The 68,295-nt window shown below is 47.3% G+C and overlaps 1 protein-coding gene across 4 annotated transcripts; it reads left to right on the top strand.

Moving 5' to 3' along the window:
- The first annotated feature begins 13,916 nt into the window (after positions 1–13,916).
- Positions 13,917–57,918, top strand: ST6GAL1 (ST6 beta-galactoside alpha-2,6-sialyltransferase 1). 4 transcript variants are annotated; one of them, XM_068201330.1, is made up of 8 exons: positions 13,917–14,036; positions 28,207–28,373; positions 42,743–42,868; positions 43,999–44,662; positions 48,194–48,291; positions 53,191–53,292; positions 54,469–54,643; positions 56,463–57,918. In XM_068201330.1, exons 4-8 carry the CDS (start codon positions 44,038–44,040, stop codon positions 56,702–56,704), a joined length of 1,242 nt encoding a protein of 413 aa, XP_068057431.1. In that variant the 5' UTR covers positions 13,917–14,036; positions 28,207–28,373; positions 42,743–42,868; positions 43,999–44,037; the 3' UTR covers positions 56,705–57,918. The 4 variants fall into 4 exon arrangements, with proteins under 4 accessions (XP_068057431.1, XP_068057434.1, XP_068057432.1 ...); XM_068201333.1 differs by lacking the exon at positions 28,207–28,373 and having other exon boundaries at positions 14,012–14,036; XM_068201331.1 differs by lacking the exons at positions 13,917–14,036; positions 28,207–28,373 and adding an exon at positions 28,925–29,058.
- Positions 57,919–68,295: the final 10,377 nt, after the last annotated feature.

Genomic DNA, 68,295 nt, shown 5'->3' with positions numbered 1-68,295 from the left:
ATGTGGAAAGGTTATGTGGCATGGAGACAGGGTCAAGTCACAAGAGTTCAGAATCTAATGGGAGCAAAAGAGCCCAAGTGTTGGAGATATGAGAAAGGCACCTTGCAAGACAGTGTGGGCATGGGGGCTGAAGTGTTTCTCATTAGAAGTGGGAAATATGGGAAAAGAAAGAGGAGAAGACTGCTGTAATACCTATAGGAACAAGGTGTTAAATGCATGAAAGATGAAATTGTTGTGGCATTAAAAATAAAATATATCAGGAAAGCATGGGCCAAGCAGGCAGCACTTAAAACTTGTGAAAGAAAATAGTAATAACAACTGTGAAAAAATATGATCCTACACACCCAAATGATGGTAGAGGAGTAGGGTTATTGTTGGCAATATAAAAACTCAAAGTAACTGGGGTCAGTCTTGCAGAAAGCAGTGGGTGAGACAGAGACTGTTTTAAGAACAGGCTGAAGTTCCTCTGATACACCATTTGTGCTTCAGCGACTGGAAAAGGAAGCAGGGTAGGAAGTGAGCAGGGAATGGAAAATGTTTGCCATTTTCCTCAACTTTAGAAAGTTCCCTCAGCTTTGCAAGGAGGGAAAGCAGTGAATTTACAGTGAAAGCAGCAGCAGTCGCCCAGACATGTGCAGGGTGGGAGATTTCTGTATTCCTCATCAGGCTGGGAAGGAGGTGGTAGTTTTAAGTCAGTGCCAAGAGGAGACAGTGTGGGGTTTTTCTGATTTTCCACGCTGGATTTAAAGCTCCTGCATCAGGCCATCCCTGCTCTGTCTGAAGAGGCGCATCCATTCTGTGTGACAGCTGCTGAGGGGCACACCGGGCACATCCTCACCCTGCCATGGGTCTGGCAGAGCTGAGCTGGCAGAGTGAGGGGACAGGAGCAGAGGGTGGTGCTTCCAAGCCAGGTGTGTTTGCAGGCAGGCCAGCTGCAGGCAGGTAGCTGTGCTGTGCAGAGGGCAGCTGGGGGCACCCAGGCTGTGCTCTGAGCACAACCCTCCGTGCCTAGGGACAGTCAGGGCTGGGGGCTGGAAACCTCTTTGTGTCAGGCACTTTGAACAGGGACCCACTAAAGCAGGAAGGTTGTACCTGAGTTCCTTGAGTATTCTGAGAGGTGCTAAGGTGGTTCTGTGTGGATGCTTGGGAGGCACCCCCACATCCTCACTTAAACACTTCTAAAGCAAACCAGAGCAAATGGCACTGCCTCCCAAATGCTTTGCTTGTGACTGTTGTCTTGCAGTTAAATATACCAGTCAGTGTAAATCACTGTCTGAAATTCCCATACATGCCTTATCAACCGGTGACATCTTTATTTGCCGTCACTCCTTATTTATCTGGAATCGCAAGGTCAGAGAAAAATCCTGCACGTGTTTTCCTTCAGCAGTATAAACATCACTTCTCTCCTGCCTCAGCTGCATGTTTCCCAGTGGGCTGCATGTCCCCAGGGTAATTTGGTGCTTTCTGGGGTGCTGTGCTGTACCGTAAGTGCTCTGGTGCTAGTGGGCATCCTGCAGGGCAGGGTTTGCCAGCAGCAGCGCTCCACGGCAGCCCCCTGCAGCCAGCTCTCCTCTGACCCTTGAACCCTGTACCAGCACGGGGAGCAGTCCCTCCTGCTGCCCAGAAGCACAAAGGGTGTGGCAGCACCAGGGCGCAGGTAGCCTGGCCAGCAGAGCCTGCACTTTGCAGGACAGTGGGAAGAGGGAAGGGGTTTTTTTTGATCCTGGCTCACAGGTGTAACCAGTATAACCTAGAGTTCAAATATTTTATTTCAGTTACTTTGATGCCTAGAGAGGCTGCCTGGAACAGAGGCTAGAGAGTGTTAAAGGAATAAAGGAGGGATTTATGAAAAGGCCTTCAAAGGATTCACCTTGGGTAGTGCAAGAGCCCGGCCAGGGCTCCACCCAAGAGGGACCCAGGGTCAGGAGTTTTCACACTTTTATAAGTTTTGGTCCATTTCCATATTGGCGTTAATTGTCCAATTACAGCTCCAGGTTATGCAGTCCCATCCTCCCAGATTGCTCTCCTCAATTTGCTGCTGTTGTTTCTTTTGGGGCCTGAAGCTGTAATGCTGTCCTTGGTTTTCAGGCTGGAAAAGGATTGTTCTGTGTGACTGAACTGAGAGGAGAACTGCTAAAACTTCATATGAAGTTCAGAGTTACATACTAATGCAGTACAGAATCTGGAAAATATGAAAGCTAAAACTTAAGGCATCAACTTTGACAAGTTACATGCTGAAGTTTCACAAGTTACATGGCTCTGTCCTGAACCATGTGCACGGCATGAGTGGAGCCACACTTCTTACAGCAGGGCTAAAAATCTAGATGTGCTGTTTTTTACTTTGTTTTTGCACTTTGTAAAAAACAGAGTTCACTTCCTAGAATTTTTAAAAGTTTAATAATAGGATAAAAAAGGGACAATATTTCCAGTGCTGGGGTACTTTTGACGAAAGGGCCAAAGAGCACAGCAAAAAACTTAAAATCGTGTTCTCTATATACAGTTACATTGCTGGGGTTATATGCATATTCATTAGCTTATACATTATTCAAACATTCCTGAGAGCTTTTGATGTTGCAGGGGCTCTTCGTGTTTAGGTTTCCCATCCTGACTCATCCTGAGATCAAGTCAATACATTTTATTCCTTCCCATAGTTTCATCCACATTGTTTCACACTTTTCTGAGGAGTTAATGAGCTCTTCCCAGTCTCCTGGTGCTCAGTCTTGTGTCACTGTTATCACTTGGACAGGTCAGTCCATGGATGGCTTTACACTGCTCTCTTAGTTACACAAAAACCTTTTCACACTTTATGTTTTGCTAAGGTCTATAGCACAATATGTTCATCACAGCAGTATTTTTATAAGTGATACATAGATATCATATTCATTACACTATTATTTCTATGAGATATACAGTGCATACTTAAGATAATGGATTATATTAACAAGCAGCTAAAAAAAGTTATCATTTGTACCATATCTAAATACTTGTGATCATTAGCAACAGGCAGAAGCTAATACATAAATGCAAAAGCCAATATTATCTGGTCATTTTTAACAACCTTCTCTTTCCTGTTTTTTTTATGAGAAACCAGAGGTCACCTATACTAGTGCTGCTGGGTGAGTCCACCAGAAGCATGGTGAAGGACAGCAATTTCTCTAAAACAAGCATGCATGCTGTGAATTTTAAAGACAGAAAACTTTAATTATCCTTGTCATACGAGCAACAGTGGCCATGGAGTGGTCTGACACACAGCAGTCATGTGGTGGCCAGGCACTGGAGCAGTGACAGACTTTCCCCCTGAGAGTATTTTGGAAATCATCCCCCCAAAAAAGTGCATCTTGATGTTAAATTATGGTAACGGACTGACAAGCTTTCCTGACTACCAACCTCCATGGTATGCTTCTGTAAAAGAAATTCTAGATATTTTATTACATCATGAAGCTGTGGGGCTCAGGCTGAGCATGGTCCCAGCCCCCAGTTTGTCACATCAGGGCTCATATGGAGTAAATTTTGCTGTGATGCTACCAATGCAACCAAGCTTCACAAGCATTGTCATTCCTGGAAAGTGCTTTTTCAGGCACTGCTGAAGTAGGTGCTGTGTGAGCGCTTTTTAGGCCTATTTTGGACATAGTTTAAAAAGTCAGCACACCAGATAGCTGCATCCTGTTGGATACCTTGCCTCCCCTATTGTCTTTTCTCAAACAAGGCTTCAAAGCATGGGCACAGGACATGCTGTAATCAGCATTTACGGCACCCTTACAATAACTTCCTCCTGCACTTCTTGAGGAAACCAACAAGACTGAACATGAAATAATTTTATTTGTTGATCTTAAAATTCCCTGAATAGCAGGTTCCAGAACTTGGAGGAAGTACACTTGAATTTCCAATGAACTGTCACAAAATGAGAAACCAAATACTGCTCACTACCTCAGACAATTCTCTGAAAATCTTAAAAGTGCAGAATCTGCACATTGTTTTGTTAAGCAACATCTTGCTGGGACTATGGGGTGGAGCTTCTTGCCCACAGAAGTGTGGATCAACAGGGTAAGGGCTTTAAAATCTGTCCCTGAACCCACATTTGTGACTTGAAAGTGCAGTTTTTTTGTTTTTTTTTTTTGCATACCTCAGGATGATGAATTCAGTACCTGAAGGTGTAGAGCATATTAAGGATGCAGGTACACATATGATAATAAAACTGTACCAGAAGAACCAAGGAGAAATTGCAAACTTTTAATGTGAGTGACACGTGGCAAAAATATCCTGCTGCCTTCCTGCTAGGGATGGTGGGAAGCCTTACCCTTTCCAGCACAGGGTTGCTCAACATCAGGTAGCTGATTATTGCAGGAGGAAATGTTACACTTCCATCCGTTCAAAGCACAGTCCTGATGTACAGGGAAGAAGGGGTAATGCAGTGTTTGTAGACGCAGGCAGGAAAGGGGTATGTTTGGACATGAGCTGGCTTATCATGACTTCACTAAAAGGGAAGGTAAGCAGAGATTTCTCAAATTTTGCCAAACACATGCTTTAATTCCAGCCCTGCTGTAGTGAGTCAGAGAGCTCCGCCAGCCAGATGAGAACACCCTGCAGAAGTGTGCACGAAGCCTGTGCAAGGCCCCCATCGCTGTCTCTCTTTGCCAGGGCCAGGCAGGAACTGTGAGAAGTGACAGCCTCTGGTGAGCACAGCCCAAAATCTCTGGCCCAACCCAAAGCACTCCCTGCTCACGCTGGGATCACAGGGTGAGTACAAAAACACTCCATGGCCCAGAGGACACTGAAAATGGGGGTTTCTGCTGAGGCCACCTTTCTCTGTTCAGTGTGTGCTGAGTTTTGATGCGTCTTTCAAGGTTTCTTAGACTTACTGGGCTGGGTTCAGCTCAGATAAGCTCCTAATTCTGCAGCTCCACACAAAGATACAACAAATAAGGTATTAAATAGGGAGTATGGATAAGCAGTTTCTTAATTCTGGCCTGGGCTGGAACATCTCTGTAGGACAGGTTGCATCTGTCCAGGATTCTGAGGAGTTGGATGTCCTGATGGGAACTGCTTTAAGATGTTTTCTAGAATTTATTTTTCCAATTAACTAACCTTTTGCTGGTTGTTTTGGGTGGAGGTTTTTTCCCTAACAAATGTAAGAAAAATATTTTTATTAAACTCCATCAATAAAAGCACTTTGAATTGAGTGGTTTTCATTTGGAGTTTTTGTTTTTCATTAAAATGTTCTGTTACCACTAATGTCAGGTGCTAACCAGAGTGGCTGCATTTTTTTTTCAGGGTCTGACTCTGGACGGCCTTGTAATGAAATGTTTTTTTGTGCACAGTCTAATTACTATAGACTGACAATCAAACAGGATGACTCTGTCAGCCCCAGACCAAGCTCATTGGATTTTTGAGCCATGTGGATTGTTTGTATTTCACAGGGGACAAAATTATAATACTCCTGTAAAAACAACTTCTGGCTCAGAATATTGCTCTGGACAACAAAAGAAAGACCCTGCAGGTCTTTTTGAAGACAACTCCAGGGCACTGTGACCCGGGATAGTTTACAGTAGAGAGAGGAGAGGGGAGGAGAGGAGAGGGGGTTGGTGTGTTACTGTTTCAGGACTGAGCAGTTCACATTCATGGGGAAAGAGTTGCCTCCCCAGTCACTCCTTTCCCCACCCCTACCCATCCCCCCCCCAAAAAAAAAAATTAAAATAAAAGTGCCAAAACACAAACCCAAACACTTCAGAGACCCAGAAAGTGAGAGACCAGAGCCTGTGGAAGCTCTTCACTCAGTTGCAAAGTCAGGAAGATTTGGGCTGACTTTGCAGAGAAGCAAACTGCCACTCTCAGAGCTGGGCAAGGGGCATAATCCAGTGCTATCTAAAATCTGGATTACCATGAAATAAGCAACATTTTGGGACTGTCTTCAACCAAAGTCTGACTGGGGACTGCTGATAGCTGTGTCTTGGCTGTGACAGCTGCACTCTGCATCTGCAGAGGGAAGGACAGCTCTTCTGCAGGCAGGAAATCTTCCAAGGATGGGCACTGGCCTCTGCTAACCCCCAGGAATGAACCCTGACCATGGACTGGCTGCAGTCAACTGCACTCTTCCTGCCAGCCCAAAAAAACAAACATCCAGGAGAAAGAAACAAGACTCTGCACAAGGGCTCCTCTTGCCCAAGAGCCTGGGGAACTCTGCTCTTGTGCAAGGAAATTTCTCTTGCTCATCTCTTGACCTCCCAGACTGTTGGCTGTGCTCCAGGGAAGACATCCTCCTACTCTTCCAGAGCACTCATGGGGCTGCAGCAGTCTTACTTCCAGGAAATGAGCAAGTGAAAAATTCCCAGTACTCCCCATCCCCTTCTGCCTGTAACAGCTTCACCTGGGAAATCCCAGCTGCCTCCTGCTGCTGCCTCAGTAGGTTATGGCTCGCAGGGTAGGTGACGCTGGACTTTCTTCCAGAATTAGGACATTGCCTTAGATGTTCAGGCAGGAATTTAAAGATGTTTCAGTTACATTCTGAACTTAACCAGTCTACAGAGTGGTCTTTGGAGGACAGCAGGTTCTGTGGCAATATGTGGTGGGTTTAGTGCTGGCTAATCACCGGTGCACTCACTAGCATGTACTCACCCATTGCTTGCTGTGAGGTAGGACCAGGAGAATGGCAAAGCAGGCTCAAAACTTTAAAAGGGTATAAAGAAAAATTTATTAACAGTAATTAAAAGAAAGAGTAATAAGAATCAGAACAAAACCTTCAAGATATTTCTCCTCCCCATACAACCTTTTGTTTTCCAATGACAATGTAAAGAAACAAAACCTAAAATTTCAGTCAGTTTACCACCTCCAGAATAGTCTTTCTTCAGTTCACTTAGGGAGAGACGCCCCTCTCGTAAATGTTATGGAGACTTCTCCACAAGAAAACAGTTCTCTCGTGGCTCTCTTTGCAAATAGCAGCCGCCTGGGGAAATCTGCAATTGTGAAATCCCTCCCATTTTCCACAAGCTCTTCCCACAGCTGTGTTTATGGGCCATGCCAACTTATGAGATGTTTTTAAATGAACTGTTCAAAGGCAAAGGTTCTCATTATCTATCTCTAAAATAATCTTCATCTCTGGGAACTTCTTCTCTCTCCCTGGGGACACAGGGTCTTCATCATTCTTCTCTCCCTCTGCTCAAACTTCCCCTGGATCACAACTACTTCATCACCTGCTTACTTTGGCATGGAGGCATATTTGCTCGGTATCAGTTTGAACCCTTCATCTCTCCATGCTATCCCGTGTTCCAGGGAAACAGAATCTGATGTATCAATTACATCTTTCTCCATAGATTTACAAGACGATTTCAGCCCCAAGATCAAGGCATCTCCTCCTCCCTCCCATCTGGGACTTGACTTCTCTTCCACTGAGCTCAGCATCTTCATGTCGCTCCTGTACACTGTTTGCATTCTCGTTCCTGCTCTCACCCGAGGGCGGGCGGGAGCCCTGAAGAAGGAGCTCCCTTGTCCCCGGGGCCTGCAGATGGTCACCCGTCGCTGCCCGGGCTCGGCGCTCGCAGCCGGAGCTGCGGCCGGGCCCGGTGGCGTCTCCTCTCCCCTGCCCGGTGCCTGCGGGCGAGCCCCAGCGGCGCTGGAAGCTCGGCCGAGCCGGCCCGGCCTGGGGCCGCTCCTGGGCCCAGCGGCCCCGGGCTGGCGGCAGGGCAGGGCTGAGTGCCAACGGGACGCCGGGGAGCGCGGCCACGGCGCGGCCCCGCGGCGCTGCCCTCTCCCCGCCCGGCAGCGCTGAGGGGCACGGCCCCGGCCCGGCCCGGCCCCGCGGCGCTGCCCTCTCCCCGCCCGGCAGCGCTGAGGGGCACGGCCCCGGCCCGGCCCGGCCCCGCGGCAGCGGCAGCTCGGCCCGGCCCGGCCGGGGCTGGGGCCGCGCCAGCGGCGTTACCGGGCTGCCGGCCAGAAGGGAAAGAGGAAGTTCCCGGGTTTCTTATGCCTTTAACGTGTGTTTTTCACAGAGGTGTGTTCAGCTTTCCAGTGGATGGAAGCTTTGCATCACTTCTGTAAATGATTCCCCAAGCAAAACCACCACACAATAGCCAGAGCCTCAAGTTCACCCGGTGATGTTGTGTAACCTCCATGATCTGAAGAAAAGGATTTCCTTATTTTCTCTGTAGGAAGGCTAACATGCTGCCCCCCTTTTTTTCTAACTGTGATCAAGATAATGTGCAGGGGTGAGGGGAAAAATGCCACTCGTAATCTGATTCTGCTAAGCTTATATGAGTTCCTTTCTTGCCTAAGTAACTCTCGGTGCCATTTTCTTCCCCACTTCGTAGCCTCAAAGAGCTGAAGACATCAGCGATGTACATAATCATGGATGTTGGTTGCAGGAATCATTCTAGGTCTTCATTGTTGAGACCTTAATATTCTCTACTGTGTGAAGAAAATAAAGAAAATTCTACCTCCAGTTTATTTTTAGCTTGGCTGGAACATAGCAGCAAAGGGAGCGGTGTGATTTTTCTCATTGGCTTGTTGCAGTGCATCGTGATCTGGCTTCAGAGGAACTTCCTCCAGTGCCAGCATGGGAGGAGGTGGGAGGTGAGTGGGGCTGGGTTACCTGGGTCTGTGCACTTGCTGTTCTGCCCCACTGCTGTAAAATAATAATCGCAGCCCTGGGAGGTTAGAAAACAGCATACATGGGGTTGTGCTGTGCCCAGAGCACAGCGTGGGGCCTCTGACGCAGAGGAGCAATGTGGTCAGTCCCCATGACCAAAAACCACATCTGAGAAAGCCCCAGGTGCCGTGACCTGCCACATTGGGTTTCACTCATTCTGCAAAGATTCCAACACCCTGCCAGGCCCTGGATTGTGCAAAGAATCCAGCCCCCTGCCAGGGCCTGGTGAATGCAGTGCCTGGGCAGAGCAAAGGGTTTATTTTTTATTTTTAATTTATATTTGATTTATATTTTATTTTATTTATATAAACACAAAAGTGCTGTGTTTAATGTGTGCTGTGTACTTACCCTCACACCCTTCCCCCCTGCCCTGACCCTGCTGTTGTGCACAGAGGCAAACCTGGGCTGTGCTGAGCACAAGGGCATCCCTGGTGAGCCACATCCCAGCTCGGGGCCCCCCTCTCTCTCCTCTGACAGATGAAGGGATGATGAGCTGCTGTACCATCCAAAACTCTCTGCTTGTGCTGGTAAAATTGGAGAAGAAACCGTGCCCCACAGGCTGCTGGGATTTGTGGTGGCCCATTCATTTGCAGGCAGGATCCTAGCTCAGAGTGAGATACTGCTTTCTTCCATGGGAGGCAATTCAGTGACACAGAATTTTCCAGGCAAAAAGATGGGATCTGCCTGTTTTAGCTTGGGCTGTGTGTAGACTTGCATCTGTAACATCTGCAATTGAGATCTGAGACAATTGAATCTGCCTAATTGTTGCTGTGTGTATATGCTGCATGTGTGCCAGCCTGGATTTATACATCCTCCCTTCTCCTTGCTCCTGCTGCCTGGGGTGTGCTGTTTCTGCCACAGTTAAATGTGTCATATTTTTATTGAATAGCAACGTCCCAACTGAAGAGATAAATACAACATAGGCATAATGAATCATGGACTTGCTCAGCCCCAGGAGGCTGGAGCAGGCCAAGGGATGAAACACCATGGTCTAACTCTTGTTTTCTTCACTTTTGCCAGCGAAGTGCACCCACAGGAATTCAGAAAACAATACTCATCCTGCCTGCGCAAGAATCCAAGGATCCTAAACGGGCCAGGAGGAAAAGCATGTGCTGGGGACAAGAGGGTCAAGTGGCATAGTTCTCTCTGCTCAACATCCCTCTCTGAGGAGGGGTCTGGCTGCTGCTGCTGCCTGGGGAGCCTGGCCGGGGGCTGGAGGGCACTGATCTTACCAAAAAATCCGTGGTCAGGCTGAACATGAGCCTCTAATGACACTCCCACTATGAGAAGAATAAATGAAATGAAGAATACAAACAGAAGTGCACTTGTGCACACAGTGCAAGCCTTTCCCTCTGCTCAGGGCAGGGCAGGCTTCAGGACAGATGTCAAAAGATAAAGCCTGACTGGGGAAGGACCAGAGATGGGCAGCAAGGAAGAGTGGAGGACTTGGCAACATGACCTGTGAGAGCAGGAGGAATGAAGTGGCATTGGTTAACCCAGAGGAAGGAGGTCTGGGGAGACGAGTTAAGCCTTTAAGTGTATAAGACTGTTAGGTTGCACGTGGCTATCCAGTGACAAAAGACTACCACAGAGTAAGGCAGTAAATTGGTCTCCCGCTGGGGATAGGGGAAAATTACAATAATATTTTTGAAAAGACATTGAGATAAACTTTCCAATTGCAGGATAAATAAGGACTGGAAAAGATACCAGTTGGCATATCTCCACCAACAGATGTTTTTAAGACCAGGTTAGACAAACCTCTGTCAAGAATGCAGGTTTTGGCAGCAAGGAAGGACAATGTGCAGTGTTAAGATAAATTTCAGTATTTTTTTGTTAGCTGATTTCACTGTGCAGAAGCCAGAAGCTTCTGGAGAAAATTTCTGCCATTGCACAGGGTGAAGGTATTTGTGCACATCCCGAACATGGTGGGACTTCCTGCAACTGCTCTGCCCAGCATGTGTGGTTTCCCTGCAGTTCAAGGACAGGCAGATCAGGCAATCGGGGAGGTGGCAACTTTTTATCATAAAGCTATTAGAGCTTTAAGCAAAGAGCTAAGAAATTGAAGATGCAGCAAAATATTTTTTAATGTAAAAGCCACTCAAACTCACCTTTACAGGCCTCTCAGTAAAGGAAGGAGTCTTTGAGGAAGATTCCATTTAAAAGCCCCATAAAAGCGTTTTCTATTGTTCTCAACCTTCTAATATTAGCAGGCCCAGAGCATAAATATTAATCACTTCATTGAGCAGCAGAGTGCTGCTCTGTGATGTTTCTAGCACTGCACAGGTAAGTGTGCCCCTTCCCCACTGATTCAGTCATGACTGGAAGTCACACACATATAGCCCAGAAAATCAGTAGTGCTGGGACACAGCAGCCGCAGCTGCCAGTGCTGGGGGTGGTACAGGAGTCCCTGACCTGGCCTGGGATGTGGCTGGGACAGGACAAGAGCATGCTTGGACAAGAGCCACCTTTATATGCTGTTCTTCTTCTGACTCTGCCCGTCTCTTTAGAGTGACAAATCAAGAGGGGTGACTGACTCGCAGCACTTTCCCCTGAACTGCTCATTCTGCAGCATAGGAAAAAATGACTTGGACGAAGATGCTGATGCCAGCTTTGTTCTCCAGAAAGAAGCTCTGCTGGAAGGTAGGAGTCATAAGCCTGAAAAAGCCAGCACAGCTCACTCAGCACAGCCCTCTGGAATTTGGATGCTCTCCCTCACTCCCCCTGTGGTCTCCTGTTGCTGCTTGCCTGGGGGCATGGCAAGGTGAGTGGGTGAGGTTCACTCCCCAGAGGCTCCTGGGCTCCAGCACATTGCTTTTGGTTACCTGCAGATTTTGTAAGAGTTTCCAAGGTAGGGGAAGGGTTTTCTCCACCATGGGTGGTCCCTGTTCAGGTACCTGTTGCAGTTCAGTGGGTGCCCTGCAGCTGGGCCCCACAGATAGGAATGTCCGAATGACCCTTAACCTTAGCTAGACCCCATTGGCTGAGTGCCAGATAGCTCCAGCCCCCCTAGACCCAGACCTAGATAAAAAACCTTCCCGCCATTGTTCGGTCTCTTTTCCTGCATACCACCAGAGAATAAACACCTGGAAAACGAGCCTCTCTCTCCTGGTTTCTGTGGCACTGCTCCTCTGAAGTCCCCAAGGCTGAGCTAGCAGAACAGTTTGGGGGGGGGCTGAAAGAGGGCTCTGCCGCAGGTACCCTCATGGTTTGAAACGTTATTACAGAAAGAAGGGAGGGATGAGCAGTTTGTGTGTGTGTGTGTGTGTGTGTGTGTGTGTGTGTGTTGGGGAAGTGTTACAGTGGTTTGGGGATTTCTGTACTATCTAGGCAGGTGAAATTGTTAAATTATGCTTCTTCCTGCAAGCAGCACAGCACAAGGGGAATTTGAGATGGAGTCAGGGAGCAGCGAGAAGGGGACTTCTGCGAGAGGGGAGTGGGTAGAGGAAAGAGGCAGAAGGCAAGCCCTGTGTGTTCCTGACCTGAAGCCCTGATGGGAAGGGCAGGGGGCTTTTGTGCAGCTCCTTGCACTGACAGCAGGTACCTACCTCCACACCCTCTAAGTACAAAAGAACTGAGAAGATGCTGAGTGAAGGATCTCAGCTCAGGCAAAGACCTCTCTGAGCAAACATCCACATAAACATACCCCAATTAGTGGTAAGTGTGGGCTGGCCAGCTGCCCATCTCACTTATGTCCCTACTCAAGAGAGCCACAGGAACTCATCTGCCTTTGGGTTCAGCTCATATGTAAGGCTTAACTAGCTTTTAAAGGCCAGGAAATGCCCTAAACCACTTTGGCTGTCCAGGAAAGTGTCTGCCTGCTGTGAACCCCCAGCCTCAGTGCTCATGCTCCAAAAGCAGCACTCTCAGCCAAGGGTTCTGAAGGACACAGGATGTGTAAACCCACTCAAGACCCGAGTCCTGCACCTTGTCCAGGCAAGCAGGCTCTGCCTCCCCGATTCTCCCAGGCAGTGCATCAAACTGCTTGCTGGGAACATCCCATCCAGCCCCTCTGCAGCCACAGAGAGGCACCAGGAGACTTGAAAGCCACAATTCTCCCCTGTCAGCTCTCCCTCCAGCGCCTGGCTCAGACTGGTACCAGCTGAAATGGGAGTACCTGGGGAGTGCATGGGGTTGCAATGTGAACCTGAATGCTGTGACAGCTCTGGGGGCTATTTATTTTCTGAGGGCTTATTTTGTGATACTTTATGTATCCTCGCAGGTGTTTCATGTTCTCTGATGTTGGAAAGGCCTTGTGAAGACCTTGCTCCATCCATTCGGATCCATTGTGCGAGGGAATATCATCTGCAGCCAAGGTGGGAGTAATGCACAGTGAGATGCTGATTTTGGACACGGGCTTGTATGATATAACCCCACACCAGATGCTGACTCCTTTCAAGTATGAACCCCAGAAACAGTTTGCTTGCTCTTTCCAGTTAGCATTGGAAGCACAGCAGCCAGGATAGGCACAGTGGTACCGTGTCCTGCAGCCCCAATGGGGACTGGCGCTGATTTAAGCAGGGCATTTGTTGTGGCTTGCATGGCTCAGAGTTTGAGCTTTTATGATCACAATAATCAGGTTGCCTTGCCTGGACCCTGATTAGTACATAGTTTGGGAAAACGTATCGCACGCACTGATCCCTGCTCGTGCTTTGGTTTGATAGAGAAGAGGCCAAAAGTAGTTTAAGGCTGTAGCCAGCTGCAGGCACAGTAGCCATGTGCCCCATTTGCCCCGCTGTGGGCATCCCCGGCGGTGCGGGGGGTGCCCCGAAGGAGCCATGGCCCCGCGGGCTCTCCCGGGCACCACTGAAATAGGTGCTGGGGGAAGCTGCCTGCGGCTCGCTAATGAACTATTGATGTATCTGCAGTGCATATTCGAAACGAGCCCATAGTGACGGAGTTAGATGGCAGCTCTGCCCGTGTCCGTAACGGGGCACGATCGGTTTTTGTGCCTTTCCACACAGAGCTCCCCGAGGCAGGCGGGCAGGGCCGGCGCTGGGGCTCCCACCGAGGGTGCTGCAGGGTGTGCGGCACTTTGTCCCGGCCGCGTGCGGCACCGAGCCGGCCCCCTCGGCTGGGGCTGGGGCTGCGCTCCGCAGCCCGCTGCCACTCGCCGCTCCCCGGGCCGAGGGAGCGCCCGGGCTGTGCTCGGGGGCTGTCGCTCCCGGGCAGCAGCCGCTCCCCCTCCCCGCAGCTGTGCCGTGAGGGGCGGAGGATGAGGAGGGCGACGAGGATGCCCCGTGCCCGCCGAGCAGCCGGGCTGGCGGCGGCGCCTCCCCCGCGCTGCGGCCCCCGCCTCCCCCCGCCTCAGCGCCTTAAATGCCTCGGCCGCGGCAGCAACAAAGGCGGGCGGCGGCTGTGAGTGAGGGGCCGGCCGAGGGTCGGCGAGGCGGGGCCGGCGGTGAGTGCCTGAGGGTCGGTGGTGAGTGAGGGCTGAGGGGCAGCGGGGCCGGGCTGGCCGTGAGCGACTGAGGGGCAGCGGGCCGGGCTAGCGGTGAAGGAGCCACGAGGGTCGGCGGTGGGCGAGAGCTGAGGCGCCGCGGGGGTCGCAGGTGCGGCGGGAGGACGGGGAGGGCCGCGCCCCGCCCGGCCCGGTCCCGCCCGGCCCGGTCCCGCCCGGCCCGGTCCCGCCGCCCTCGGGGGTCTCGGCTCTGGCGTGAGGCGGCCCCCGGGTGTGAGTGGGCTCCGGTGGGCAGCGTGGGGCGGACGAGCGCCAGCTCCGCTGCGGCGTAACTTTTGTTAATTCTTATTGTTTATGTGTATAACCCCATCAGTATAAACTTCTAAGAGCGGCAGATGTGTATGGCGGCGGCTGCCTGTCGCCCCTGCTCCTACTGCTCTCCCCGCTCGCCGGGGCTCTGGCAGCACAGAAGTCCCCGGTGGCTGCGGAGCCCGCCCGGTGGCGGCACTGGGGAGCGAGGATGGGCGGGAGATGAGGCAGACCCCGGCCCCTGCCTGCCTCCGGTTTGTGCTCACCCTTGCCTGAATTTGACAGATCTCTGCTGGCCTGGGTCAGCCCGCAGGGACCCGCCAGTTGTAGCAAGGGATTTAATCTGTGAGTAATTTTAGAAGTAGCCGCATTCGTCTCTACTAGCGCACAGCAGGTCAGGCTGCAGAGAGAATAAATAATGTGTAGTGTGTTTTTTGTGCTGCCGTGTCAGTCTTTCAGGCAAGTCTCTGTTCCTGCATTTATGAGCCCCTGGTGAATCAGGGCAGTGGATGGGGACCAGGGGCTGAAGGAGTGGGAACTGCTGCTGCTTTATGCTGTTTCCATATCTGCTTACTGCAACTGGATCTTATCACTGACAGTGTCAAAACAGAAATATCTGCAAGGGGAAAGGTGCCGTGGCAGAGCAGCTGGATGTAGCAGGCGATTTTCTTGGCTGTGAGGAAGTGAGAAACCAGAGCTGCCTATTAATGTGTGAGGAATGAATCTAACTCTCTGTCTGTGACTCCTCCTTTAGTGGCATACTCACACGACTGCACTTGCCTAAAGATTGGTAGCTAACCTGGAATACTTTTTCTGAGCTGGGATAATTTGAAATAGATGAGAGTGCTGTGATACAAGGCTGCATCATCCTCCTGCTCTCAGAGGGGAGTCAGTGGAAGGAGACCCCAGCAGAATGGGGTAAGTGTACATAAGGTGTGTTACTGGCGGGGAAAGGGACAACTTTCTGTCCTCAGCTTTTGCTGCAAAAACTGAGTACCTTGGTAGTGCATCTTGGAAAGTCCTCCTCACCTCCTGACGTCCAGGACAAAATACAAATACTCATCCCACATGTTTCATCACTGTCCTGGGTCACTGTGACAGGGAAGGTTTAGGTGGAGCTCCAAATGCCTGAGGAGCTCATATAGATATGAGTGATGCTAAATCTTCCCCAGGGGGAAGAATATTAGTAGGAAAAATCTTCCCCAAAAGGCCCCTGGGACAGAGGCCAAGAGTATCTAATGAGGCAGACTTTTCCTGTTAGCTGCAGTTCTTGTGAGAGGGTGAGGGCCTGGGGGTTGGAGTGAGCCCATGTGGGGATCTCAGAGGGCAGGCATCCCATCCCCAGGTCTGCTCTGCTCTGGGCACCTGATCACCTCACCTGGGCATAAACCACTGCTCTGCAGGTGATGCAGCTGCTGAGTCGAGACAATTCATCTATTTTCTTCTGGTTCAGCAAATAAATTGGTTTGGTGATGGTGATGCAGGGATGAGCAGTTCTGTAGTGCCAAAGTGTGTGCCCTGTCAGTGTTGGGGACAGGACAGCTGTGCAAGGCTGCAGCTTGGCTCCAGAGAAATCTATCCACTGCTTTTCTTCTTTCATTTAATGGTTGCGTTCCTTAGGTAAGCTAAATACAGTGGAAGGAGCTGTGTTTTGTGGGTGTAGTGGGAACATTGTGGGGTCCTCTGCCAAACTGTGTGCCTCTGGCAAAAGTGGTACATGGCCTGAAAATGGAGATGCTCACATTAGTGGGCTGCCACATTATCATTGGAACTGCAGTGCTCAGCTGAGCGTGTATGTGTCTCCTGCTGGCAGCAAATGTGAGGTTAGGTTTCAGAAAAGAGGAATATCTGATCATATCTACTTAGTTCCTGGACACAAAATTATTTGTTGATGTGGCTTTGAGCAGGCTGCCCACTCTGGTGGCTGCTGTTTGTGTGCTCTGTAACTTGGTTAAACCCAAAGAGTGGAAATGCAGGTGTATCATTGTTCATGGAGACCTAGTTTTCTAGGGACAAAATAGGTGAGTACTTAAACCTTGTTTTGCAGTGACTGCTGGCAGAGTCATCTCCTGCAGGAGCTGGGAATGCATGAGAGGATGCATGAGAGGAATTAGAGGTGCCAGTATGAGGTGGGCAGGGGTGGTCTAACAAAGGGCAGAGCAGATGCAGCCAGTAAACGTTCTGTATCTTAACTGACCTTGAGACAGTGCTGTGAGAGGAGCTGATCGCTGTGCATGCAGAGGTTTATGTCCCTGTGGCTCTGTCAGAGGACAGGGGGGTGCTGAAGGGAGCTCTGCAGCGAGGGCTGTGTCCCCAACACTCACAGAGGCACCTCAACCACAGCACAGTCTCAGCCAGCTCCTGTCCTGCCCTGGGGGAGCCAGCCAGGGATGGTAATGGGCCAGGTTGTGCTGCCCTTTGCTCTCAGGCTGACTGATATGGAGGATATCATTGAACTCAAGTGCTTTGGCTGCCAGGGCTTCTCCTCACACCCTTACCCTGTTGCATTGGCAGTTTTACCCTGTTGCATTGGCACCCTTACCCTGTTGCATTGGCAGTTTTCGGAAGGGCAGAAGTGCTGCTGCAGTGGTGATTCTCAGCCTGTTCCACAGGAGAGGTTCAGTGGTGTGCACAGCCAAGGGTGAGAGTGTTGTTTTCCTGTGCTCTACTCAACATTCGTAAAGATCACTGTAATAGGTCTGACAGAATTGTTTTCATGATCTTTTTCAAAGTATCCAGTCCTTTTCTGTAGCCCTCAGATTTTGGAAGAGGGAAGTAAATCACAATTCTGCACAGGATTAGCAATCGGAGAGCATTATGAATCAATCTGATACTTTGTCTTAGTCACAGCCCTTCTTAGAACGCTGACCTACATATTACAGCTTTCACTGTAACTGCTTCCCCAAGGACAGGCTTTGCTTCCCAGTGTAAGGTGGCCCAGTGGCTGGACATGTTTGTGTTTGAAGAACGTTCCTGGTGGCTTCAGATGTGCTGGAAGTCTGTGCTGCTTGACTGGGAACTTGTCAGTGAAGTGTGAAATACAAGTGGTTCCTTTGAATGTTCTTTTAATTATAATTGTGCTGATAAAAAAGTAGAAGATGAAATGAGATGTTTTCTGTATAAAGTGCTCTTAGATGTTGAGCCAGCAGGGATCATTGTTATCAGATCCTCTAATCACTTGTGTGATTAAAAACCTTGGAAAAACTTACATGTTTGAGCCACTTGCTTGTAAGTAAAAATGAAGGTTTATTACCTTTCTGAATGTGTGCTGTAGCTCAGCCTTTGGTGAGCTGTGAACCCAAAGCTTTCATAAAATCCCTCCCTGTGGGTCACTGATGGCACTGAATATGAATGCACATCTGCTGCTTCCACTTGCAGATGAGTTTTCCTGCTAATTCCCAGAGCGCCGAGGTGAACGATGATGAAAAGGAGAGTCCAGAACCGTGTCTGCAAAGCAGTGACTTGGCTGATTTAAGGCAGCACTTAAGCCCATTTCTACCTGTCATTATGATTCCAGCTCTGTAGGATAGTCTTTGGTTTGAAGGATGCTGGGAAGCAATGAGAAATGCATGTACCGGTGTGTGTGTGCTTCCCAGCATGTACCAGTAGCGTGGGCCATGGTGAAGCCCTTCTGGGTGGAGTGTGTGTGTACAGCAGCATGTTCACATGCAGATCTTGAGTATGGAGAGTAATTTGGTTCTGTGGGTGTCCAGGAGCTCTTCTGTGGAACCAGAACAGAGGAGTTCTGCCCCGTAGTTTTTTGTCTCAGCAGGTTCCAAGTGGTGCCTTTGCCAAGCTGGGGTTTGCTGGTCCCTCTGCAGCATTTGGAAGGTGGTGCATTTGCTTGGGATGCATGGCTTGGGGTGTCTCTGAAATTAAGAGCTCTGCCACCAAGTCATCCGGTGGTCTTCAGGGTGTGCTTGTGGTGTGTGGCTCACAAGTTCCCACAACCTCCACTCTCAAACAGAGGTTGGTGTGGAAAGCTGCAGCACAGCATCTTGCAGTTTCTTTTTCTATAAATAGCTAAAATTACAAGGTCTGTTTGTGAGATTGGAAACATTGCACGTAATACCTCACCTTCTAACAGTATGCTGAAGTTCAGGGAGGCCTCTGCTTTTCTACCTTGACTCCTGTGCCTGGGAATGGTCTGTCTGTACAGAAGGGAGCTCTGTGCCAGACTGTGCTAACGTTTCTCTGCGCTCCTGATGTGCGTTAGCTCTGGGAACTGGCAGCTACTGAAAATGAGCTGAGCAAAGCTGCTCCTGGTACCTCAGTGCTGCTGAGGCAGTGGAGAGCCGAGTGCCCCGAGCACAGGATGACAGTCAGTCTGGCTGGCTGTACATGCCACACTGTGCCTGGGACTCCTGGGGCTGGTGGAAACTGGAAACAAGCTAATGCTCCCTTCTTTAATATTGCATCCGCTCTGCTTACAGTGGCTTCAGCAGTTTGGATTTTCAGCTGTAAAATTTTGCAGAAAAATAAGAGTTGTTGACAGCAGTAATTAATTTTTTATTATCCATTGCAGCTTGCCCTTTGTGTCTTTGTGGTACAGTGCTTGCTGGTTAGGAGATCAGAGGGGTTCCAATCAGCCTGTGTTCACTGGATTTTCTGCAAGTACCCTGTGTGTGCCAGCAGAGTCCCAAATGTGTGGGGAGAGTGTGGTGACCCTCACTGGGATGGAATGACAACAGAAAATGCCATGGCAGTTGTGCAGCAATGACAGCTTTCTAAAATGGATCTCCTGGGGACTAAAAGACATCTGTGGTCCTGGTTTTCCCCCGGTAATCTCAAGGACCTGCTTCTACCTTGAAATAACATTCAATGTATAACATCAGAGTAATGACGTTTTTGTTCTAAATTTGTTTGTAAGGCAGAATCTTTAGGAAAGGCTGCAAGGAGAGCTCTGTTGCCTGAGCTGCTCTCTTCTGAAGGCACAGAGCATCCCAGAAGCAATTAGTTTATATCTTAAAATAATAAGTTAATAAAAAACTTCTCAGGGAAGATGTCTTCTTGCTGTGAGCTGCATTACCTTGCAAGACTGAAAATTTGCATGTGATCCACTGTTAACTAAGTTGGGTTAAAGTTTATTTATTTGGTTGGTTTTTGTTTTTATCTCCTTCCCTCACAGTTTAGTTCTTCCTAAATTCAAGATTTCACTTTGGTCCATGGATGGATTATCACTGTGTTAATTCTTGGCTATCCCTGTGACCTGACTGTGTTCCTGCCATTCTTTGTGCTTGCAAGGGGTCTTAAAGAAGTAAAAAATTTAGATGTACAGGATTGTAATTGTTGGGATAAAATGTCCCTGTTGGTCTCATGAGACCTCACTTGGAGGGCTGCACCCACCTGTTCTGGGGTCCCCAGCACAGGAAGGACATTGGCCTCTTGGAGCAAGTCTAGAAGAGGCCACCAGGATTATTAGAGGGGTGGAGCACCTCTCGTGTGAGGAAAGGCTGAGAGAATTGGGATTGCTGAGCCTGGAGGAGAGAAGGGATCAGGGTGGCCTCACTTCCAGTGCCTGAAGGGAGCCTGCAGGACAGGTGGAGAGGGACTTCTTACAAGAGCCTGGAGGGACAGGACAAGGAGAAATGGCTTCAAACTGGCAGAGAGTAAGTTTAGATTAGGTATTAGGAAAAATTCTTCCCTGTGAGGGTGGTGAGGGCCTGGCACAGGTTGCCCATGGAAGCTGTGGATGCCCCATCCCTGGAAGTGTCCCAGGCCAGGCTGAACAGGGCTTGGAGCAGCCTGGGACAGTGCAAGGTGTCCCTGCCCGTGGCAGGGGTTGGAACAAGATGATCTTTAAGGTCTCTTCCAACCCAAAACCTTCTGTGATGATTCTATGATACTTTATATTTTTTGGGGTTTTATATATATTTATATTTGTCCTTCTCCAGCAGACCTTCAGTATAAATAATTGTCAGGGAGTTGGGCACTTTTTAAGTGAGGTCCATTAGCAGAAATGCAGCAAAGATGGAAAAGTTGTGTTCTGGCTCCTCTGGGCTGGTATTTCACAGGCAGTTCTGATGAATACTTTATATATTTTATGAGAGTCTGGAAGGTGCTGGATGGGTTTTGCTCTCATCCGGATGATGGTGTCTGTGAATATGAAGCTCATTTCTTATTAACAGCCGTTCTTGCAATCTTGAAATCAGTTTTTCACAAATGCTTATGTCCATGAGTGTTGCTTTCTTGGGAAGATCATCAGAGTGACTGGTTAACAAATTCCAGAGCTTGATAATGTTTATTTTGTGAAGTCTGTAGGTGCCTAGGGAGCTGCCTTGCACCTTTCTGAACAGAACGCATTGTGGAGGGAAACCTCCTCCCCAGGAAGGGATGTGTTATGACTTACTTCCAACTAATGCTTCAGGGGCAGGTTTCAGTTGGATGGGGGGTATTCCCAAAGGCAAAAATGGAATTGGTAGAAATAGGTGTTGCTTGTGCCTGTGACATGAAAGGGTATTTTTAGAGACAGGGGAGTCCCCAGTCAGACAGGAAGGAAGAGCAATGGCTGGAATGCCTTGTGTGATGGGTCAGCCAGACTTTCTGCTAATGGGACAAAGTGAGGGATCACTGGCATTTTTAGGCTCTTCAACTTTAATGTAATGCTTGTTTAAAGAACAGCTGTCTTGAATCCTGTGGTCTGAGCAGCTACCTGAGGATTGAGTAGTATGAAAAGGTGATGGAGCCTTGGAGCTGGGCAGTGGCTCCATGTGCTGTGTGCAGGGACCACTGCCAGGCTGCTTTACCAGAGGGGTCTGAGCAGAGCACAAAGGTGGGGGAACCGTGTGGATGCCATGTAACTTTCTGTAGATTTCTCTGCTGATTTTCAGAGCAGTTGTTACTTGTATCTTCTGGTTCATTTCTTTATAACATAGTGTGGGTGAGGAGCGGCAATTATTTTAGGTTCTGTGGATGTGGCTTAGCAATTTCAAATGTGGTTAGAAGTGCTTTTTTAAAAATTGAGGTGAACTCCTTAAAGTCTGCACCTGAGGTAACAGTCAAATTAATTTTCAAGTGTGATATAGCTCCCCTCTCAGTTTTGGAAACTTCTTACCACTTTGTAAATCACTTTGCAAAAGACACGTCTCTTTCAGATGAACTACACGTTCCAAGGTTAAGAAGCTTACCTAATTATTAGGGGAGTGCAGTTGGGTAACTATTTATTTATTAGATATTCATGGATGAATTGTTTAATTAGACAGATAACCATATGCTTGCAATCTAAGGAGAAAAATTCAGAGAAGTTAATTAAGGAATGGTTAGAGAATTTGATGTCAGAAATGGTGCTAAGTTTCAGCCTGGACCCTCTCAATTAAAATTAGTTTAGTTCATGCTGGAAGTGAATGGAAATGAAGGAAATTCAAGCTTACCATGGCTACAGATGTGGGAGTGTACCAAGGTCAGTAATGCATATTAACTCATAGTTTTAAAATTAATTTCTGGCACTAATTAGGCTTGATTTTCCCCCTCTGTCTTCACGCTGACAACACTCCGGAAGCCTCTCTTACTTGAGGTATTGCAGAAATACCTTCCCCCCGCCTCTGGCTGTTCCTTTGCGACCTCTGAGCTGAGATTTGACGCTGGGTGAGGACAGCACTTGGAACCCTGCAGGTGATGTTGCAGATGCTTAATTGTGCACCTAAACATTGTCTTGCTGCTGCCAGAGCTTCACATCCGTGAGGTGTTCTCAGGCGTGAAGGTCGTGTCCTGCCACACGTGGGGTGTGACCCAAGGACAGAAACCCTCTGCCTCAGTGGGGTGTCTGCCTCCGAGGCTGCGGGGCAGGAAGGGGACGGCTCTGTTCCCGCTGTGTGTACCAGCCGCTTGTCCTGGCTCAGCCGAGCCTCAGACCGCCGTGTGCCAGAGCCCGTCTCGCACCTCGGCCGGGAGCTGATCCGGGGCACAGCTCATAGAACCAGTTGCTGCTGTCAGAACATCTCTGGTCTTCCTTCCCACATTCTACGCACGTGGATTTCCCCTGGTTGCTGTGACTCCCTAATCTGGAGGAAAACAAACATGGGGTGTGGTTAAACGCTAAGCAGGGCTCCCAGTAAGTGGGGGAGCAGCTGTGTGTTGCCAGCCCCCCACATTCTCCTAGGTGCTTCTGCTGTTCTTGGCCAGCTGGTGCTGGAGACTGCAGAGTGGTGGTGATGATTTTTGGAGAGTGTGGACCCCCATGGCTGCCCTAAGCCCACCTACCAGGGTTTCAGTAACCACAGGCTGTGTTTGTGGCTTGCTTTTTCCAGCACTGGCTGTTTTTCTGAAGTGGAGAATTTGGGCTATGTGAGAAGGTGATCATATCCTGCTTCCCCTCCTCTAGATTGCCCCACTGGAGTTTTAATGCTGTGTCTTACAGTCCTGAAGTTGTTTTGGAGCATTTCCTTTGGCCAAATTCCTGGTTAGCCATATGCTCCTAGAAACCTTCTCATCCTTCTGGTAATGCTCCTTGTAGCCCCCTTCAGCTCCTGCCAGATTGCTAAGCAGCCATCTCTTAGACAGCTTTCAGTCTCTCTGGTCGTTGAGCATCTTTTAGCCCTCCCACATCCTTGGCTTTCTTTATCTTGGGTTTCATGAAAACAAACTCTTGGGAAAAAAATCCCAAACTAAAACCAAAAATACCACAGTGAAAACCCCTACCCACTCTCCAAATGTCCAAATACTTTCTGCCTCTTTTCTCTGTAGTTGTGTGTATTATTTTTCACAAAACTGAATTTAGCTGTTGGTGTTACCAGTAGTTCTAATGAATTTTTTTTATAGCCAGTTACCAGGAGACTATTAGCTGTGTGTCTGTGTCAAAAAGTAGGTGTAATGGTTCAGAGCAGATGAGCTGCAAAAACTACCCCCTTAAAAAAGGCCTGTGGAGAAGCTAAGTTGGTGTTGCTCACTGGAGGAAGATTCTTTGTCTCTAGTTTGGGGAGGAGGCTCAAGGAAATTCAGTTCATCTTGAGCAAGATGCGTTTGAAATGAAAATATTGGTCTTTACAGTACCTGGGGAAGGCAGTGAGAAAGTTGGCAGGTGTGGGAAAAGGATCCTGCTGGAGCATTGCTGGGACGAGGCTGTGGCTGGGTGAGAGGTTGGATCAGCCATTAACTTGCACAGGTCATCATTCTCCATGGCCATGGCATAGCTCCTGCTTGGGCTGTGGGGCTTGGCAGTGTCCCTGTTGCTGCATCTTATCCTGGAGACATGCGGGAGACCAAGTCCTGCTTCAGCTTGCCTTGCAACAGGTAAGCTTCTCTGTTCCTGCAGCAGGTCCAGCAGCAGGGGATTTCCTCTCTAGGGAATCCCATTAATGTCCTGGCAATTGTGTCTGTGTTTACCCAGGCCCGTGGCCAGCCTAGCAATCAGTAACTGGATTTTCAATTCCTACCCTTGTTCTGGGTAGCAGAGGTTGAGGCCTGGCAGCAGTGATCACATCCATCTCAGATCCCTGACTAAGGCACTGCTTGAGTGCCTTTGCTGCTCTCTGTGTTCTTGGTTCCCAAGCCTCTCTTCTGCAGAAGGGATGGTTTTGGGTTTCTTGCTCTTCTGTGGTGCTGCTGAAGTTTCTGTATTTGCACAGAGCCAATTCCTCTGAGATGATGATCATTCTTCTGTTGAAGCACAAGCTGCCAACTTAGAGAATTGATTGCCAGTGATCTGCAGTAGCCCTTGACTTGTCCTAGAATTTGCTTTAATAAAAGGGAATAGATCTTTAATGAAAGTGGAAGTACTTCTGCATTTCTCTGAAAATACAGAGAGGGTTGCAAAGCCAGACTCTCAGAAGGCAGGACAGCTTTAACATTATACAACCCAAATCTGACCTCTTTGCACTGCAGGTTCTGATTGTGTGGTTCCACAGTTGCTGCTTGGCTTGATGCTGCCTTGCTCATTGTGCATAATTGATCTGTATTTGTAGTTGTTAGGTGGGGTTTTCATTTTCCTTTTTGCAGCTCTGAGGTTGTGCTTTACTTGTGTGCTTAAGCCCTGCCCCAAGAACAGAAACACAAGTTGTCCAATAGGCTCCTCCGTGGTGCTGCTCATAAATGTCTGAGCAGCTGCAGTTCATGGTGTGTTTGTGGGAAGGCAGCTCTGTAAATGGGGAGCTGAGGCGTGCACAGGGTAGTCAGCCAGATCTGGGTGCTCTTCGGGGAAGCTGCCAGGAATTCTCTCCTCTTAATTTCTGATGTCCATGAAGTGCAGTTCTGTGGCTGAGAGCTCAGCCCATGTGCAGACTTGATCTGTCTGTCCTTCTGCAAGGGTCTGGCAATAAAGGATGTGAGAAGTTTATTTTAAGGTTTGTTTGATTTCATAGCAGCTGTAAAAAAAACAAGGCAGGAATCACTTTTTTGTCAACTTTGGTTTGCCTCTCATGAGACTGTCTGGCTTTTGTACCTTATTTACTACACCTTAAAGAAAATCTGCTGTGAAAAGCCCCACCCAGGTAGAACGTTTTTTCAGTACTGTCATCTAGAGAGTGCTTCTGCTGTGTGAAAGGAGTATGCTGTGACAAAATGAGGGGCAGGATTAGGTCTTTTTCGTGTGTTTTATGGAGAGGGGAGAGGGCTGGGCTGTCCACCACACCGTCTCATCCTGCTTGAATCATCACCAGGTAGTGCTAATGAAACATTGTCCTCCCTTTGGAGCCTTGGTGGGGAGACTAGGCTGTGCAGACAGGATTTGTTGGCTGGTTGACACCAGTGACCAGGGCAACCATGGGCTCTGCCAGTGGCCCAAGAGCAGGTATTTATTTGCTCCAGTCAGTGCTTTTCTTCAGGCTTGTTCCTAGCCTGCCTTCCAGTCCTTGCCTTAGTGGTCTTCATGGACCGGTCCTGGTCTGAAGCTCTTCAGCATCCCATTCCACTTCTGGTCTGTGATGATGTCTGGGTTTCACATCCTGCTCCCCTGTGTCTGGTAGACCTGCTCCATTCTGGCTTCTTTGTTCCTCACATCTTCTCATCTGGCTGATGTGACCAGAGAGTACTGCTCTCCCTGCCAGTGGTGGCACTGTTCGTGTCCCTGCTCCCCAGCCAGTGTCTCTGCCCTCCCAGCCATGCTGGCCCCCAGCTGAGCCTCTGTGCTATCGGGCTTGGGGGCATTCCTGGCTGGTGCTCTGCTCTGCAGAGGCTTTAATGATTTTCCATTTAATTGTGATTAACCTGATAGGCAGGGCTTTGCTTATTGCAGTCAGGAAGAGTGGTGGTGGCAACATTTCTAACTTTGGGGTGAATCAGCATTAACAATTAAGCAGTAAACAAATACCATTTCTTTTACAAGGCTACAGACAGCAGGATGTTTTCCTCTGCCAAAGCATCCATCAGGCTATTGGTTAAGCTGTAGCTGGTAAGGTGGGAAGGAGAAATAATTCCTCACTCCTAGAAAAAAGATAAGTCCTAAGTCTCTGTTGACTGCCAGTGGGAGGGATGCAGAATGACAGAGGAGGCTGTTGCCTCCTCCTCCTGGTCCCACAGTCTGGTGATTACTGGCTGTTAGTGCACAGACCTGTCACATTGGAGCCTGGCTGTTACCAGAGTGCATTAAATCCCTTCAGGCAGACTAACTCTGGGCTGGTATTTAATTTACAGCACTCTCCAGGATCTTTCCCGATAGATCCTCTGTCTTAGGAGGGAAGAAGAATTAATGATAAATTAATGAAGACTTTTACATTGTTCTGAATTTGGGGGTAATTTTAGGTTCCTACTTAACCTTGTCATCTTTCAAGCTTTTGCCTCTTTTAGTAATTACCTGCTTGTATTCCTGATGGTTAAACTTGCCATGTAGAAATGCTGTGTTGATGAATTCCTCAAATTCTGGTTTGACCAGAAGGCAAGGAGGCCTGATCACTCTTGTGCTCATGGCTTTCAGAACTAGTGCTGAGAATTCAAGCTCTGCCAAGGGGCACTGCCCACCCTGCAGCTGGTGGCTCTCAGCACCCAGCGTAGGCTCTGTGCACATCTGGGAGGTGCTGGGCTCTCAGAGGTGCTCCTGAGCAGGCTCTCTTGCTGTCCTGCTTTGCTCAGGGGTGCATGTCCCCTTGATCCTTTTGTCTCCCAGAGATGCTGGTGAATATTTTTGAGCATTTTGCCCTGTTAGCAGGAAGGAGTGGGTGGATGGCTGGGAAGCTCCCTTGGCCCCAGCCTGGCTGCTGTTCTTCCTCTTACAGCTCTGTGGCTGCCCAGGCTCTGCCACAGCAGAAGTTGTATTGCCTCTGGTGGCATCTCTGGGCTCACTTTCCAGTCATATAAAGGCAGGCTTCAGCAGGGAGCAGGTAGCCAGGGGTGGATTGTTGCATGTTTTTAAAACTGCTGCCCTGAAGAACTGCTGCCTAGCTGGACAACCACTGTGCTGGCCTTGTTCAATTGGCTGTGCTTCTCTCCATCCCTTTTACCTCCCGTTTGCATCATTTTTCTCACTTAAATGCACCCTTTCTGCAAGCCACAAAGGCTAGTGTGAACACACCCTGCAGCAAGGGGATCCTGCTGAGCTTGCAGGCAGGGGACTTCCTAGCCTAGCATGTGAAAGTGCTGGGGCTCTGGCTCACCATTACTCATCCAGCCTTACAGCTGTCCTGGGGGTCTGCCTGTGCAAATTTCCTCACTTGCTGTGATGGCTGACCCCTTGTTCAGTGAAGTGCTTCTCAAAGATGCAGCTATGCTGAGCTACTGCTGTAGGCTGGCAGACACCAAGAATGTTGTTTTTCAGTCTAGCAGGTAGCTGTTTCTGGTTTTTCCCTTTTGACCTAACCCTCAAGTATCATTCTAGCTTCACTCTCTCACCTGGCAGGAAACTTCACCAGCCTACCCTGGTGGGACCTCAGTGCTTGAGGTAGGGCATTGTATGCCAATGTCTCTTTGCATGGGCAGCACCCCTCTTTATAATCTATTCCTCCTTTCTTGCTTTTTACCTCTCTTTTTCCCCATCTTCCTCCTTTTCTTCATCACACAAAATGTGTAAAGCCTAAGCTTACCTTTTTCCCACTGGTTTGCTTCCCCTGCTGTGGTACGCTGCTGTGGGTTAGGGTCCCTTGGATGGTTCCAGCTGGCAGTAATTTGGGATATGGACATATTGGGACCTCTTACTAAGCTGTGAGTGCTTGGGGTCCCTACTGAGAGCAGAAGTCTGAGCTGCTGGACTCAAGGTGGAGCATATGCCAGGCCATGCACATACACTGGAAACCTGCCCAGGGCAGGATAATTATGGGAGGCAGTGTTTCCTCAAGTGGACCTTGTGCTCTTGCTTGCTAAACAGTCTTGTGATTAATATCTTATTTAAGAGGATTTTATGACATGTGCTGTGGTTACACAGAGTTTCTTTCAGAAATAGGGGAGAGGTTAGGAATATAAACTCTGTAAAGGCTCTTTTGTGTTTCCAGCAAGGGTCACCAGGTAATTGCAGTGCATCACTGCTCTGTGTCAGAGTAGGCAGTAGGTTTTGCTATGGATGGTTCAATGGGAGACGGATCCTTGAAGGGCTTTGCACATGTTTTTGTACAGGCTGCATTCTTAAGATATCCTTAGGGACCTGTAGCCCCATCACTAAGGGTGAGTTCTTCTGCCCTGATGTCAGCATTACCAGCTCACCCTGGCTCCTGGCATTAGACTCTGGTGAGTTCTGTAGCCAGCAGGTGTTCACCAGAAGATTTTGCCTTCGAGGCTCTGTGTGGTGTTTTACTCAAGTAATGTTTCTAGCTGTCAGCAGCTTGATTGTTGGCCTTATCCAGGACACACACTATGGACACAGCACTATCTGCATGCTCTGAGTGTTTCCGTGCCACTGCTGATTTGCTGGGTGGTCTTGGCTGGTGGCTGTAGTCTCCTGTCCAATGGTTTCTGACCAGTCTGATGTGGCTGTTTAACATCTTTGCCCTAATTTCTTTCCTAGGCTAGAGAACTCAATTAAAAGGGACATGGGAGCATGAAGAATTGCATGGAGAGAACAGATGTGCTGCCCGTGGTGGTATCTCCTACAGCTCTTACCTGGCAATCTGCTGCTGCCTGGAAGGGATTGACAAGAACCTCTGTGGACAGCAAAGGAACCTGGAGATGAAGGTGATGAAAATGGCTCTTAATCCTTTTTTCCCCTGCCCCCTTTATCACTTCAATATCTGCAGCAAGAGCAGGGCTGCTGTCAGCATGACAAGGCCACATACATTGAGGCATGGCTGTTTGCACTGGGGCTATCTTGTGTTACATGCAAAGCTGGAAGGATAGTAAAGAAAACAGGCAGGGTTCCCTGATACTCCCTTAGCAACTATCCTATATTTCTCTTTTAAAGCAAAATAATACATTTATTCTGCTTCTTGTGGGAGCCCTTGTAGAAGCTGTCATGTATTGGCTGTGCACCAGAGATAAGAGTCTGATATCCAGTGTATATTCTGACTTGCATAAAATGAATGAGATGCGTACTGGGGCTCATTTTGGTAAAGCTTTCCCTAGAAACTCTTTGGGGACATTGCCTTTGGCTCTAGGCTAGAGTAATTAGCTGCCTACTTACATAGCTGACCTCTGCTGATCATGCCTGAAATGCTGCTGTTGGGGGTGCTGCTGCTTTTCCTATCACACTTCCCTGCTGGCCCCTTATCACAGCACTGCAGTCCTTAGGCTGTTGCCCTTGAGGATGACAAGCATCATGTGAGCCATTGCAGTGACTGGTGCTGATGCTGGGACCTCCCTTTTTCTCTCGTGCATGGAAAAGCTAACTTGCTAGGAAACACTTCTGGAAGCAACTGCAAATGTAAGTATTGGGTTTATGGGTCTTTTAATGCGTAGAGAAGGTTTGGGAGGACCTCACTGTATAACTGCTTCTCTAAATATTTAACTTGCTGGCATCAAGAGTGCCAGCTGTTGCTCCTTACTTCCTCTTCTGCTGGAAACATGCTAATGTTCTCTTCTCCACTTAAAACCTGATCTTCAATATGGAAAATGCACCACCCTTTCTTACTTTCTGGCTGAGCAACACTTCTCTCTCCCAGTGTTGTGTTACCTTTAGCATTGCAAATTGTAACACTTGGGCAAGGGTAGTGGAGACCCAGCAGCCTGCTTGCCTAGGGCCTGATGGACTTCTAATCCCAAAGAGGGCAGAGAGCAGCCAAAATCTGCTCAGAGGTCAAGACAGAGCGTATGGAGCCTGGGGAGCATTAGCAGGAGTGGGAATGCTCTGCTGGATGTAGGTGAGTAGAGAAGAAAAAGCATAGCCTTTGCCTTGGGTATCTCTGGCAGCTGCACTTTTCGTGGGGAAAGAAGAAAACTAAGCAGGAGACAGCTTGATTTCTGGTTAGGTGGGATTTGAGTGGAGAATAAAGGATTAAAGAAGCAGGTCTGCAAATCCTCTGCTGCAAAACTTCTTATTTAGGTTGTTGTACAGACACAAAGATTTTTTCGGTTCTGTTTTTCTTCTTGTTCCTCTGTGGAAGTCTGCTTGCTGGACAAAGACGTGACTTGGGATGTGATGGCAGGTGAGCTGCTGAGGTGGCTGGATCTCATGTGGACATGGGAGCAGTCCTCTCGGAGGCTGTGGCAGCACAGGGCGCATCTACATGCATGTGCAAGGCACAGATAGGCAGCAGGACTGGGACTGCTGGCCTTGATTAGGTGCCTGCCTTTGGGACAGCTGAAACCCAAGGACAAGCTGACCTTTCAAACTCACATACATGTTTTGTGTGGAGATATTCCTTCTCTTAATGAGCATTGGTAGCACTGAAGTGTCACCTTCTGCTTGTGCCAGAACAAAATCTTGAGCCCCTTTTGAAATTCTCAGAAGTCTTCCTTGTCAAACCCAGCCCACTGTTACTAAGTCTGATTTCAGACTAGGGAGGTCTGGTTAGGCCTGGCTTGCAAGATAGCAAGGCTGCTGGAGGAGGTTGGATAGTTGAAAACCAGCAAAGTGATATATTTGGTCTGTAACATCTGTATCTGTGTCCAGCCTCTTCTCAGCAGTTACATTGTTTTATATGTTAATATCTGAAGTGGAAAAGGGACTTTCCTTTGAAATAGGGAAGTAAAACCAAAAATAGGCACACACCCTCCTTCCATGCTGCGCCTGTGTGGGAGCCTCTGACCCCTCGTGCTTTAGAAAGGGGCAGAGCCTGCCTGTTGCAGCAGAGGGTTTGTTGTGTGTTAGGCACGGACAGGCAGAGGAGAGGATAGGGATGTGCTTTGGTGTGTTCTGTCCAGGTTTAGGAGTGGTTTTCCAAGGCGAGTGGACACCATCAACAAAGTCTTCGACCATGTACTGAAATGTTTCAGGATATCCCTTCAGGATAATGGGATGATGCACATGGAATGGTATTGTGTAAGATTAACAGCACAGTTAATTCTACTTGTGCTGAAGTGCAGTGTGAAGTGCAGCTTGTCTTGGCTGCAGTTTCATGTGTGCTTTGGAGGAGTCCCACCAGTGCTGTCAGTTTTGGGCAGCTGTGTCAGGAGCTGGGTGTTGGTGTATGGGGCTCTGTGACCTCTTTCCACACTGCTGCCTACTCTGTTGCTGTGTACTCATGGCTTGTCCACTCTCTGAGGTCTGTGCTGTGGCAGGTGACACTCATCTCACACACTGCTTTGCACTTGAACTATTTTGTGGGACTTGTGCACAAGCTCCAAAATGCCTGGGTGAGCAGGCAAAAGCCCAGAACAGACGCTGCATGCAGTGGATCTGGGAGAGGTGGGGGGGGAAGCTGACCAAAACTGAAGATAAGGGAAGGACTTCCAAGAAGAAAAGTTAGTGGAGGGTGGAAGGAGAGCTGGTGGTAGGATCTCACCAAGGCAGGAAGGCAGCTTCTGGCTGCACTGTGGGGAAAGGCCACAAAAATTAGGGCATCCCCTTTGTGCTGTGTGGATGCTGGAAGGGATGTGAGGGGCCTTAGGGGAAGATTTCCAAGGAGGAAGAGGAGAGTCCTGGAGATGCAGACAGTAGGAAAGCACCCAGTTTCTCGTGGGTAGCACCTCCAGCGTTCCTCCCCTGCTCCACGCAGCGCTGTGCGTCGCTGGACTCTGAACGCAGCCCTTCACGAACCACCGTGCTTGGCGATGGGCGCTCAGCACCAGCGTCGCTGCTCGGCGGGGCCGGGGCAGAGCGCGGAGCCCGGGGCCGCTGCTCGGCGGGGCCGGGGCAGGGGCTTTGATCTGCCCTGGCAGCAGCAGCGCCGTGGCCACGTCCAAGGCTCTGGGGGAGCCGGCACCTCCAGACGAGTGTGTGGGGAATTTCTGCTTTGCCCCCCTACTCTCACGCAAATGATTTTTCACCTCTTTGGGCCATAATCTGCCGCGATCTCTGAAAGAGCTCTGATGTTCAGTCAGCTTTTAAAGACCTCCCAAAAACGGCATGGGAGGTTTGCTGCAAGTCTGTGTGTTCTTCCTGTTTGAGATGCCTCCAGATATCTCCAGAAATCTTCCCCTGTTTGAGATGCCTCCAGATAATGCTGTACAGAGATCCAGACAAGATAAAGAACCTATGAACTAGAGCTGGCTTACAATTTTTTGCCTTGTACTTTGGGGAAAATACCCTTAAATTGCTGTTCTAGCAGGCTTCAGATAATACTCATCAGGCTGATGCATTTTAACTAGTGATTTCTGTATTTGTTACTTTGGAGCGAAGAATAAAAATTCAGAGCTAATGCCATGTGAAAGTAATTTCCCTTGACAACATACAACTCTGGCCTATATGCGTGTTGGATGGCTTATGAAAAAGCTTTTATTTCTGAAATGTCACTGTATTATGAATGCATTATTTCTTAACTCAAAAATAGATGAGGCTATGTATGTAAATATATAAGTACATTTATTCATTATAAATCCGAGAGAGAGGACATGTTTCAAAAAAAAACCCAAACAAAAACCAAAAGACAAACCACAAGAAGACCAGTGAAATGCAAATTAAAAATCCTAAAATAGTTTATGACAACTCTGCTAGGCTGCTCTTTGTTTTCCTTTGCTTTAATATTAAAGTGGCTCTTCCTACATGAAGAGTTATTCTAATCAGCATACCCAGGGCTTGAGGATTCTCTACCAGTTTAGGCTCAGGGAATACAGCACGATAACATGAGGACAGAAAAAATATTGTGTGCCTCTTGTCAGGAGATATCCAGGACTTTTTACCTTCAGATACTTGTGCAAGCTTAAAACACAGTATGGTAGCAGCCAAGTTCCCATCCTGTTAACCTGGAGGGGAGTTTGTGGAGAGGAGATAAGGTAAGTTGCTGTTAAGGATCCTTTTGGCAGGAAAATGAAGGAAAGGGGAGATGAAAAGTCACTTAAGATCAGCTCCCATGTGAGCTTCCCATCTGGAGTGCTTGAAAACTTGTCTCTTAGCAGTGTACTGGAGTGAAGGTACACAGATTTGCATAAATAAAATTAATGAGTAACTTTTAACCTGATGCTTGCTCTGAGCCAGATCAAGTTGTTTAATGTTCAGTGAATTTTAAGCCCTGTGCTTTTCCTGTTTGTGCTTGGATTGGATGTTGAGCAGCAAGGAGAAATGGCCTTGTGTCAGAGGTTGGCATCAGATCCTCTCCCGATCCGGAGCACTGTGGGATGTTGTGGCACTGAGTGAGATCCCTGCTGTTGGAAACACCCAACAGCTCTTGCTCTAAAGCAGTTAGGCATGGTGTCCCCCCAGGGTGTCCTGGGAGTCACCCCAGCAGCTGGCAGCCACCAGCAGCACGTGGAAAATCTCTGCTGGATTTCTGCAGCCTCCTTGTCTGCACTGGGTTGCATCCATTCCAGGCATGACAGATGCCTGACTTCTGTGTCTGGGGAGAGTTCCCTTTATGAAGGAGGAAGTCTGGTGTCTCTGTGGCCAGGTGGCACTGGGTGGTCAGAAGGAACTGTGTGTGCTTGTGAGCAGGAGTCCAGCCCTTGGCACTAACATCCTCCTTCCCTTCCTCCATGTATCATCCTTCCCCGCATATTGCATCCAGCAAAGGGCTGGCTGCTTGTAGGAGAAGATGAGGACCTTTCATTGCTCTGGGAGGCTCAGAGAGCTTTTTTAAGTCTTACAGTTTATTTCTGAGACTGCAGAAACATGTTGTACTAAAGGCAGTATGAGAGCCAGTATTGAATGGAGGAGTTATGAAAAACGTCTGGTGCCTCCTTTTCTGCTTTAGGGAGTAACTTCTGTTTTTGTTGGAATTATCTGTCTAGATCTCTCAAAGTCCCACATACATAAAATGTCTTAAATACCAGAGGGTGGAAAGCTGCCTGCTTCAAGGAGTGGGGGTGTGATTCAGATCCATGATGGATCCATCCACTTGTCATCTGCAAGACCTGCTGCCAGACTTGGTTCTGAAATGCTGACTGTAGGAAGTGAGTGATGTTTTTGGGAGCAGGAGCTGGGTAGTGCTTTCCAGGCTTTACACCTGGTTTTCTGGTGGTGAAGAAAGCAGGCTAAAAACGCCGGGCGGAGGTGATAAAATGCATTAAAGTGGCCTTTGTCTTCTTGGCCTTTCAGAACCCCAGTAAGCGTTACATGTGTTTCAAGCATGGTATTTTCCTCCCTCCAGCAACTATGTAGACCTGTGTTTCAGACCAATTCATTCCATGCCCATAGCAACACTGATCTATCACTGGGGTGCTGTCAGGGTATGTAAATGGGGAAGAAAAAGGGAATTCTTTGGCTGTGATGTACACGCACCGTGGAGCTGCCAGACGGGTGGCATGCTCTTTTTGGGTGTTTACAGCTGGAGGTGGTGCTAGGCTTTGCCAGTCCTCCATCCCACCAAAAGTGGGGATTGCCCATCAGAGAGGCACCTGATTGTTCCTGCAAAGTGTTCTCCATGCTGGATCCTTAAGTGGAGGCCGTAATCTTGGGTTTGGGTAGGAGGTACTGCTGAACCTGCTTTTCTTTCCTAAGCATCTGGGGGGATGCTGAGGGAAGAAAATAGCAAGGAGGTTTCAAATGCAGGCTTTCTCAGGAAGGTTGCAGTAATGTTTCCTGTTCTTCTAAATAGGTATGTGAAACTTTGAGGGTGGAAGAGTGTCCTAAGCTCTTTAAATGTCTTTGAATATGTCTAGGCACCTACTTTCGTGCTGTGCATTTGTATTGCCTATGATTTATAAAATTGAATTGTATTTAGGCAAGGTTGCTTCCCTGGCAATATTTTTGTGGACTTAATGACAGATATATTTGAAATGCTGATACAGGGGCATAGTGTTCCCAGACAAATGTGTTTGAAAAACAGGGCAGCACTTGCTGTTGCTAAAGTTCAGCCACACCAAGAGCTCCCTGTGTGAGGAGGTGACTTGATGTGCTTTGGCAAAAGATATTTGACATCTGCTACTGCAGGTACTCTGACTTTTGAGAAGCTGGCTGCTGCTTCAACAACAAATGACACCCAGGATCATGGGGTACATTGATTCCTGTGTATCTGCTGCCTTGGCTGCTCTGCTGCAGCCTGACACTGAGCTTGGACTTGGGCTTTCTCAACAACTTGAGTTATACCTGGCTTTCCTCTGGTTGTTTCAGTCTTAGTTTAACCAGTGCAAATGGTGATGTGAGATAGAAATGGTATCAATTAAGCTTTCCAATTGCTGTGGTTATGGAGACTAAAACCAAGTGGTTTTGATTGTGGAAAAACATGGGGTTTTTTTTCCTGCCTCCTTTCTTATCAGAGACAAAATAATTAACTCTAATTTTGAAGTTTCCATTTGTCCTGCATGCCTCAAGTTCCTTGCATAGAAAGGATTGATTTTTGATACTTTGCTTTTTGCTGGATAAATAATTGAACTGCTTGTTACATGATTGTTTTTATAATTTCTCTGGTAGTTATTTCCTTTGCTGGGTTCTAGAGGATGTCCTTTCTAGCGCTCTCTTAGTTGCCTCTAATTGCCTGTCTCTCAAGTCCTGCCTTTTTTTCACCACCTGATACTTTTTGATAAACGGTCTTCACAGCTGTAGGTGTCATTGCATTATAAAATATGGATTTCTTAATGAAAACCAATTTATTTTAAATGTAACACAGGAAGTGTTTTGCTTAACATAGCGTAGTTTGACTAGGGCTTTCTGAAGTCAATGGCAAGAACTGGCACTTTGCTTCTTTCTTCCAGTGAAGTCGGTGTGGCAGAACACTGCTGTTTGTTGAGTGCCAGCCCTGCCATCCCCAACAGGGATGAACTCTGGGTATGTAGAGAAAAATAAATCTTGGTAGCTCTACTGGACTGAAAACCAGCATTGGTAGATCCAGACTTGAGCAAGTTTCTTTCACTTAGTGAAAGATTAGGTCTTAGGTTAAATTGAATTAGAGTCTTTGAGCAAGTCATAAAGAGTTACTGCATCGTCCTTGAGTCATAAATATGTCCCCACCTGCAAAGGGCTGGTGTCAGATGTATTATCAGGAAGGGTAGTGTCTGTAGCTGGCACACAGGGAATTTTATTGTCTTGGGGCCAAGGAACACCAGTTATGTCTTAGCACGCAGCGATATTTGCAGAGGCGTTAGTGTTGACCTGCCACACACTGTTAATTTCAAATAAAGAAGCATTCCCCTTTCATTTAGAAGGATGAACGTCATAGAGGAACATATGCTTGGGTGGGGAATGATGTGAAGGTGTAATGTTCCATGTAAAGTAAGAAGCCACAAATGAGCAAGTGCATCCTGGTCTTTAGAGCTGGGCAGGATAGGGGGATTTTTGCTGTTGGCTTGAGCAAAATGGCTGTGATAAAGCTGACTAATGAGGAAATCCTCACTTGTAAAGCCCTGACACTGGGGCTCTGGGTGTGGAAGAAATAGCAGCATTTTCAGGAGCTGCTGCTGTTCAAGCATGTACTTTTCTCCCACTGAAGGTGGAACTGGCAGTTTCTGGCAGAAAAGATTTGTTGCTAAGAGGCATCTCCAGGTGTCTTGCTGAGTGAGACAGACCCCCATGGGCATGTGCCCATCAGGAAATGGCTTCTGTGATGGGCTGTACTGAGAGCTGCCATGGTGGCCACCTGGCAACTGCATCCAAGTGGGAGCATGCTGCAGGAGAGCAGAAATGGCCCGGGGCATGGAGACACCCCGGGCAGATGGGGTCTCTTTCCTGTCCATTGCTGTTAACAAGGAATATTCAGCAGTGTCTGTCTGTCTGTCTGTGGGGTAGGAAGGGGGGTTCTGTAAGGGAGAAGTTCTGGTCCTGCCAGCTGAGGGCTTGGTCCTGCTGTGGAGTCCATAAACATGCTGTCCTTCTGGGTGAGTAACCCAGCAAAGACAGTGCTAAGCATGGTCCACTACATTCACTCTTTATTTGGCTCAGTGTATTTCATAACTGGAATCCATATTATCAGCCACTAAAAGCACCCTCTATAGCAAGACTAAAAGGTAAACCTCTAATTAGATGAAGTGCTGATAAACCTGATATCCTGGATTTATGTGGCATCCTGTGACTCAGAAAGCAATTTTAACTTGTAAATATTTTTAATATTATTTAGAATACTTTCATGGTAAAATTCAAATATATATATATACACCATGGTTAAGGTACTAGATCCATATAAAATACTTAGTATATAATGATTATATGTAGAAAAACTGCTGCCTTTTAATGAGGGCTGAAGGGGAAGCAGAGTGCTGCTAGGCACAGCCTCCCTCCAAAACCAACATGGCATGTAGAAAAGAGCAAGAACAAAGGGCTGACACAGTCAGAAATAAGGGCTTCTGACTATATTAAATCCTAATGTTTGTTGACATGTACAACTGAAATGAAACACATGCTTAAACTTACCCCTGTGCCTCCCCCCAGAATCTGCCTCCCCTGTTCTCTTGGGAAGATTTTTTTCAGCTGTGACAGCAGCATATTTTCAGTGGCACATGCAGAGGTTTTTAATGCAGGCAGGACTGACTGAATGATTTATTTATTATAATTGACCTGTATAGCTCCTCAATGTGTCACCTGAAATTTAACCATGTTTCTCATGTAAATTGCTTTTTTTTCCCCCCTCAAATCTCTATGTAAAGTTTCCTCATTCTCCCCTTTCTGTTTTGTTCTGTTTGGTGGCATTGAAAATGCCTAAATGTATGGTTTAACAGATGTTTTATTTTCACAGCACAGTGATATTTTGGAAAGAAACCAAGAATTGCTAGAAGCAAGCCTTCCCTGCTTATATATTTACAAAATCATGATAGACACAGTTGAATTAACAGGCTGGGCTAAATCAGATATCAGAGAGATCTGAAACTTGGCTCCAGAGGGACAGTTAGCTTGGAAAATGTTTTATCACCTTTCATCTGATGTATCCAGCATGTGGAAAGTGTAGCTTCTTCATTTACAAAATGGCATAAGCATAGTTTGTTTATTGCTATTAAGGGTCTTGAGAATTTTTTTTTCCTCAGGACAGGAATAGGAAATTTTAAGAGCAGATACAGTTTAGAGGTTACTTTTTGAGTCCACATTTTTTCTCATCTTAGGTTTCCTTGTGTTATTTTGGACAGAAGAATTCAAGCCATACATTTCCATGTTTTCTTTTCCACACACATGGGAACTCATTCACCCTCTGGTACCAGCCACTGCTCTTTTTCACAGATGCTTTACAGTGGGTGTTGGGTGGAGGAAAGGGTTAATATTGAGAATGTATCAAAAAAAGAATAAAAAGGTGTAGTTAAGTATAAAATCTTCATATAGGGCAGCATAAAAACATTCAAAAATACATCAGCAAAAGTTGGGAACAAAGCTTTCCTACTTTGTGGGCAGGCACTGCATAATTGTGGGTGCAGATGGATATGCATAAATGAAGGGAATCTGGAAAGAAATGTAAATGCTCTGAATTTAAATATTAAGTACTTATCACATTATCAAAAAAAAAAATTGAGGAACAACTTGCTAAAGTAAAAAGCTTTTTTGCATCCATCAGAGAGAAGAAAACTGCAGCTGAATGATGCTGATGTATGCATGGCAGGACCAAGGAGAAGCCTGGTAAACCAGGTGGATGTGATTCCTGCATATCCTGCAATCCCCAGGGGTTACATCTCTCAAGTCATGATTTAAATTAAATTAAAGATGTGATTTGACATGGTTATGTTTGAGAGACCTCTGGTAGGATCCATTGCTTCAGACCAGTAAACATAATAAAAATGACACCTGTAGAATATGTAAGAACTAATGAAGAAGGCTCATCATATGTTTGCAGAAGGGTCACATTTCAACTCTGTCTATGTATTTCCTCTTGCCTCATTTTCAGAAGGTTGTGAACATGGAGGGAGGGATATCTTGAATTTTCAAGGTTTTGGTGAGATTGCTCACCAGGAGCCTCAGTAAAAGCCACCCTAAGCTGTCGTGGGATGAGAGGGTTCCTCTCATCCCACGACCTAAACTGTCATGGATTAGTGGCTGCCTAGCAGGTAGGAAAGCAAGAGGTCAGGTTCCACAACATCACAGAAGGCCCTGAGGGATTTTCTGGGATCCCCACTCTTGAATCCTGATAATGGATCTGCAGAGGAGAGGAGGAAGGGCTGAGTTCTGAGCTTGGCTGTCGTTGTCCCCAGAGGGACTGCTGGAACCTGGGGAAAGCCTGAGCAGCTGCAGAGGGTTCTGGTGGTCCTGGGTGACTGGGCAGCACAGGGGCAAAGGAAGCTTCTGCTAGCAGGGGTAAGATAATGCTCTTTCAGGTGTATTCATTCCTGCCCTGCACCGGGGGCAGCTTGCAAAAGCACCTGAAGTCATTGCAGACTGTGCAGAGGTCAGGGCTCAGAAGTGGTCAGGAGAGGAAATAAAGGAAGTTTCACAAGGAGAACAAAAGAACAAATCAGCCCCGTTGTTGTGTTGCTGCTGGACCATGTGGCGAGAGCGTGTTCAGCAGGGGTGGCCGGTGTGCCTGCCTCGGGGGACGGTCACGCCCTGCTGATGTGCTGGGAGGCTGGCCAAGAGCGTCTGAAGTGTGGAGAGGGTGCTGTCCAAGGAGGAGTTGGAGCAAGTGCGACAGAGCCTGGAAAAGCAGAGAGAGGAGGGGCTGTCTGCGCACGGTGTGCAGCTGCAGAGTTCATTGCCTCGGGCTGTTAGGGAAATGTGAGTGGTTTCAAGAGCAAATTAAACAAATGTGCCGAGGATGGGCATTGGTACAGCTGATGACACAATTTTGGGGAAGCTGTGTGCATTTCCTGGAAGAAACATATTTCTACCTTTGTCCATGCTCCTGTGCTTTGTCTGTGTACCGGCTGTTGGGCGCAATAGGAGACAGGTACGGGCTGTTTGAGATGAGGATACTTGTTAGCAATTTTAGGGTAAATCTGCTTTGGGGTGTGGAAATCAGGATTGCTGGATGTTCTGTGCTGTGGCATTGCTGGCTGCAGCTCCCTGGGCACACAGCAGTCTCTGGGACACCAGAGGAGCAGGATTTTCACACTCCTGTACTTTGCTGGTTAAGACCTGAGACCAGTGAGATAATTGGACAGTAAAGGTTAAGTATTAGAATGTGTGGGCAAAATGTAATTCCCTGACTGCCTTGAAGATATCATGTCCCTCACTTGTTCTCTGCACAGGATTAATTTATCCTCAGAGGACTTGCTGTGTGGGCTTAACATGCCAGCCAGTGCTGTACCCTACAGCTGTGTCAGGTTCTGGGTTTCAGGGTGACACCTCTTTGTTTAAGCCTCAGCTGTGTCAGGTTCTGGGTTTCAGGGTGACACCTCTTTGTTTAAGTCTCAGCTGTGTCAGGTTCTGGGTTTCAGGGTGACACCTCTTTGTTTAAGTCTCAGCTGTGTCAGGTTCTGGGTTTCAGGGTGACACCTCTTTGTTTAAGTCTCAGCTGTGTCAGGTTCTGGCTTTCAGGGTGACATCTCTTTGTTTAAGTCTCAGCTGTGTCAGGTTCTGGGTTTCAAGGAGGCAGCTATTTGTTTAATTTGTTTTATTTGTATTTTTTTAGGTTTGGGGGATTTTTTTTGGTCCTTTCTTTCCTTGTAGTCATAACTGACACCCTGTGTTTTGTGTATGTGGCAAGCATCCAACACCTTTGGAAAGGTACCTTTTTGCTGACCACCGCCAGATAGAAATGCACACAAGTAGCCACTTGTGGGCTATCCTACTTTGCCAGGTAGAGCAGATTGCTTTTCTTCTCCACAACAGAGCTTTGGTGTCAGAATGCTTGAGAGGGACCCCATCTTAGGGCACTGCTTGTGCAAATAAAAGACAATCTGTCATGTGAAGTAGTAATAATAATTAAGCTGAATTGCAAAGTATCCATGGGGAACAGAAGGTATCTTGAAATGTTGTGGCTCTGCTAAAACATGTTTACAGAGCCTACTTTGCCAGCTTAAAAATCAAAGCAAACTAACTGTTCACATTGCAGCAGCATGTACAGTCAAAGGTGGGGATAATTTGTGCAGAAGATGAATTTTCCAGGTGCCCTTGAGTGGCCTGGAAAGGAGAGGAGTTGTTGTGACTTGCTGGGCATCCTGAGCTGTGCACCACCACAAGGAGTGTCTCAGCAGGAACTTGCAGAGAGCTGTAAAGTTGTTTCAGTGCAATGAACCTGCCACCCTTCTAGATCATTCAAGTGTGAGAAGCAAAAGCTGATGGTTACTGAGATGTGCCTGCTATCCCCTCCACCTGGAAACCCCTCAGGAGACATTTTTGAAGTCAAAAGCAGGGCAGAGTCCTTCAGGACCTGGAGCAAGGAGCTCTGCTCTGCAGGGTGGAAGGCTGCTGGGCGCCCCCAGCAGGGCTGGGGCTCTGTTCCCCCCGCACAGAAGGTCTTAGTTGGGTTTTCTGGAAGCCAGATCCTTGCCTCTTGTAAAGGGATCTGGTGTGGATAAAGTCAGGCTGGGGGCTGTGTGAAGCAGCATGCTCAGAGGGAGGTGTCTCAGAGTTTGGTGCTAAGCTGACACTGAACAGCTCTGTTTTGGTGTTCTCTGGATTTGGAAAGCATTGCTGTGTGTGTGGTTTGCCAGCAGAGCCCTGACAGTGTGGAGGCTGACTCAGCACTGCTTTCCCCATCAGCACATGGCCATGGCTTTGCAGTCAGCTGCCTTCACGTGGTGCTTTTTGCTCTCCCTGGCACCGGGCAGGCCCCGAGTGAGTTGTCCCTGCAGGGTCCCAGCTGCAGAGGGGATGGCAGGAGGCGGCAGGGAGAGGCTGAGAGCCCACAGCAGGAGAGGAACCACGAACGGCGTGGAGAGCCTTACTCCTTGCAGAACAGAGCACAGGAGTGCCCTGCATCCCCTCCTGGTGACCCACCTCTTCAGCCTGCTGTACCTCTCCTGGTTCAAAAAGACTTCAGTGTGCCTTTCTAGTGCATTTGTATTTAAGGAAATGAAAATTTATACAGTCTGTCAAGGTAGGGCAAATAATTTCAATAAAAGCTGGAGCTACTTGTGTTTCTTGGATCTTTTTGTTGTTGTTTAAGAACTGGAACACACCAATATATGGTTTTTCATTGTGGAGTGCTTTGTAAAAATAAAGTTAAAATATAAGTTTTAAGCATTAGGATGCTTTAATAATTTAGTATTTAGTCTTGTAAAGGATAGCACTTGTAATTTAGCTCCTGTGGCATTGTATTGACTCAGACTTCCTGTAAAAGCAAGCTACTTTCTTGATTTCTCAGCTGATACTGTAAAATCTCCCTTTCCCTTGCTGCATTTCCTTGGCAGAGTGAAACTGTAAAGTCTAAAACACATTCATCTATTTTGTGAAGACTTATGGATTAAGATATGGTTATTAAAGCAGCTTTCCATGCGTCTTGTTCCAAAAGAGCAGGGAGTCTTCTCTGCAGGAGTGCCTGAATTACTCAAGGGTAGGCGGTAAGATATTTCCCTGGGAAAAGTTAGCTTTTTCTTTTCCCCTGTTCATTGTGTTAAGCACCACCATCAGGTTATTTCCTTCACTGTATTTTGGGTGTATCCAGTGCTCAGGGTGGGTCTGGTTGCTCTGGTGGGAGCAGAGAGCAGGCAGCCTGTGACCTGGTGTCTGCTCTACTTCAGACAAAGAAGGAAGATGCTCATTTTGAGTGGGCATTTAGGCATTTAAAATGCCTATGTGGCGTTAATGTGTTTGCTGCTGTCCTTCCAGGCCTTGGTAACAGCTTCTTGGTAACAACCTTGTCACTCTCTACAACTTCCTGAAGGGTGGCTGTGCTCAGGTGGGATTTGGTCTCTTTCTCCAGGCAGCAACTGACAGAACCAGAGGTCACAGTCTCAAGCTGTGCCAAGGGGAATTTAGGTTAGATATTAGGAACAAGTTTTTCATGCATAGGGTGATAAAGTATTATCCCTGTCTGCCCAGGGGGGTGGTGGAGTCACCATCCCTGGATGTGTTTAAAAACAGACTGGATGTGGCACTGGGTGCCAGGGTTGAGTTGAGGTGTCAGGGAACAGGTTGGATTCGATGATCTTGAAGGTCTGTTCCAACCTTGTGATTCTTTGGGACCAGAGGGCTTATCTGAGGCAATACTTGCTCATCCCTAGAACTTTGAGGTTTTTTCTTAATAGGTTTTCTTTTTCTTTTTCTTTTCTTTTATTTTTTTCAGGTATTTCTTGAACTCTTCAGCACATCACAGAACTCTTGTTTTGGGATATCCTGCTTAAGCCTGTGGAGGAAAATCTGTCAATAGCCAAAAATGACTTGAGTTGGAGAGCTGCTGCTTTATCCCCAGGTAGTGTTTATAGCTCAGTAACCTTTCAGCAGTCCAGCGTGGCAGTGTTTGCTTTCACCAGGTTACTCAGGAAGGAAGTTGCTGCTTGTGCCCCTCTGGGAACGGCAGTGATCTGCACGTGGTAGTCTCCTGAGGACACCTGCAATCTCCATACTGTTCCCATGCTTTTGGACACATCTGGAGCAGCCATGTAGGAAAATGAGCAGCTGCTGTCCTTTCTTCTGTGGTCCTGAGTGCTGCTTATGAGGGGTTGATGCATCAGTGTATATTTTATACACCAGCCCCCCATAAATCAGCTTAGTTTGAGCTGCTTTTTGGGCAGTCCTCCTACTGGATTCCCACTTTTATGACATGATGGGAGCTGGAGGTATCTGCTGTGAGGCAGTGCAAACGAGGACAAGCAGTGCTGTACAACAGCATCTGGCTTTGCTTTCTCCAGAGGTAGCTTACCTGGAGTAATGTTCATCCAAGTGCATTTATGAGCCCAAACATGCCCCAAACCTTACTGGGGCTTAATTGGCTTCCAGCAGGTTTTCAGTGAGGTTTGATGTTGAGAGTGCACTCAGCCCACTGCTGACTTGCAGCAGTTCCCTGGAAAGTCACCAAAGTACCAGGCTGGTGAAGCTCCTAGGGCTCATGAACTCAGAGGGGTTTTTTTTGGTTTGTTTTTTTGTTTTTTTTCTTTCCAGTTCTATGCTTTATAATGTCCTTCATTAGTGTTAAAGCCTGGGGTCAAGTAAAAACTCACTTCTCCTGGAAGTGCCTTTATTGGCATTTGGATGTTGACTGTCAGGGATGGGAGATGAAGCAAAGCAATGTGGAGACTTAGCTTGCTTGCTGGTGTGATACTGGCAGTGTTAAATTTGGCTGTCATTTGTGGAAGGGAGTAGAAAAAAGGTTTGAGTGGCAGTGGCCTCAGGTCACCATTACATAGCATGTGATGGCTGATACCAGCTCAGGTCTTTCTCTTTGGTGTTTGAGGTGGTAGACTTTGAAATGAGATCTTTGAACAGCCTGAAATTTTAGAATTACCCTGATGTTGTCTCTCTCCCCTCCCCCTGCAGACAGATCTCCATGATTTTACCTGTGCATGTGCCTGCAGCCCTGACTGAGCCGTTTCCTTTTCCCAGGGCCAGCTTCCAGTGTCCCATCTGGATGCACCGTGCACTATGGTTCACATCAATGTGTTGAAAAAGTTCATGTGTGTTCTTGTGGTGGTCCTGGTAGCACTGACAGTTTGCCTGTGGAGAGAAACAAGAAGAAACTACTATGATCCTTTGAAGACCAGGAATGATGATTTGCAGGGGCACAGGAGTTTGGAGAAGTGGAACACTGTTAAATCACAAGGCCTTTTCCATGAAGCAGCCAGTGAACTGGGGCAGGTATCCAAAATGTGGCTTGGTACCCAAAACAAAGTAAAAGGCAGCACCTCTGAAACAGCTGAAAAGTCCAAGAAAGCAGCCTTTGGGAAGGTATGGGATAAGGACAGCTCATCCAGAAATCTCATACCCAGGCTGCAGAAGGTCAGGAAAAACTACCTGGCCATGAACAAGTACAATGTGACTTACAATGGGAAGAGGAATGCTAAGCTCAGCCCAGAGAAGTTGCTGTGCCAGCTGCGGGACAGAGTAAATGTGACCATGATCCAAGGGTCGGATGGTCCTTTTGGTACCTCTGAGTGGCAGCAATACCTGCCAGGGAAGAGCCTCAGTGAAGCAGTGGGACACCTGGGTCGCTGTGCTGTTGTGTCTTCAGCAGGGTCTCTGAAATCGTCTCGCTTGGGACAAGAGATAGGTTGGTATCTTTCAGTTTGCATGAAGTCAAATACCATTGTTTAACTTGGGCTAAGTAGAAGTAACCTGCTGTCATGTTCTTACTGACAAGTCCCTTGTGATCAAAAGGTGTTTGAAACAAGTGGAAATGTTAAACTTCTAAGTCAGTAAATATTTTAATCTAGCTGGAGATGGGAGTAATAGGTAGCTCTATTCTAGCAAGTCCTTTTGGTTTTCATGATCCTGTGGGCATCACTGGAGGGTCACATGAATATTGAATACAAGAGAGCAGCCTTGGTTCCTCGGGTGTTTGTTTCTTGAGAGGGCTTGGGGTGAGTTGTGTAATGCTTATTGCACAGTCAGAAAAAAATTCATACAGGAAGACATTTTCAGAGAAGAAATTAAAGAAAATGGTGAAGGGGAAAAAACCCTTCTGGACATAGCCCTGAGCAGTCTGTGTTGAGCTGAGGGCTGGGCACAGACAATCTTCAGAGGTCCCTTCCAGCCTCAGTGATTCTGTAATTCTTGCTCAAGGCTTTCCAAAAGTGATAATGCCTCATTCTGAGCCATAAGGCAGCTGGCTGAATTTGAGCCCAGAAGACCATCAAAAGACTTTACAGGGATTTATCTCTTTGTCCAAAGTTTGGTGATGCTTTGCAGTCTCATCTGACCATATTTACCTGATGTTAATGCATTAATTATTAACTGCCCACGCTTTGGTCTTTTACTGTGAATTATAAAGAAGTATGTTTTGATGCCAAAGTGTTTTGTGTCTTTACAAAAGCAGCATGCTGGGCAGACCAACTCCACAGTCTTCAACTCAGGATTTTGTACCAGGCAAAAAATTCTTCAGAGCCTGCAGCTCCCTTAGCTTGCTTCATTTTTTGGTGTGTGGAGCTCAGTTAGGTTCATGTTTTGCTGAATTGTAGCTTCATAGAAGGAGAAGTTTTAAAGTCTGGGAGTTTTCTCTCAAGTGGAAATTATTTGCAGGCTTTGGTGTATTCATCAGTTGTCTGTTGGATCAGTTCCCTTTGGCCTGCACTAAGCTGCAAATAGCCTTCATTTTCTGAAGCAGGTAGATGGATAGATTTTAATGCATTATTCATGGACAACTTTGGCAAAGCCTTCAGAATCATAGTCCCTTGTGGGATAGAGTGTTGAGTTCTGGTACTTGCTCAGAAGTTTTCCCCCCAAACTCCTCTGTGTCCACAGGCAGATAAGCAGGAGCTAGAGTGAGGTTGAGCAGTTGGAAGTGTGTTAAAATGCTATGAAATATGCAGTGAAGAACAGCATTGCCTCCTGGCACAAATTGCAGGTGGGAGTTGGTTGATGTAATTGATTCTGCCTCTTAGGAGTGTTTGAAGTGAGATGGGTCAAGACTTGGGAAAGCAGTTCTTCCTTTTCCTTCAAGTACCTGTCTCAGGTTGTTTGGGTGCCTCTTGGAGTTCAGAGCTAAAGGTTTGCTCAGAAGTGACCTCCTGTTGAACAGCCTCCCCAGCTCAGCTGGCTTATGCCCAGGGCTGTCTGTGTTAGGCTCCAGCATTACTGCCAGTGCTTGTTCCTCTGGAAGGAGACCCTCACAGGAGTGGGAGGTGATGTTCTGGAGTGTTGGAATGCAGTCCCTGCACCTCTGCATTGGGTATGGGAGCAGCCATGTGGGATGGGCTGTGCTTTGGCACAGATGTCAGACAGGCAAAGCCCTTCCATTGTTCCCACTGCCCCTCTCTGAGCCCTCCCCACGCTGAAGCACTGGTTTGTTCCAGATCACAAGGAATGGATGCTGGGGAGGTCACTGTGTAGTGTGCCTGAGGCAAATGCCATTAACCCCTGCTGGTGTCCCTGCCCTGTGTTTCTTGTGCCTGGGTCACCAACTTTCACCCTTCTGCTCAAGCGGTTAACTCTGCTGGTGCTTCTGCAGAGTTTGAGCACTTGCAACCTTGAGCTAGGCAGGGTGAGTATTAAGGATTCAGGAGCATTCAGTGTATTTCTGTACTGGTTTTCCTACTTTTTCCATGTAGGAAATGTTGTGGTGTTGTTGGAGGAAGTTGTCACAAAGGTACTAAATCTTACAAGTTTAAAATGAAGTATTTGTGTAAATGAGCACAATGGATTGCTGAGTTGTTACTCCATGAAATATTTGTTCTATGTAATCATGTTAAGATATCAAATGAGCAATTAGGGAAAGTAAGGGAGGCTGGCAGAGCAGCACAGGGTTGTAAACAAGCACCTTTTACTGGGTTCTTGGTATTACTGAGGGTTATAAATTGCCACTGAAAAATCTGATGTGAGAGATACCGAGTATAGCACAACCACCTGGAGACAGAGCCAGCTACTCTGCCTGAGCAGTCACTAAACATCCTTTTAATGTGCAAACTTGGGGCAATTGAATGCTTGGTGTCTGGCTGAAGTTCCATATGGGGAAATCATAACCCTGTATTGCAGTAGTGCAAGGCAGGATGTGGAGCTAAGAGTCTGTAGTGGAAACCGCAGAGCCGCTTCTCAGCATGGAGACACTTTTTTCAGAAACATCACCTTTCTTGGTTTTGGATGGTGTTTTGGAAGGGCTCTTAAGAAGCTACACTTCTCCAGGAGAATAAAATTGAAAAATCAGTCTTTGCTGCCAGGGATTACTGATCCGCCAGCATTGCGTGTTAAAACACTCCCATTTTCAAGAAAATTATCTCAAAAAGACCCAGTTCTGGAGCAGGTTGGTCCTTCTGCCCTGGAACTTGGCAATTCCCACAGACCCTCCTGCAGGTGCTGTGTGTTGCAGTCATGTGGCCTCAGTGTGAATGCAGGAAAGATCACTCTGCTCCTCTAACTCAGCCCCTCTGATCACAGGGAATGTTTCTTACCCCAATGCAACCACAAGGCAGGGAGGAGCCAAGGTGACAAGCACACCCTGTGTGTCACAGCAGCAGCCTGACTCCAGGGGTCACAGTGGCCTGGCTGGCTGTACCAAGGCAGAGGAGGGTGCTGGAGGAGTGCTGTGCTGTCTTAAGAGGTGATGCCAGCAGAGAAAAATGCTGTGAATCCCAAGGCATGCAAGAAGCTGTGTCTGTTGAAGGCACAGCAGTGGGTTTATTTCTGTGGGAGGCATGTTGGCAGGCTGAGGTCAGCTTGGCTTTCCTCTGTGGTTGGTGTGCTGGTTTCTGGAGCTGGTCAACCTCCAGGCTGGGAGAGAGGATGCTGGCTTGCTACTAGTTCTTAGTTTCTTAGTTTGCAGCCAGCCATGTGGTAAATTAATTGTGTATTGGTCTATGTCCTGGTAAAGTGTTTGGCAGGAGGAAGAGGGAAGAGCAAATGCTAGGGTTGTGCTCTCAACCTGGCAGTTGGTTGTAGTTTTAGAGAGCAGATTTTAAAAAGTGTATCGATCATGAAGTTTGAGCCACACCTTCCTCCAAAGAGGCTGACTTGCTACTTCTAGATGTTAGGTTGAAAGCCAGGGATTAGCCAGATTGTATTAGAAGTGCAGGTGAGTAATGTCACTTGTTTGTGGTATCACTCAAACCCAGTTGTTGGCTCACAGGTTTTCCCTCTGTTTGGCTTTCAGACAGCCACGACGCCGTCTTGCGGTTCAATGGGGCTCCTGTCAGGGGCTTCCAAGATGATGTGGGGCAAAAGACAACAATTCGTCTTGTGAATTCCCAGGTAGGTCTGAGGAGTGTGCACCAAGCATGGCAGAGCTGTGTAGCTGCACTGTCTGGGAGCTGGGAAGAACAGGGCTGTTCATCTGATTTCTCCTGTCCTTAGCACATGGCTGTAGGGTGGGAATGTCTCTCCTTGGAATGGGGACAGTTGGTAAATCTGAGGTGACTTCAACGACACTGGCATGCACTTGCAAACTTGCAGTAGCCTGCTTGTGATTTATAGCAGGCACAAAGTAATCTGGGTTTTGTCTTTGCTCAGAGGCTCTGTGTAGGCACAGGAAGGCCAGCTCCATGCTGCTGCTGTGCCTTTGGAGTGAGAGGCAGGAACAGCTCAGCCAGGTCAGCAAGGAGAGTGTGCCAAGAGATGACTTGTGCCTGCCCCAGAGATGGGTATGAAGAACGTTGATGTGGCTTTTAATAAAAGAACAGTGTTTCTGTACTGCCCAGCAGTGCTGCAGACTCTGTAGGTAACACATTAGCCAGGGCTGCTACATGGCTGAGGACACGTAACAAAAGATCCACATTTAAAGCTGCAGCCTCTGCACAGCCAGGAGAGGGATGGGCTCTGGTGGGTCCAGGACCTCATTGCAGAGCATGGCAAAAAGTGCCTTTAATGCAAGGCCTTGCTCATAGAGCTAAATCTTCCCTGCCTCTGAGGGCTCCATGTAGGTATCAAGGTGTCCCTTTGCTGATTCCCTTTGGGTGAACTCTCCAGGGTTAGAACCATGTGCCGCAGTGCATTAGCAGAGTCAGTCTGCCACTGTCCAGCAATAGAGTGAGAGTCTTGCTCTTGTAGGCACATCTCGGAGTGTTTGCACCTTTCCACCTTTTACCCTTCATCGTTGTCCCTGCTGGGGGGAGAAATGTTCAAGTGTAGACAAACAGAAAAAAGGGGAATTCACAGTAGGATGTGCTGGTGAGAGAATGGAGGAGGACTGAACAGGCCAGGAGTCATTTGGTTAAAAGACCTGGTGCAGCACTGCAGCATTGAGTACAAGCATCTTCTCACCTCACCAGAGGAGGAGGAGGTTGTAGGCACATGAAGGCTGAGAAACTGAGTGAAGGAGAGATGAGTGGCTGAAGTGTAGCTTTTGTAAGCCTGAACCAAAAAGGCAGTTTCTTTTCCTTACCCCAAAGCTAAGATTAGTAGGCCTGGAGTTTTCTCACCTGCCCCTGTGAGGAGTGCATGGATGCTGCCGTGTAATGGGGTTTGAAGTTTCACAAAACAGCAACAGGAGCTTGACCATCCTCTTCAAAGTCAAGAAGACACAGAGCTAATGTGTAACCAGTTTGCCTCCTTCATTTTGTGTGTCTTTTAAAGGATATTCTTGCTTCTTGTGTGAGTGCTGTTGCTACCTCTTTCAGCTCTTGAGTCACTCTTCACTTGCTGCCATGCTCTTTGCTGTTGCTTGCTGCATCTTGTTCCCTGCATTAAACCCCCAGTCAGAAGGGTGACAGTTTGTCCTTTCTGAACCAGTCTGGTTTGAGCAGACAGATCTGGCTGCTGACTTCTGTGTCCTGTTTGACATTTTTCTCTTTTTTTATCTTTCCTGTCTCTGTGTATTTTTCTGATGTCAGATAGGTGTTATCACTTAAGCAAACTTTCTCTGGAGGATGTGCTCATGGCCAAGCTTACAGTGACATGAAGAGAAAATATGTGCATGACCTATGTGCTATCAGTGTTATCTGCTCAGGGAGGAGGGTAACTGTGTGGTTGTACAGCTGTGATGTGACTCTCCATGTGGATTCTCCTACTTTGGACCAAGTGGAGTTACAGCCATGTCATTATAGTGCTTCTGTTCTCCATGCAGATCAGCCTGCAGTCATGGGTGATGTTCCCTCTGAATGGAGGCAGCAGCTGAGGAAACTTCAGTTACAGGGAGAGCAATATTGCTGCAGTTTTTGGAGGCTGAAGTTGACTCAAAAGGCAGCATTGATCTGGCTGCTGACCAGGGAAAAAAATGCTTTCCATGTGTGTAGAGCAGGAGTTTCTCATCTGGGGTTTCTGGAGTGAGCAGCTCTGACTGCAGTCTGTTCACTTCAGAGACCACTGGACTGGAAGCCTGGTTTTCTTACGTGTTTTTATTTGCACTTTGAATGGTTCAGTGCTGTTCTAGTCTTGTTGACATCAATTAAACCTTCTTGTTAGTGGGGTGGCCTGATCACATTCTCCTTTTAGCTTGCTGCAGGTGCTGTGCCTTATCTTGCCTTGCCCAGAGCTCTTAAAGGCATCAGGTACGGGACAAGCTGTAATTTGTTCTTGTTCTGGGCTGGCTTTTCTTATGTTATAACTGAGAAAAGGAATGGGTTTGGGGCTTGGCTGCTTGCATTTTGGCTCTTACTGCTGATCAATCCTCAGTCTGCTGCCAAAGTGAAGGAAATGGCATCTCCTGAATCTGATCTGTCAAAGCTGGTCTGTATTGAGTAATATCCCTTTGGCACAAATGGCCAGTGGCCCTAAGTTTCTTAATAACTATTTTAAGATACTTTTCTGTAATTTGTTGGCCAGCCTCTAGGACATACATGGGGCAGATGGTTTTAACAGTAGTGTGTGGAGTATCTTGTACATCTGTGTGCATAGAGAAAGATTAATGGATTGGTACTGACAGGAAGACAAGAAATTTGGGACCTCCAGATTTGAGGATATGCTTGTAGGCCCACAAGCTTGGTAGTTGTTCTAAATAAAGAATTTATTTAATGTTGCCTCATTTATTTTCTCAGGCCTTGACTGGTTCATCAGTACTGCTGCTTTTTAATGGCATGTTTTCCTGCAGTCTGACACAAGGCATTGATTTGCCTTGGGAAAGCAGTCATATCTTGCAAAAACAAGGGCTGAAGTGCATGTGACGATGTGCCAATGTTGTGCTGGAGGACACAGCTCCTTTCTGCACAGCTGACCAAGGTCCAGAGTACCTCCTTCCTCCCAGCCCTTGTTTCCAGTTCTCCTGGGCTGGCTTCTTGCTGTCACAGAGAACACTCTCTGCTTTGGCTGCCTTTGCTGTTATTGGCACTAACAGTCTGCAGGGAGGAAGAGAAGGGAGATAGAGCCATCAGTGGAATGGAGGAAGGCTGTGGTGGGAAAGGAGAGCATGTTTAGATTGCAGGACGTTGACTGCTGGTAGCAGGAAAGAAGGAAATCATTGTGATATGGGCAATAAATGTACTAAGAGGATAGGGACTGTATTAAGAAGATACTGTTACACAGTGAACTGGCTAAAGAAGAAATCAGAAAACCAATAGATCACTTAACTAATTAGGATCAAAAATCTAGGGAAGACAAGTCAGTCATGTAGTGATTCATTTAAATGAATTTTACTACTTAGAAAGAATCAATCTCTATTAAACAACAAATGGACACTGAGGGTAAATGAGGAGCCAGATTCCTTCAGCAGACAGGTTAAGTGAGTGATAGCTAGCAGGCATTGCCAAGAGCCAGCTCCAGTGTGTGGGAGGACACAGCAAGCAGTGGCTGTGGAGGGGCTCCCCTCCTGGTTTCTTGTCCCTTTGCTTTTGTGCCTGTGCTTGTCCCTTGTCCCTATGCTTTTGTGTCACAGCTCTCTCGGGGTTTGTGTGCTTCTTCCAACTCGCATGGCTATGGAGACAATGACATGAAAATAAAGTGCACGTGCTCCTCGCCATATCCCTGCCCCTTTGCAGTGCTCCATCCCACTCGTGCCCAGCCGAGGGGATGGCTGGAGCCGGCTACTGTGCCCCTTTTTGCCCCTGGTGTACACCACAGGCTGCAGGCAGATAGACCTGCAGCACTGCACACTCCCGCTGTCAGTGACCTAGATATTTTAGCTGCTGTAAGGAAATTAAACCAGGCAGTGCACGTGGTCAAGGCCAAGGCCTAATCCCATAGAGTTAAGAACAGATGTGAGGAAACTTTTTCATTTTGGAATAATTCCCATCTGGGCTGGCTACATCATCCTTGTACTCCGGTTATTGGGGACAGCCATGCAGGCAGGCAGCTGCTGAGGCAGCCAGGATGCTCAAGGGCTAATTGGCTAGCTCATAATTAGATCTGTGGAGAAAATCAGGATAAATGGATGTTGATTTTTTATGATTATGATTTATGATTACAGTGTTAACGAGCTGTGCCTGTACAAGTTATGGCTTTGGGTGGGTGGGGAGGACAGGAGATTAGTTGTTTGATTAGGATTGTTTTCTTTCTGCTGCAAACCTGGGTTATCCTTGGGTGTCCCAAGCAGTGGTGGTTATGTCCAGAGTACAGAGAGAACTCTGTTGGAAGCTTTTCTTCTCATTGCTGCTCTCAGGAGATTCCAACCTCCCCTGCCTGAGCTATCCCCTCCCTGCTCTACAGAGGTGACAGGGGGCTTGGCATGAGGCAGGATTGGCTGGGGATGCTGTAGTCTCTCATCTCTTGCACTGATGGTCTCGGCAGCTGAGCACTGGCTGCCAGGGTTCCTGTTGCTGAAGAGAAACCACCCACGTGCAGGCCTGTTTTGGGGGTTAAATGGAGGTTCTTGATAAAGCCAAGAGTGTATTTGCACTGGGCTCTGCTGGGACTGTCCTGGTGACCGCTGGCAGCAGCTGCTGTTCCTCCTGCTTCTGGTGTTGTAGTGATGGGATCCTCACACAGGCTGGGTCACTCTGCACCTCCTGTCCCTAGTGTGTTACTGGAGATGGATGGAAAACCTTGGAAAGCATTATGGCAGCTTCTCTTGTGACTCTCCACAAAGTCCTTTGCTGCTAGGCAGGACTGGCTTGGGTGTTGGAAGGGCATTGCAGGGGCTGTGTCCTTGCTGCACACAGCAGGCCACGCTCAGTAACCAGCAGGGGGGTGGCTCTGGCTGCTTTCAGGTGTGCTTTGTTGCTTGGCTGCCTGCTCATTCCGATAGTATACTGCATATCATTGTATCTGTTGTTGTTTTCCAAGCTTGTAACTGTTGAAGAGCAGCAGTTCCTGAGGGAACCATTATATAACACTGGAATCTTAATTGTCTGGGATCCAGCACCATATCATGCAGAAATTAGTGAGGTAAGGCCGAGTTTTTTGTAAATAAAATCAAATTCACGTGCTTTGGAGTGCTTCTGTTAAACCACTTCCTCCTAATGTGGACAATCACTCATTCCAAGGCCTTTCTTGTTTGCCTTTTTGTTTTATGGATATATCTGTGTGTACTTCTGTGAGTATCCCATGCATGAGTGCTCCTAAGAAAACACTTGCCTGCTTCTGATCCCTGTGAAGGGCCTCAGGCCAAGGATAATGGGTCACCACCTTTACTTTCCTGTGGGCTGATGGCACAGAGAGGAGGTCACTGCTGGCTGTAGCAGTTGTCTCATTATAGGATGATTTCCTCTCTCTGACAGCTAATCTCAGATTTGCTGATGGTTGATGCTTGGATATTTCAAGCAGCAGTCAGCCATGGGATATACTTGATGCATTATGAATGGATTGGGAACCCCTCTGAAGGTCTCTGTCAGCTTTCACTTCTGATTTTGAGTACAAAAAAGCGTTTTTTGATATGTGATGAGCTCTGTAGGCTCACAATGAAAGCAGGTAGGAGTGAATAGTCCATTCTTTATTTTTATTTTAAATTCTGGCTGTAACTGAGAGGTCTTTGCCTTCCTTTCTTTGGACTGCATTTCCTACTTTCTCACTGATATTGATTTCTGTGCCTGGTCCCACAGCTCCAAGAGGCAGAAGGGGCTTTGGACAGCATGTTTAAGAGTCAGTAAAACCAGGATGGGCTATTTATAACATGGGGGAAAAAAATCTCAAAATGACTTTAGGAAAAACGTAAACAATCCCTAGTTTTTACTGAAAGGGGAAATTTAAGGATGCAAATCAGCTAAGCCTGGTTCAGGAAGCTGAGCTGGGAACACTTGCCTGCAGAATATTCTGCTTGGTATTGCAATGTGGAGAATGATCTGGGTCTGGAACATTTAAGGCAGAGTTCTCAGCATCGTCTGCTGTTGGGGAGAGCAAAATGAAATTACAAAATTGAATTATCATTCAATGGTCCTTCATTGAGATTTGGGGTTTTCCTGCTCTGTTTACTGAGTCAGCTCACCACAGTGACCCAAGGGGACAGTGAGTGAGGGTGTGTAGCAGGATCTTCTTCCCCAGCAGCTTCACTCATCCTTGTTTCCTGTTGGTTACATTAGAATGGGCCAGAAATAAATAATCTGGCCTCCTGTTTCTGTTTTGCAGTGGTACAGAAAACCAGATTACAACTTTTTTGAAAGCTATAAGGCGTATCGTAGAACACATCCAGAGCAGCCCTTCTATATCCTGAATCCCAAAATGCAGTGGCAACTCTGGGATATTCTGCAGGAGAATTCCCTGGAGCATATTCAGCCTAATCCACCATCATCAGGAATGCTTGGTAAGATAATTGCCCTCTAAACTTCTGGTTCAGTTTGCAGGCAGGAACTCTCCAAGATGCCTTTTTTTCCAAAGACAACTACAAATTAATGGTGCTTATCAGAGTTGTTTTTACAGTGTTTGTCCTGTGCCAAAATTTAAGCTTCCTGTCTTCAGAGCAGCAGCTCAGTTGTGTTACAGTAAGTGGTTTGCAGCACCCCTCTGAAACAGCAGTCACAAACATGGCCTAGTTCCAGGTGGAAATAGGAGAGCAGACTGCAACACTGGGATGGTCTCTAGGATTTGTAGCTTCTAGTGCTAGAGCACTTCCCACAGGGTGCAAGAGGAAGGATGTGTCTCCTGCAGGCTCAGATCTGGTCAGGCAAATAAATCTGATTACTGTAAATGAATTCTAAGGGTGTGCCTGTTTCTTTTCTATATATTATTTATATATAAATATGTGTGTGTATTCAACAACTTACTGGGGCTCTGTGGAAGGTCAGACTGAATAGTTGCCCTGAAAAGGTGATATGCTCTCCTCAGCAAAGGAACTCCTTTTTACATTCTGTTGTTGCAAAAGTTTTCCTGCTTAGTGGAGAGCAGTTCTCATAACCAGCTGAATGAAAAGGAGTGAACCTCTGGGGAAGCTGCCATGTATTTGAAATCCCAGCAAAGATGTAGAGCCTTGTTTGTCACAGACTGTCCAACTGCTGTGCGTCCTCCCTTTGTCTGCTCCCACCTCTGCTCCATCATTGCTAGGGCAGAGGCACTTTCTGTCTCTGTGTAAACAGAGTTGCTTCATGTTTCTGCCAGGCCCAGCACCTATTAAATCATTGCATCATTGCCTGGATATGTGTAGAGCAGCTGTGTAACAGCACAGTCAATGACTTCAGCAGCAGAATTGTTAACTGGAGTTATGGGCTTCAAGGCACACACGTCAAACAGCAATTCCTCCGGGGCTTAACTTTGGGCCAAGTCCCCTTGCTTTTTGTTTTGTAAAACAAATCATCTTGCCAAATTCAAGGGCATAGATGAGTTCCAGTTTCCACCTCTGTGTTCCCTGGAAGGGCCTGAGTGTGATCAAAATTTTTCATCTGAAAAGATGGATGAAAACATGTTTAAAATATACTTTAGGTTCTTTTAATGTCTTACAGTTCCTCATGGTCCCTGATGTCTCAGATACTGCATGAATTTTCTGTGATGTTGCACACTGATTCAGTTTCTCTGGTATATTGTTGCTATTTCTTGCACTTTGAAGAAAAGTAGCTGGTAACTATGGCTTCCATCTGATCTGGCTGTGCCCAGCACCGCCTGGTGTGAAGTCCTCGGGTGAGGAGACACAGGAGGGCAGCACTGCTCTGCTCCGGGGAGCCTCAAGAGCAGAGGCTGCTCAGTCTCCCTGAGCATCTCCCAGCACAGGCCCTTCCGTGTCCCCTGCACTCACGAGAGGCTGCTGGGACAAATGTGAAGGTCTCATCTCTGCTTATCCAGGCAGGTTTGAGATGGGCTGTTCGGGTCAGCTAATTGCAGTGCACGCTTGGCAGACACCCAAGTTTCCATGAAGGTCACAGATAATGGTAGTACTCTTAAAAATTGTCCTTTTGGCATGGCTGTCAGTGTAAACAGCCTGCTGAAATCACATTGATTTTACACTTGGCAAGGGAGAGCTTCAGAAAAGAGCCCTGCCTGGCCAGACTTGTTCTCTGCCCCTCTGCTCTGAACGTTGATAACAGAAACCCTTCCCCTTGGAGCTGCCTGCTCCTCACTGGCTGCCTGTCCCTCTGGAATGTTCAGTGCTGTCTCTGGTGTGACTGGGGGTGTCTGCTCTCTGTCCCCGGCAGGCATCGTGCTCATGATGACGCTGTGTGACCAAGTGGACGTGTACGAATTCCTGCCTTCCAAGCGGCAGACAGACATCTGCCACTACTACCAGAAGTTCCACGACCACGCCTGCACCATGGGAGCTTACCACCCCCTCCTGTTTGAGAAGAACTTGGTGAAGCACATGAACCAGGGCACGGATGAGGACATCTACACTCACGGCAAAGTCACCCTGCCTGGCTTCCGAAAAGTGCATTGCTGACAGATTGGTTTTACTGTGTTTCGTTTTCCTTGACTTTCAAAGCACTTTTTAAATCAGGGTTGTCAGATTTGTTAGGTCTAAGCACTGGTGTGTTTTGACAGCTCTTCCATGTAGCAAGGCTTGCTCTTAGGACTTTGTTGACCAACTCTGAGCTGTAAGGCTCACTGTGGTACAGCCGCTGACCTGCATGAGTCACTGCAATAAATGGACTCCCAGTGGAGCCAGGCTCTTGCAGCATGTGGATACCTCTGGCTTCATCTCAGCCGATGACGGGGTAGGGGAGGCACAGGAGAGGCTTTCGAAGCAGAGATTGCACAAGTCAGGATCATACAATGAACATAGTTCAGTTTGCTTCAAAGGGGTTGTGACTGCCAAAATCCTGGGCCATTGGGAAACATGAAAAATCGTTTAAAATTTGTTCCTGTAGTCAAGGGCTCTTCAGAGTAGGGATGATTTCTGGAAATGCTGTCAAGCTGTGTAATGATAAGTGCAAATTCTAGTCCAAAATATTTGATTTTATAAACAGTCTGTGAACTTCCTTCCAAATTGTAAGACTTCTGAAACAACTCAGGTGACATTTTTGGCAAAGGAAAAGGAAAGCAATTCATAATTCAGTGAATCTTGCAAGACTTTTTAATCTTCTTACTTTTTTTTAAATAATTTAAAATAAATTTTAGTAATCATTTACTTTTCCAGTACAGTGCTGGGCTTGGTACAGAAGAACCCTTATTATCAGAAAGGTTTTTGGAAGCTGCTCCAAGGCACAAATGGGAGAACACACTGGGGGTCGGTGCCTTTTTCCATCTCTCTGCTGCTCTACCTTTGCAATTGTTGAATTACTTGCTGTACCCATTAACACAAACACCACAGAGCTGCTGCTAGATGAGTTCCAGCCCTCTGCAAGCCAACAGAGGGGATCTCTCAACTGCTGTGTGCTTTTCTGCATAGGTGGGGAGCAGGTTTGCTACCTCCATGCTTCAGGAGAGGTGGGGGAGGGAGAGCGTGCTCTGCTTCTCATGCTGAAACACAGGCAGAGCTGAGAAAGGCAGCTGCTTCTGCTCCAGGGGCTCTGTGGCAGCAAGGTAGAAGGGGTAGCTCTGCAATCTCAGTTTGTTGGTGAGATCATCTTCCCTGTCTTCTGTACTTGTGTTTCATCAGGTCTGTAAAGAAGGCTTTCTCCTGTTTTGAATAAATCCTGTGAAGTCGTTGGCCTGGTTTTGGTGAATGGTAAATGTCTTGTCCCATTGCCCTGGGGATTTGTACCAGCCTTGTGCCACTGTGGGCACAGCTGCTCCCTGCTCGTTCAGGGAGCCCTCAGCTCGTGCCCTGCTGCTCCTCCAGCTCGGGGCTGCCTTTCTGCACACCCATCTCTTGGGATGGATTGGATCTGTCAGTGTTCACAAATTACATACAGCTAAAAAGGTCCAGGTCCTCGCACCACTGCTCAGGAGCACCACGTTCCACTAGGACAGGAATGCAAGGGCGGCAGCTTGGAAAGCATTCCTTTTCACTGCCGGGGGAGGAGGCAGCTTACAGAGCAAAAGCCATGAGGGGTTGCTTGGGAAAGCCACAGTAATCCCCTCCCCATCACCACTCTTGGGTTTTTACAGCCCTGCCTCTCTGTTCCTTGGATCAAGGTATCTGCCACAGCAATTTGCCTTCTTACTATGTGTTTAGTTGAGATTCAAATAGCTTCTGACTTTTCTCCTAGGCTGTTTCATCTGTTAATTCTCACATTATTTTCAACCAACTCCCCCACTGTGGAGACCAGCCCAGCCACTGTCCCTGCCTCGGGCTGTGTAATGGATGGGTGGAAGCACAGTCTGCCTTCTCCTCACCTGGGGTCCCAGACCCACCTGCTCCCCCGCAGGGCTCCTACGAGGAGACAAAATGTCAAACATTCCCACATCTCTCAGAACCCTCGGTTGCTTAGGGGCAATAGTGTTGCACTGAGCATGAAATTTCAAATGTTATGCTAACAATTTTAGCTACATCCAACATGTGATTCATTTACAATCTAAACAGAGTTTTACAGGAATTATGACAGCTTAAAATAAGCCAGTGGTAACCCTCTTTTTCCCTTTTTTTCTCTGCCTAGATTGAAATCTAGTATGAAGTGCAAGTGATGACAAATCTGGTATTTAGAAGAGCCAGGTGTAAGTTAGTGGGCAGTAATAGCTAGATTGTAACAAAGGTCTTGTCCTCCTGCAGTCTTCACCCCTTCCAGAGTGAACAGCTTTCTGTTCATGTAGAAGGGAGGAAAGGGGCAACACTGCCCTTTCTAGTTAACCACTGAAGGACTAAGTACTGGGAAGGATGCTCTGTAATTACATGGGAAAGCTGGAAAATTTCCAGCTGGAACCTGTTTTTACCCCTCTTTGGCTTTGCATTTTTAGAGAGCCATGGGCATGGGTGGGAACAGATTATCTGGCCAGACCAGAGGAGGTGAGTGCCACTGTCAGCAGTTCGTGGCTGGACAAGGAAGTATTTGGGTGATGTAGAAGGAATGACAGTATGTTACTGGCAGGAGAACATTGGACTTTGTTGTCATTAAAGATTTTTTATTGTCTGGGCTGACAAAGCTGCCTGTGGATTTTTGTGGTTTGCTTTCACTGAAGAAAAGGGGAGAAAACTCCCAGAAATTCAAACTGCATGCACCTGAGTCAACATACCCATCTTGGATACCCTAAGAAGAATGGAGTGGGTGAGTGGGAGCTCGATCTGACAACAACCAGTAAATCAACCGTGATGGTTAAAGAGGTACGTGGTGGCTGAAAAGAAACACGAGCTGCCCCAGCCCTTGTTTCTGTGCATGCAGGCAGCTGAAGGTGTGGGCACAGGCAGGATGGCTCATCCTCCTCTGCTCTGGGAAGTCTGATGCTCTTGCCCAGAGCTGTGGGTGTTTGATTTCACTTGTGCATTGTACCAGCCTGGCAGGGAAACTGCAGCACTTGCATCAAGGCACAGTATGGAAGCATCAGGCTTCATTTTGGAGCAGATAATTGGTGTGCATGGCTATCTATACCTTAATTCCTATTCCTGTGCATTGACAGGAGAGGTGAAAGTTTGTGGGGTTACCTGGTACAGCATGGCATCACTTGCAGCTCGTGAGCTCCCCGGGAAATGCTGGGAGCGAGCTGAGACCCAGCTGGCTTTGTGCCTCACTCCAGAAGGAGCTCGGATCCTTTTTGAAGACAGAACTTGAAAGGAAGAGGATGTGCTTATTTCTAACTTGGTTTTGGAAGTGCACATGAAGGTGAAATTGTGTCTGTCTCAGCTCTAAGCAAACTGCTGCTTCTCTTTTGGATCTAAACTCAGTGAGCTGCTTAACAGCCTTGTCTAGTGAAAGGTCTGGAAAATGACCTCGATGCACAGGAACACTGGAGGGGAATCTGGTGTCTAAAGCTCAGATCCTGCCACGCACAACTTCTGTGCTGTTTTGGCAGTGGTGTGCAAGGCTTCTTTCAGGGGATTGTTCTAGAGGGTTGCTAACATAGCACCCTCAGAGTCTCCACTGAGAGGGGAAGGAGCCCTTCCAGGGGCCAGCCTTGGCACCTCTCATCTTCCACCCAAGTCCTGTGAAATACTTCCCTCTTTAGTCCTTCAGCAGGTGGCTTCTGCTGCTTCTTATCCTCCAGGACGTTAGCTCCTCTGCAGGGGTTTGTGTCTCCAAGTTTTGCAAGGGTTTGCATCTGTGTGTTCATTTGTTTACAGTTAGCTTGTAGCTTCATGTGTGATAAAGGGAACACTTAATTTAAGTTGCATCTTTTGACAGCCAGGAGGATGTGAAGCTTAGTGCTCTACACTAAGTTGTATTTAGGGAGAAAATTTAAGCAATAAGTATTTGAAAAAATAAAAAACTTCTCAGTTTGAGGTATGTTTTAGGAAGGTACATGGACGTTTGCAAAAGCAGAATGGAAGATGAGCAGGGAAAATCAGGCATGAGAGATGGTTTGGAAAAGTGTTTGTTTAGTGCAATTTGTGCAATAAGTCTCTTAAAACCAGAGAAGGGCAGGAGCAAAGGGAGTGGACTGAAAGTGGTTTGGAATGAGTGACTTCTGGCAGAAGTTGGGTCTCTTGGAGCAGAAACAGACACTTCCCAAACCCCAGTGAGCTTGGCTTCCTGTTTCCATCCAGGTCTGAGTGTGCTGCTGGTTTTGGATGTCATTGTGCATGGAAAGCTGTGCCTATGGGAACAAAACCAACTTGGAATGTCTTTATTTCCATTCCTGCAAATACCTTGCAGTGTTTTTCCTGCCTGGCCCTGGCATCCTTTACAAAAACAACAGGGAGGTGCTTCCATGGGCCAGCACTGGTTCTAACCTGTGGCAAACAAAAGGATCCTTGTAACAAGGGGATTAAATCAGCCAAACCTTTGCTAATCCTGCTCCAGGACAGCTCTGCTGTGTGTTATCTCCTGTTCCAACCTCTAGTAGTTCACACAGAGCCCTCCATGTGTGCTTACCTTGTACCACTGTGGTGATGCTGAAATGCCCTGGGCCATTTCAGGTCTATAAACCTCACTTGTGAAAATGGGGAATAGCTGAGTCTTTCTCTGCTAGTAAAGACAAATGAAATGCAGGTGGAATGATGGTAGAAGCGGTACGAGCATTTGTAGCACTCATTTCATTTCCCAAAAGAAAATAAAAATCACTAATATGTGTGAAAGTAGGCTGGATTTCATTAAAAGCCAGTTTCAGGTATATCCAGCAGCATAAAAATAGGAAAATGGAATTGCATTTTCAGTGTGTAGTTTATATATTACAAAATCACTGTTATTTATGGTGCCTGAAGTGTTACATAAGCACTAATTTTAACAAATACATAGAGGGGGAGCTTCCTTAGTTTTCTCCTGCTCAGCTGAGTGTTCCACACCCATTCAGAAATGCCAAATAGCTGCATTACCACGTCAAATACTTCAAAAAACGGAAGCTGATTGTTAACTGGGGTAAGGCAGGCAGCATCCTCCCGTCAATCTGTCTCCCCTCTCAGCTGCCTGGTTTTTCTTGGGTATCTTCACAGACATCATCCTACTTGATTCTTTCTTGGTTTACCAAAGATGCATTGAAGGCACACATTTCTGAAGTAAGTATGTGGGAGGGGGCATTTGCACTGGACTTTAGGAAAAAGGCTGAGCAAATGGTTAAGGCTGGACCTCCAGTGCCTGGGACAAAGTGCAAAGCAGTTTCTTGCTAGGGGTACAGAGTTTTATAGGGAATTTGGAAGATGCTGTCTTGTCCCAGGTACCAATTTAAGGCTGTTTGTACAGGATGTGTGAACCAGGACTGAAGCCAAAGAATTTAAGGTAAAAAACAGCAAAGAAAAATTGTTTTGTTAGAACTGAAATTCTCAAAGGAGTTTTGACAAGAAGCAACTTCATCTTGTTGAGCTGTCATGGCAGATAATTTGAGTCTGACCAGTCTAATTGTGATCCATAGGTTAGATAAACTATTTTCTTATTTTTAATAAGAGTTATAATTTGCATAAATAAGATATACAATCTCTTATTTGTTTTTCTTTCCTGCTTCCAGTTCTAGACCTTGTTTGTGTAGGGAGATTGGTGAGTGACTGGGACAATGAGATGCAGATTTGGCTTTGGCACGAGGTAATTGTGTGGGTAAGTGATGTATCCTGGCAGCAGCCTGAGCTCCCTGTGTCCAGCTGGGTTCTGGAGGTGCCAGATGTGTGGAGTGCTGCAAATGCCCCATCACGTCAACACCGCTGCAGCCTTGCTCAATTGGCTTTGAGGGCTGATCTCTCTGAGAGAGCCTGAGCTGTCTCTGAGCTCACCTCACAGCTGAGCTGTTGCCTCTGAGCTTCTCTGCTGATCTCGAGTGGAGGTCTGAGGTGTCCCTGTGCCCCACAGTGCCTCCTGCTCTGGGTCATTCCACCCCCAGATGGAGGTGACACAGCTGTAGCTGCCAGTGGCTGCTTTGCATTCCACCATCTGACTGCCCTGCTGCTGAGGGGTGCAAAAGAAGAGCCATAAAATGGGTGTGTTTTCATAAACTCAGCCCACACAGGCATTGCGGGATGGACTTTCACTGCTGGGACACTGGGGTGAGGTGGGGGTGCTCCGGGCAGACCTGCACTGCAGCAATGCCAGCCTCTGTGTTTCTCACTAGTATGGAACTCAAACACTTTCCCTGGGTGACAGAGCACTAAAACCATCTCCTCCCTGGCTGTGTCCTACAAGGAAGGAAGGAGGTCTCTCCAGATCTCAGTTCTTGACATGTGTAAAGCAAACAAGGCAGAACAAGTGAGTGTGAGTGGGTCTGGGGCTGGAAGCTGGGCTTTGGTGAGGCTGTGCTGCTCCAGGTTCCATGGAGAGAGTTTCATCCAGCTCTGCATGCCGGTCCCTGGCCTCCTGATGCCCTCCTGCCTGTAGACACCCAAACCTGTGCCCTGAAGGAATTCTGATTTACTCCAGTTTAACTTTACACTTTTAGTTAATAAAGAAATATAATGATGGTGCTATAATGCAGCACTGTCATATGTGGCAGAGAATGGAAAAAATAGCAAATGAGTAGCCCTGGTGGTATGTGTGAACAAGGAAGTGGTGTGTCAAGAAATCAGCTATTTTTACCACTGTTTGCCATAAAATGAACAGTGCAGGAAATAATTTTAAGCTCAGTTAATTTTCAATTCTCTTGAATAACTACTAATATTAGAACAAAGCTTGTGTTGCCCCCTGCTCCCCCCGTTTCTGTCCAACCCTGTCACCCCAGCTGTGGCAGTGGCCACGCTGGCACCCAGGATTCCTGCTCCATGGAGGAGCTGTGGCCCCCCATTGCACCTTCCCCTGCCCCAGAAAGTCTCCAAGAGCTGGAAAGGGACAGTGATGGCCCTGGGTTTCTCCCTTATGAAACCTCTGTGCTTCTCCTCTCTGCAAGCTGTGTGTGTACCTGTGGTCTAATCCCATCCCTGTTCTCTATCCATCCATTCTTGGGAGCAGATGGTTTCTGTAGAGCTGTGCTTGATATTTCCATAGCCTCAGCATTACATGGATGCTTTTATTCACTAATCTGCCAGTGTAAGCAGTAAAGCATCTTTGGAAAAGCTGATACACAGATTAAAAGCAGCTGAGCTATCCCATCACCTGAAGTCATGCTTTGTTTTTCTGCAAAGTGAAATTTGTCAGCAGGCTTAAATTCCCTCTGTGCCCAGCTGTCACTGTGTGTGGGGGGCAGGATTCTTACAGGGGAGCTGCTTAGAGAAAAGAAAAATAAACACAGAAAAGTTCAGCCTTGTGGTTTGCTGAAGCTGGGGGTGTAAGGCTGCAAGAAGCTCATTGAAGGTGAGCAGAGGGATGCAGCCATAAAGGAATTTTACAGTACTGAGGAGGAGATACCAGTATTGTACCAAGTGTGTGTGGGAGCTGAGCACCACGCTGCTCTCAGCACAAGGACACTCGAAGGGCAGATTTTCTGCATCTCTGGTACAAACCACATGGAGGTGGATACAGCTGTTTTTATGCCAAGTGTTTTGTTACAAAATCCCTGGACTGCAAAGCTTAGCTTAATCCCTCCAAACTCCCCAAAGCCCTTGGGAACACCTGGGTATCTTGCTTGAGGTTTTCAGTTGTGATGAAGTTGCACTTCAAAGCTCTTCCATGGATCAGCAAATGCCAGGAACACTTTATATTTTTCTTTCAAGCAGGGCTGAGCCTCCAGTGACTGCTCAGTGCAAGCCTGAGAACTACAGTGCTTAATAAAACATGTAGAGTTGGTGACATCTGTATGACCTGGTCAAGTTAAAAATGTGCTCTCTGTTTATTTGCTAATGTACCTTTTGCTTTGATTCATAAAGATAGTGATCTGGCAGAACTGAGTGCAGTATTTCCAAGAACACAGCTCTTAAAAACAGCTCTTCCTTTCAAGTCAGAAGGTGATTATTCTACCAAGAGCAGCACTTGACATTTGTTCATGGTCAAACAATAACAAAAACTTAGTAATCATCAGGGAAAGTAACCAGGAAATGGCATGTTGAGTGAGAATGGGAAGAGCTGTGCAATCAGTTTCAGGAAATTCTATTTAATAAACAAAACAAAAGCCCCATACCTACCTTACCAGCAACATATCTAATGGGCAAAGTACCTGACGGGCACCTTCCCACTTGGCAGTCGGGAGTGTCCTGAGTCAATGTGATTTTGCTGCATTATTAATATTTTAAGCTCCTTTACTGAAGCCCATTCACAGGCACCAGTAAGAAATCCTGCAATGCCCCAGCAACTTTGCATTTGCAAATGTGAACAGGTCCTTGCCTGGTGCAGAACTGGAGCATCTCCCCTGGGCTGGTTGAGTGAGGAGCCAGAACTCGTGAGGAGCCTGCAGGGAGGGGCTCCTTCTCACTTTGCCCGAGCTCTGCTACTCCGTGTGATTTGAGCTCTTTGCGCGCTCTTGGACCCTGCTTTTACATGAGATGTGTGCGTGTACACGTCAGAGGAAGAAGCACAGAACTGCAGAGTGAAGCAGGGCTGTTGGAGCAAGAATGGCAGCGAGAGGCATTCCTGCTTTTTCCAGTATTCAGGATTCCTAACAGTTTTGAGGATGGGGCACAGGTTGAAATTTGGGTAGTGCAGACATTTGCACATGCTTCAAAATGTGAGCAGGTGTAACCAGCAGGGATCTCCACACTTCAGCTAAAGGCTGTGTGTAAATGAAACTGAGTTTCTTTCATTCAACTGCTGTTTAATGAATTTTGCCTGCCTTAATTGAGTTCCCAGGGTCGGTGCTTCCAGTCCATTCGGGTTGGCATAAGTTGGTCAGTGCCTCCACTGCCACTCTTTGGCTGTTTAGTTTTGTAGTATTTGAGGTTGTTAAAGCCAGTAGTGTAGTCTAAACCCAGCTTTGTAATGTCTGCTGCCACAGCTATTCCTGTTTCTCTCTCAAGACTGGTAATCTGATTCTTTTAGATATCTGGCTGGAAGAAAAGAACTCAGAAAAAAAAAAAGAAAAAGCACTGAATATATCAAATGGGATAAAGTCATAACCTCCTCCGTCCAGCTGCAGTAGATACTTCCCACAGTAAAGTACACACAAACTAAAACAGCCTTTGGTACAGGTTATAAAAACTTGCACAATTGCAACTGTCCCATGACAAAGCTGAGGAATCGAGTATTTAAAATGAAGAGTCCCTTGAATTGTTTGAGGAAAAATATCAGGAGCCTCATAGTTTTCTCACAATTTATTGTCACCTCAGAACAGCAATTGTCCATGTTTGGGGAATTTCCTATCTCCAGTTCATTCGTTCCTGTTCAAGTTCTGAAGCGCTCCTGTCCCTGAATACCTTGAGGTACGTGGAGTCAGCCCAGGGCTGGGACTGCACCGCTGGGTGAGCTGGGCCACGGATGGTGGGGAAAAGCCACCCGCGATGGATTCTTCCATGTTCTCCTGGGGACTTGCAGAAGAGAAGGGAGAACAGCTGGGAATGTGCTGCCTCTGGGCAGGGACAGGGCAGCTGCTGGGGCAGCAGGGACAGTGGTTCCAGCTGCCAGCGTGCTCTCAGGGCAGGAGAGCTCCCTCCTTCCTCCATGGGAGATTCTCTGTTGGACAGAGTCAGGACCTCATGTCTCTGTTTTCAATAAATTGGGAAAAAATTTATAACCTTCTATCTCAACCATTTAAGTATGCGCATGTGGCTTTTCCCCTCTTGCACCTTTTTTCCTAATTTTAATTTTCTGACCTACTTCCTGGAAGCCAGAGTTATTAATATTTATCCTCCCACGACTGAATATCTCTGTTCAGCTCTGAGTCAACCTTCCAATTACAAATTAATTTATCCACTATTGTTCTTTGCTGGGAGGAGCAGCGATGAGCAATGCACCAGTCTTAGACTGAAATTTGCTGAAGGGAAGAAGTGACATGTCTGAGGTGTGTCTCTGGGGCTCAGCTTCCTGAGAGGTGCATTGAAACAGGCTGAATGTTTGAGAAGGCAACAGGGGGAGTGTGATGGCTGATTAACTCCAAGTGTGCAAGGGGGAGCAGCCCCCAGTGCAGGGGAGCTCCCCAGGGCTTCTCCCCCTCACCTGCCCTACCTGACTCTTGGGGCACCAGCTTTTAGATGAGCCTTGCCTTTCTCCCTGCTGCACTGTTCAGGACAGGATGTGGATTGCTGAAGGCATCTGAGTGCTCCAATTTGCAGACCAACAGCAACTTGCAAAAGAAGGGTTCGTTGAACTGGGAAGCTTAAGATCACTCTTCCCTGGTTGTGGAAAAAAATGCAGATACTGGGCTGTTTGTCTTTCAAAACAGAAAAATATGTTTAAAGGATTTCTAAAATATATAGGTGGTAGAAAATTACTAAAAGGCTTTTAGCAGTTTCAGCCACAGTAAAATCAGCAGTGTCTGTAGCCCAAACTTTGGACTGGCTGGTAAGAATCCCTGTTGGAATAGAGGGGACTCAGAGGCAGTCGTTCTGAGGAAGCCTGCAGGGAAATTTCTGCCTGAAATGTGGGAAATGGCATTTACCTTGGGATATCTGCCGAGACAGAGAACTGTTATGGTCAGTAAGTCAGTCTCTGGAGGTCATCAGCATGAGAACCTGCTGTGCATTTGGGTCATCAGTGAAAAGGCAGAAGCTAAAATCCCCTTGGGGTCACCTGAACTGCATCGAGGGCATCCCCTTGCAAGGCTGCACATCGCCCAAAGGCAGAACCGAGCCCTGACCTGGGGAGCTGCTCATTAAAAGCCAGCTCTTTGGGAGGCTGCAGTGTCGCCTGCCTGGGTCTGATTCTGTAAATAAACCTCTGCCTTGACAGATGGGGCAGGTCAGAACCCCCAGCTGGGGGTTTTGGGCTCCTGCCTTGGGTTGCACCCACTCAAGAACAGCACAGCCTGGCCAAGCACATCCATTTCTGTAACCCCCTCACTTGCCTGGTCACTTCCAGCAGGTCTAGATGGATTTCCTCTGTCCCCCTTGCCTTAATTATTTTATTCTTATCTGAAAGCAAATTCAGAGAAGTGCAACTAAAACAAACATGCCCTCTCTTTTCTTGGAAATGCAGATCCCTGTTTGCTAGACAAGCCTATGACCTCCCAGGTTAATTGAGCAACTTTCCAATGCAGTGTGGGGTGATCCTCTCCTCTGGTTTGGGGTCAAATGGAAAATTCAGGAGGGGGAGGCATTTCCTGCTGAGGGGGCCTTGGAAATATGCAGTGATGAGCACGGGGCAGCTGTGTGAACCAAGTGCTCCTCTCCAGGAGTAGGGAATTGTTGATGTCACTGAGCTAGATCATGACAGTTCAAATCAGACCGAACCAAGAGCCAGGGCTCCTGGTTCCATCAGCACTTTCAGACTCAGCTGAAGATGTTTTAGCACTGGGAAGCCTGTCTGATTAATCTTATTCTCATTGATTTACCACTGTGTCATTTCTGGTTGTCAATGCAAAGTGGTGGGGGTTTTTAGGCAAATTATATTAAAAACCTTAAAAACATGTAGAATTAAGACTGAATGAAGCTCTTTCTGTTGCTAATCAATCTTCCTTTATTCCATAAATATATTTTTATCCTATCATCATCATTTTAGATTGAAGGGAACATTTTTGTTATTTACCATATTTATAAGTTGTTGGAACTCTGGATGCTGAGAA

The sequence above is a fragment of the Anomalospiza imberbis genome, chromosome 10 (genome assembly GCF_031753505.1).
Source record: "Anomalospiza imberbis isolate Cuckoo-Finch-1a 21T00152 chromosome 10, ASM3175350v1, whole genome shotgun sequence".
In the NCBI taxonomy this organism is placed as follows: Eukaryota; Metazoa; Chordata; class Aves; order Passeriformes; family Viduidae; genus Anomalospiza; species Anomalospiza imberbis.
This window is presented reverse-complemented; position numbering and strand designations above follow the sequence as displayed.

Bases quoted from the DNA above. Each gene is read 5' to 3' on its own strand.
- ST6GAL1 (XM_068201330.1), top strand. From the start codon at position 44,038: ATGGTTCACATCAATGTGTTGAAAAAGTTCATGTGTGTTCTTGTGGTG. The intron at 48,292-53,190 runs GTAGGTCTGAGG...TTGTTTTCCAAG, and splicing joins TTCGTCTTGTGAATTCCCAG to CTTGTAACTGTTGAAGAGCA. The intron at 54,644-56,462 runs GTAAGATAATTG...TGTCCCCGGCAG, and splicing joins ACCATCATCAGGAATGCTTG to GCATCGTGCTCATGATGACG.